Source organism: Euphorbia lathyris, chromosome 8 (assembly GCF_963576675.1).
Source record: "Euphorbia lathyris chromosome 8, ddEupLath1.1, whole genome shotgun sequence".
NCBI lineage: Eukaryota > Viridiplantae > Streptophyta > Magnoliopsida > Malpighiales > Euphorbiaceae > Euphorbia > Euphorbia lathyris.
The window spans coordinates 23,186,990-23,259,078 of NC_088917.1; the positions used below are offsets into that span (position 1 = coordinate 23,186,990).

The 72,089-nt window shown below is 34.9% G+C and overlaps 3 protein-coding genes and 1 long non-coding RNA gene across 6 annotated transcripts in view; 1 reads left to right on the forward strand and 3 right to left on the reverse strand.

The window, feature by feature from the left end:
* The first annotated feature begins 8,787 nt into the window (after positions 1 to 8,787).
* LOC136202492 (NADP-dependent malic enzyme) lies at positions 8,788 to 13,616 on the forward strand. Its single transcript, XM_065993147.1, has 17 exons — positions 8,788 to 9,124; positions 10,270 to 10,617; positions 10,707 to 10,812; positions 10,889 to 10,954; positions 11,138 to 11,233; positions 11,322 to 11,393; positions 11,493 to 11,576; positions 11,667 to 11,765; positions 11,869 to 11,916; positions 12,012 to 12,065; positions 12,160 to 12,258; positions 12,341 to 12,430; positions 12,539 to 12,616; positions 12,713 to 12,787; positions 12,877 to 12,967; positions 13,101 to 13,229; positions 13,319 to 13,616. The coding sequence occupies exons 1-17, from the start codon at positions 8,973 to 8,975 to the stop codon at positions 13,405 to 13,407; spliced, it is 1,776 nt and encodes a 591-aa protein (XP_065849219.1). The 5' UTR covers positions 8,788 to 8,972; the 3' UTR covers positions 13,408 to 13,616.
* Positions 13,617 to 16,460: 2,844 nt separating this feature from the next.
* On the reverse strand, positions 16,461 to 20,331 carry LOC136203215 (2-oxoglutarate-Fe(II) type oxidoreductase hxnY). Of its 3 annotated transcripts, none has more exons than XM_065994317.1 (11): positions 20,086 to 20,329; positions 19,798 to 19,993; positions 19,548 to 19,646; positions 19,376 to 19,427; positions 19,165 to 19,286; positions 18,951 to 19,051; positions 18,802 to 18,860; positions 18,154 to 18,210; positions 17,779 to 17,824; positions 17,258 to 17,337; positions 16,461 to 16,730 (listed from the first exon to the last, which is right to left on the reverse strand). In XM_065994317.1, the coding sequence occupies exons 1-11, from the start codon at positions 20,305 to 20,307 to the stop codon at positions 16,640 to 16,642; spliced, it is 1,125 nt and encodes a 374-aa protein (XP_065850389.1). In that variant the 5' UTR covers positions 20,308 to 20,329; the 3' UTR covers positions 16,461 to 16,639. The 3 variants fall into 3 exon arrangements, with proteins under 3 accessions (XP_065850389.1, XP_065850388.1, XP_065850390.1); XM_065994316.1 differs by having other exon boundaries at positions 19,548 to 19,649; XM_065994318.1 differs by lacking the exons at positions 16,461 to 16,730; positions 17,258 to 17,337; positions 17,779 to 17,824 and adding an exon at positions 17,831 to 18,042 and having other exon boundaries at positions 19,548 to 19,649; positions 20,086 to 20,331.
* A 13,234-nt stretch (positions 20,332 to 33,565) lies between these two features.
* Positions 33,566 to 35,564, reverse strand: LOC136204113 (uncharacterized). The gene is made up of 2 exons (XM_065995309.1): positions 34,212 to 35,564; positions 33,566 to 33,894 (listed from the first exon to the last, which is right to left on the reverse strand). The coding sequence occupies exons 1-2, from the start codon at positions 34,903 to 34,905 to the stop codon at positions 33,860 to 33,862; spliced, it is 729 nt and encodes a 242-aa protein (XP_065851381.1). The 5' UTR covers positions 34,906 to 35,564; the 3' UTR covers positions 33,566 to 33,859.
* Positions 35,565 to 71,381: 35,817 nt separating this feature from the next.
* LOC136203421 (uncharacterized) overlaps positions 71,382 to 72,089 on the reverse strand; it is a 2,943-nt gene continuing 2,235 nt past the window's right edge. The window contains exon 5 of the long non-coding RNA XR_010674825.1: positions 71,382 to 71,601. This is a non-coding gene — a long non-coding RNA (uncharacterized lncRNA). The remainder of the gene's footprint in view (positions 71,602 to 72,089) is intronic.

Sequence of the window (72,089 nt, forward strand, 5' to 3'; positions counted from 1 at the left end):
AAAATGCCCCAAAAATGTAAGGACAGCGGTATGTTTGCTATTTCTTGTCAAATTGGGAGTACTAGTATTAAGAGAGCAATGTGTGATCTAGGAGCATCAATTAATGTCATGCCTAAATCAATTTATTCATCTTTAAATGCTGGTCCTTTAGAGAAAACAGGAGTAGTAATCCATCTCGCTAACCGATCTATAGTTTATCCTGAAGGTTTGTTGGAAGATGTTCTTGTGCAGGTTAATGGTTTAATTTTCCCAGCTGATTTCTATGTCGTAGACATGGAAGATGAAGATCACTCTTCAGATTCATCAGAAATCCTGTTAGGTAGACCATTCCTAACAACTGCTCGGACAAAAATTGATGTTCACAAAGGAACAATGACTATGGAGTTTGATGGTAAAATTGTTCGATTTGATGTTTATAAGGCCATGAAAATTCCTAATGAAGTGTCTTCTGTTTGTGGCATAGATGTTATTAAACCAATAACTCATCAGGTTTTTGAAGTATGTAGAGAAGACAGGATGCAAATAGTTATAAAAGAAAGCTTAGATGTGAGCAGCAAAATAGAGGAGAAAGAAGTGGAGATTGGAGAAGATGTGCAGGAAGTAATGCAACAGTTGGCAGCTCTGAAATCAGAACCTCAGCGTTCGAATGCTAAAACAATTTCACACACCACTCAACATCTTTTAGGCCTTGTTTGGATGGGGGTATTTTAAAGTAAAGTAAAGTAGGGTAAGGTAAGTGAAGTGAATGAAATAATTTGTTGTGTTTGGATAGAAGGTAAGGTAAGTGATGGTTTAATAATGTAATTGTGTTTGGTTTGATGGTAAGGTAAAGTAAGATAAGGTAAGTTATATACAAAATTACTTTTATATCCAAACAATGTCTTATTTTAAAATAAACTATAGAGGGTAATTTTGGAAAAGAAAAATTTGTCACCTCCCTACCCTCCAATTTGGGGTGTAAAGAAAATCACCCAAATTTCACCTCACCTACCCTCACTTACTATTACATTAAATTACACCTCAAAACAAACAAGATTAGCTACTCTCACTTACTTTAAAATACCTCCATCCAAACAAGCTCTTAGCTTTCGTTTTGCAGGAACCAAAATCAGAACACAGAGCCTTATGGGAAATTGAGCAGTGTAACATAAATATTGATGAAGCAGGAAAACTTAGGAAGCTGAAAGTACATGAGCTTAAGGAACTAAGGAATGAAGCTGTGGAAATTCAGCGTTTGGAGAACGGGAAAGAGCAAAAATTAAATGGTCTCACGCCGTTTTATGAGAATATCCCGATTGAAAGTGGTGAAATTATGGAGATACAAGTTCCTGGAGACTAGCCTGAAGCTCGATTCCGTCTAGCCAAAGACGTTAACTAGCGGCGCTAATGGGAGGCAACCCAGTGTTGGTCCTGCCCAGGACTAGCATCTGTCATTTATATTCAGCAGTGTTGGTCCTGCCCAGGACCAGCATCTGTCATTTATATTTAGTCTTTGTTTTTGTTTATTTATTTATTCATTTCATATGGAATAACCAATTTTACCATCATCTTCTCCAAATGACTTAAATTTCTGGGTTTTGATTTGCAGGTGTGTAGGGAAGAAAGAATGGAGAAATAAGCCTAAAGGAGTGAAATAAGAGAGTTAATTAAATTAATAGGGGCCCAATATGCTGAAAAGAAGTTAAAAAGAGGGTTAAAAACAATTTTTTGTTTTAATTCCTCTCTTTTTACCCTTGTTTTTAATTCCTCTCTTTTTACCCTTAATTTTTTTTTACTCTCACCACTGTATTTCCAAAATCAAAACCTTATCTCCATCTCTTTCAATCGTACTCTTCAAACTGCAGCCACACCAAACCCATCTCTTTCAAATCGCACAACCTGCAGCCACAACCATCAAAGATCGGCCACCATCGGCTCCAGTGCAGACAAATCCAGCACCACTGCCAAGGACACGTTAAATGAGATTGAGGAAATATGTGCAAATCAATAGGCTTACTTCGAGTCTATCAACTTCGTACAAACATTCCTAAACAAAGATTGAGGCACGAGGTTCCCTTCTCCAAAAAGGGCAGTAAGCACAATTTCTCTTTCGCTTTATTTTTCTCCTATTTGTTGCCCTTTGCCCCTGATTTTTTTGAATTCCGCTTTGGGGACAATGCGAGGAGAAAAGTGGGGGAGGGATCGTTGCTATAGAAGTGTTTGACTTGTGATTTCATGATTAATTGGCTGATTGTGATGGTTAATTTGTTGAAAGACTTCTAGCTTCAGATTGTTTTGGAAATTTTGTGCTAGTATATTTGGGATTAAATTTATCTACTGTCGAAATTTCATTATCTTACTGCTGCAATTTTAGTTTAATTTTATGGAATATGTGCTAAATTAGTGTGAGGGTCCACCTCAAGTGAAAAAACCAGAAAATATGCTCGAGTCTAGTGTGGGGTGTCCACCCTTTGTTTTGTCCCTAGAAATAACAATGCTAGCTCTCAGTTTTGCACTTGGTTGAAACTAGGTTGCCAACTTAGTATTGAAACCTCTAAGTCTTATTTTGAGTAAAGCTGTCAATTTCAAAAGGTCAGGGTTGCACAATTGTCTTGAGCATGCATATGAACAACTTGATTAATTTCCCATTACATGACAGGCGTTTTGAATGAAACAACACCAATTTACCCCAATTTTTGGGAAGTTTTTGAGCCTAAATGCAAGAACAAAAACATTACACTTTGTTCTATTCTTTTTGAGTGTTATCCAATTCTAGTTTGGAATTCTAGAACTTGCCATGTTATGCATTTCGAGACCACACTGATGTATTCAAGCATTAAAAATGATCAGGGCAGTAGGTTTTTTTTTCTGTCAGCCATTTCAAATAAAAGTCGAACCCATAGTCTTGATCAAGACTAACAAAAATAACAGTATCAGCCCTTAGTTAGCCATATTGCCTTTTCCCATTCTTGACACACCTTTGTTCGAGTCCCTTGGCCAGGAACGTTCTAGCCACCAGAGTTTGTACATTCTCCCACTTATTTTTGTGTTTAGCTGTTGCTTTAAGCAATATCCATATTCGAATTAACCACAAGCTCATCAAAGTATGAGGATTTAGCATAAGCCTTTTGCTTATATGTGGTTGTGATTCAAAAGGTGTCTAAATGGACATTAGCTTGAAAAGTGGTAGCTTTCTTATTCTAGTTTGAAGTATTATCTTTAGAATAAAAAGAAAAAAAAGAAGCCTCAAAGAAAAAAAAGGAAGAAAGAAAAAAATAAGAGGCACACAAAAAAAAGAAGAAAAAAATAGAAGCAAAAAGAAAAAAAGAATGTTTCGTTAACTTATTCATTTCAGTATGTCTATAGTTGTTTAAGTTTGTCTTAAACATTCATTCTGAAGTTTAAGAATTGTGAGTCGTTTTTAAATAATTGTGTCTTGATTTCCATTTTGGCCATTTTCAGAGTAAATGTACATTTTTATTACTCTCGATTTCCCTTTCTTCCTCATTTCCTATCCAAACCTTAACCCTAGCCTACGTTACACCCCGTTTTAAGTCCCTTTGATTTAGTGTCTTGAATTCATACTAAGTGGTGGAGATTTGATATATTGGCAAGCTTATGGTAATTTCATTCTAGGTTGCGACTTGAGTGATTTCTTGAAATTAATTATAGCCCAAACACTTGAGTGCAATGAGTGGCTTCCGTGAGGGTGTTGTTGATTTTAATTCATACCTTATGTACATGGTCAAAAGCTCAATTGTTGAGATTCTTCAAGTAGTTAAATTGTGTGTTTAAACATGAATAATATATTGGCTTTGAGAATTGATGGCTGATAATCTTTACATTATGAGGGGGGTCGAGAAAGGTCGGTAAACACGAAATCATAAGAGTAAAGAGCTGATGACATGATTTGATATGCTTGGGGACAAGCATTGGGTAAGTGTGGGGTATTTGATAAGTCTCCAATTCAACGTTCAAATGTCCACTTTAGTTCTAGGTTATTTAATTAATTTGGTGTTATTTTGGGTATTATTGCTTATTTTGGTTTGATTTGCCTCCACAGGACTTAAATGATTAAAAGGAGCAGAATTGGGCTTAATTGGAGAAACTTTGGAACAGAAAGGAATTTGGTGCTGAATTAAAGGAGCTGAAGCGAAAATGGAGTTAGTCTTGCCCAAGACTAAGGACCTCCGAATCTTCTGATGTTCAAATTGACCATGACCTTTTCCAACTCGAAATAGAAGGCAGAAAATCAGGGATTTGAAATTTGTAAAAGAGGTTGATGATTTAGATAGATATTATTTTGTTACCCAACTTTTAGGAGGGGGTTTTCTCTATAAATAGATGAGAATTTACACTTTGGGAAAAAAGTTCTTTTTTAGGTTTTTTCTCTCTTTTTGGTTTCTTAGTTAGCTTTATTTATTTTTATCGTCTTTAATGGCTATCATAGTCGATTTCATGACTATGTGTAGCTAAACACTTTATTCGGTTAAGGGATTAATCAAAGGCGAGCATTATTTTCTATCGTGAGATTGTTACTCTTTAATTTAGAAATCTGAATTTATATGAGTTGTTTGCATGTTTGTTAATGTATAAAATCAGACCATCATTGGAGGTTCAGGTGAAGGTTTGGCCAGACTTTTGCTTTTTCATTCATTGAACAACGTTAGGAAATAGGATTTGTAATCATCTGAATATCTTAACAACGATTAAGCGCATGAACATGTGATTTGGTTTAAATCGGAATCGCTAAGAATTCGGTTAACTTAGATTGGGTCCTTCTAATTCCTAATGCTTTCGACGGATTAAATTCTAAGCGCTAAGCTAGAACTGTCTGATTGAATAGGAGCTTATCTTTAGGCGCTCTAGGATTTGCTTTACAATTAAGGAAGGATTAGGTCGGGAATGAATAAAGAACGGCTATAACCAATCCAGATCATGTTAATTAAGATAATGTCTCACCGTCAATGATCGATGGAAAATAATTGTTTGGCCTGCGGAATCTCCCTTAACTGAAATTCCAACATATAATTTTACATTCAATTTCAATTTGATTCTGCAATTTTTATTTATTCATTAATCAACAATTTCAATCCCCCTTATTTATTTTTTGTTAATTGCTTGGTTATATTTGTGATTAGATCAGTGTTAGTCCTTTGGGTACGACCTTTACTTGCTCTTTTACAATTTATTTTTGGCTAAGTGAAGTAATAATTAACTTTGGTGGATTCGACACCCATCAATATTGTAGAGCGATGTGAGAATTGTCAAACCTACAAGGGGCATACTACTAACGCATGATTACGGATGCACTTACCGGTTCCGGAAACCATTTGGGAGGATCTCTCAATGGATTTTGTGTTGGGGTTACCAAGGACTCAACGGGGTATGGACTCCATCTTTGTGGTGGTTGATAGGTTCTCGAAGATGGCTCATTTCATACCGTGTCGGAAGACTAATGATGCCACCGCCATTGCTAAACTTTTCTTCCGTGAGGTAGTGAGATTACATGGGGTTCCGAAGAGCATAGTGTCGGATCGGGACACAAAATTTGTTAGCCACTTTTGGCGAACTCTTTGGGCTATTCTCGGGACCACATTGAAGTTTAGTACCACAGCTCACCCTCAAACGGATGGGTAAACTGAAGCGGTCAACCGGACCTTGGGCAACTTATTAAGGAGCAAGTGTCGGGACAAACCCAAGATGTGGGATTATATGCTTGCCCAAGCCGAGTTTGCCTATAACTCCGCCGTGAGTTCAACCACCGGGAAGTCACCCTTCGAAGTTGTGTACACCAAAGCTCCGAACCACTAGCTTGATTTCGGGGAAGTTCCGAAGGGAGAGAAGAAGAGTGTTGCGGCTCAAAACTTGGCCAATGATTACCACCAAATGCAGCAAGAAGTTCGGCATCGCATTGAGGAGAAACATGGTAAGAACAAGGCCAATGTCGACGAACACCGAAGAGATGTGCAGTTTGAGGTGGGGGATGAGGTGATGGTATATTTGGGGAAAGAGCGACTAATGCTTGCTCCTAGTAGTAAATTGAGGCCGAGGAAATATGGCCCTTACCAGATCACCAAAAAGATTAGTGTCAATGCCTACCAACTAACCCTTCCCAATTGGCTTGGGAAGATGTCTTCTTCTTTTAATGTGCAGGACCTTAGCTTGTGGAAACCAGAGGAAACGTTGCCAACCAAGGCGTCGGAGGCGGAGTCCGACTCTTTCAAAGAAGGGGAGAATGATAAGGGCATCCCGTCCCTAAGTTCGAACCCGGAACCAAGAGATGAGAACAGCGAGAGTCAGGCCACACAACGGAGCACGCGAGGCGTGCTCATCAAGGCGCGAGGCGTAGAGGACTCCGTTACCGAACAATTGCCCAGCACCCAAGTCACGCGGGGCGTATCTCCTAACACGCGGGACGTAAGAACAGAGTCAGGAGTGAAGAGTGCCCAGGAGGTCGAGCACGCGGAGTGCAACGGAGGGTACGCCACACGTAAAGTCCACCCGGGAGGAACACCACGACCAGAAGCTACAATACGTGGAGCGTGACTCCAGGAACGCCCCGTGTACGATCCTTTCGAAGATGTCCAAAGGTCCAGTACCCAAATTATGCGGGGCGTACACTAGACCACGCGGGGCGTAACCTGCCTGGGCAATACTTCTCCTCCAAGTTGTTACTAAGAGGGGACCATTTCTGCTGATACTTAATTACTGTTTTGCCACTCAACCATTATTACTAGATTGCCATGAACTTTTCCCTTCCCCACTTTACCCTTATGCACAAGCTTTATCCCAAAACCATATTCATGGGCTTTTGGTCTTTACCCTTGTTTTGTTGGAAGGTATTTAAACCCTTCTCTTTGTAATGTTCTTTAACTTTTGATATATTGAATTAAAGAAGCCTCCATTGGAGCACCAAGGTTCATCCTTGTGGGTTAATCCAACTTTCTAGTTAAGCTAGAGAAGATTGCATTCTTTGTTGGTTTACGATTAAAACCTCCAGTCGATTCGCTACATCATATAAATGATGTAATCATTTATAACGTTGGCAAATTGTACCAATTTTAGATATTATTAACGAACCTCTCCACCAATCATGAATTCTGTTATATATGTTGCACATGTGAATTATGTTATTCACTAATCACTAGTAGATATATATGGAAAAAATATCATTTTGTACATATATAGGGTAAAAAAATTTAAATATTTTATCAAAATTTAAAAATATTTTATTTTAAATCTATTATTAAATTATAAAAAAATCAATATTTTTCTAAACCAATTAACATATAATTATAATTAGTGCATCTAAAAAATTATATTTTTTTGATCTAACATATCAACAAGTAAAAGATACAATTATACATTTTATATTATCCCTTTTTTTTTGGTACAATTCTATGTTATCCCTTTAAATTACACGAAAAAAGACTTTTTCCAAACAAACATGGCACGTATGAACTTGTATATACTCGAAAGAGCCGTAGACAACACTTTTTTCTTCTTTATTACAACAAATTTCGTTTTCCTTAATAGAAGGAAGACTTTGAAAAGTAACAACGTATTAAAATGGTTATAATGTTTTCCTCGGAAGTGCCATCTTTCACATTTGTGAATTAATATCTAAATGGAACTTGTTAAGAGTTGAATACAAAATTGTTCTAGAACAATTTTATAAATTTACTGTTTTTTTTTAATGTAATCGAACTTATATATATATATATATATAGGTTAGACATATATATGTTATTATCTGAGTGGTTTAAAATACTTTTTATACTCGTAAAATCTTCATAAATTAATACTTAATAAATTAATAATCTCTTTAAAATAATATTTTCTTCTAGTTCCGACTTGGACCAGTTCAAAAAATAATCAATTTTAATAAATTAAAAAGATAATAATTTTTTGAAACAACCCTTTATAAATACATTGATTTATTATCTCTATAAATTAATAATTTCTCAAATTCATATGCCAAAAATATGACTATGCAGTACTTTGTTTTTTTTTTTTAAATTTAAATCTAGTTGAATTTCATCATAACTATTCTGAGTGCATTCAAAAGTTCTGGTGTATCCTTATCAAATTGTAATAAAAAATTGTATGGAGTGGTTGATGCGATAATTGTTTCATTTCTTGTGACTGGTTCTAAAGGTACCGAATCATCATTAACTTCATCACTTTATAAATTAATAATTATTAATTTATTGATTAACTAATATCTCTATAAATTAATAAAATTTAATGGTCCTAACATTATTAATTTATAGAGCTTTTATTGTACTACTATAAAACTTTCTAAAATTAAGTTAGATTTGAATTATAATAGTAAAATTGAATCTTTTTTTAAACAAACTTGGGGAAATTTCTCATCTATCCTATATTAATCAAATTGGATTTTATAATTAAATACAAACTAAATGAATTAATTAATCAATCGAACTTTAATTTATCAAAAATAAAAGATCGAAATCATCCATAATAGAAATAGTTCTAAAAGCGGAAGGCCATGGCTCATGAACCATCTATGGTACGGTTGGTTCGGACCGAGGGTCAAACCTTAAAATTAAAATGGTGTTGGGACTAAATTGATACCTTGAAGAAGAACCTTCAAATAAAAGAATATGCAAATAGCCACCGCTGGGTAAGCCAAGTCCACTCTGGTTGACTAATATTATACTCTCTCTTTCTTCCCACTTTCCCTCTATTTTTCCCTTACCAAAACGACATGTTTTTAACTATATTTAACAAATCTGAAAACAACTTGATAATATTAATATATACTACTACTGTTTTCTTTAATTATTGTTTGTCCCTTTCATTTTCCTATAAAAATCCAGACTAGACTTTGATCACAGCCACAGCTACTACTGCTGATTGAAGAAAATTTCTTATACTTCTACTGTTTCTGCTCTTGATTTCTTCCTTTATCAGATCTAACGAGTTCGGAGAAACTGATCGGTCAGACGATTTAATTTGAAGTGAAAATGGAGAGCACAATGAAAGAGATTAGGGGCGGAGCATCGGTGCTCGATATGGATCCTAAGTCCACCGTCGGTGGTGGAGTCGAGGACGTTTACGGCGAGGACTGTGCTACTGAGGATCAGCTTGTCACTCCTTGGACTACCTCTGTCGCTAGGTTACTATCCCTCCCTTACTTTTCATTCTTAATTCATTTTCCAGTTCTTTCTTTGTTTAATTATATTTTGATTCGGTAGCTCTTATCCTATCGTCATCACGGAAAATTATTTTCTTCTGATTTAAGTTTTTTTTGTTAGTTTATGATTGAACTGATGAATTCGGCTTATTCTATAAATATATATATAGTAGTAGTTTTCTTAAACAAAAAGATATTCTGGGAACAATTAGATGCTGCTAATTTTTTTTTTTTGAAAGAATTAGATGCTGCTTGTGACTTCTCGATCCTCAAGTTTATATATTTTGATCTGCTCTACATAACCAAGATGTGCCGGATATTTTTAATTTACTACTCATATTGGCTTTACCTGTTCAGTTTTTACCATATATACATATATATTACTTATCAGAAATGATATCATTTTGTTTTTTCATTAGTATATTATTTATTCTAAGGATATTGATGATATTATAGAATTTATTTCCTTTTATAGAAATCTGCAAAAAGAATTTATCTTGTCTTTATAAAGACAAAAATTAAAGTTATAAGGTACTATAAACGTTTTTTTTTGCTTATACCTAGGATTTTGGACTATAAACGTTTTTTTTTTCTAATATTTTCGTAAATAGAATTATTGAAATATGATATTATTAAAAGGGACTTTTTTGTTTCTGGGAAGACCATGACCCTCTGGCTTTGGTCATTAAAGGATTCTGCTTCTGCCTGCCCCCATATGGATAATTGATATTTAGATTAACTAGTCTACTCTTGACCTCTTGCTCCAAAAGAGGGCCAAATAGGTTGATTAACTGAATGATGATGGGTTCATTCAGAGGTGGAGGGCCAGGGGTTCACGGACGGAAGGTCCGTTGGCCCGTGACTAGTGAGAAAAAAAATTTATCGATAGAATTTCCATTACTAATTTGTATAAAATCTGTCAGTAATTTCACTCTATCCAAAATCAGGATGGAAACTACGGAAAAAAATCCGTCGCGGCTATGCTTAGTCGCAAAAATTCTGTAATTTTAACATATTTTCGTACATTGACTCCCGAATATTTTGTTCTAGCTCAGCCACTGGGTGTTCATTAGTGAAATTGAATTTCTTAATCATTGACATTGGGACACTACTTGTTTGATATGCAGTGGATACTCAATGTTGAGAGACCCTCGCCATAATAAAGGACTCGCATTCACAGAGAAAGAGAGGGATGCTCATTACCTACGGGGTCTACTACCCCCTGTTGTTTCATCCCAACAACTTCAGGAGAAGAAATTGATGCACAGTATTAGACAATATCAACTTCCTCTTCAAAAATATATTGCCATGATGGAACTTGAAGAGAGGAATGAAAGACTCTTTTACAAGCTTCTCATTGATAATGTTGAAGAATTGCTCCCAATTGTTTACACTCCAACAGTTGGTGAGGCATGCCAGAAGTATGGAAGTATCTTCAAGCGTCCTCAGGGCCTATACATAAGTTTAAAAGAGAAGTACGAATTCTTGTGTTCTTTTTAACTTTGTTATCTATTTCTATCTATGAGAAAAATTTGGTTACCATAGAAAGCTGTTTGCTTTTCAGGGGCAAAATTCTTGATGTGCTGAAAAATTGGCCAGAAAGAAGCATTCAAGTTATTGTTGTAACTGATGGTGAGCGGATTTTGGGACTTGGGGATCTTGGTTGTCAGGTATGAATGGACTATGTTATAAGCTGCATTATAAGTTTGGATTAGAATGTATGTGATGAGTTTGAAAATGTTACAGGGTATGGGTATTCCTGTTGGGAAATTGTCTCTTTACACAGCACTTGGAGGAGTTCGTCCTTCTGCGGTAAGCATTTTCGGATTATCAAGATTGTTTCATTTTGTTAGCCATTAGTACCAATCTCCTTGGGAGATCCTTATATCTGGAATGTTGGATTCTTGAATGTGTTGGACAACAGAGTTTAACTACAAAACATAAGCACTTATTCTAATTCTTCTTTCTGACGATTTTTCTCACTTGCACTTTTAGTGTTTACCAATCACTATTGATGTGGGCACAAACAATGAGCAATTGCTGAAGGATGAATTCTACATTGGGCTCAGACAAAGAAGAGCTACTGGCCAGGTTTCACATAGTTTAGTTTGATTAAAAGTAGCCGTATAGGTCTCTTTCTGGAACATTACCTTAATTCCTCTGTCTGCAACTTTTTTAGGAATACTCTGAACTTCTACAAGAATTCATGAGTGCTGTAAAGCAGAACTATGGAGAAAAAGTCCTAATTCAGGTTACTTGTGTTCACATGGTTGATTAAAAGTAGGTTGTTTGAAGTACCACGCATTTTTTTGTTAATGCTGCCTACTTTCTCTTCTGCCTTTACTTGCAGTTTGAAGATTTCGCTAATCACAATGCTTTCGATCTGCTTGCAAAGTATGGTACAACTCATCTTGTCTTCAACGATGACATTCAGGTATCAAATTGTTCAATTGTGATCCATTAGCCATGCCAAGACAACTTTATGTTCATTTCTAATATGTTGCTTACTATTTTCATACCATAGGGGACAGCATCTGTTGTACTTGCTGGAGTAATTTCAGCACTGAAGTTGCTTGGTGGTTCTCTCGGCGATCACACTTTCTTGTTCCTTGGTGCGGGAGAAGTAAGATCCTATTCCTTTTCTTTTTTACCTTGTCTGAATAGGGATACAAAGTTTTTGCCTAGACTAGATTCTAGGTACTATGATTGCTTTCGTTCTTTTGCAGGCTGGAACTGGAATAGCAGAGCTTATAGCTCTAGAAATGTCAAAACGGGTATGTAACTACGTCGTGGAGTTGTATTAAAACATGAGTCTATTGCTCATACTGTGTGTGTGTGTAGTACTTATGTGGTTCATTTTGCTCTCCAGACCGATGCTCCAGTTGAGGAGACTCGCAAGAAGATTTGGTTAGTGGATTCAAAGGTAATCCCTTAGTGGAAACAGTATTTAAAGATAGCTTGCTCATCTTCGGTTTAGCCTTCAATTAAGAAATTGACATATAAAAAAATTTCAACAGGGATTGATCGTTAGCTCTCGCAAGGAATCACTTCAGCACTTTAAGCAGCCATGGGCTCATGAGCATGAGCCTGTGAAGACTCTCTTGGAAGCTGTCAAGGTATGGATAATGTGTTTTGATATGCAATTATATATGCCCATTAGTCGCTTATTAGCTATTAACATCGCTCTTGCTTCATCAGGCAATCAAACCAACAGTTCTGATTGGATCATCCGGAGTGGCAAAACAATTTACAAAGGAAGTAGTTGAAGCTGTGGCTTCAATTAATGAGGTTCTCTCTCTTTCTCTGTGTCTCTGGTTGATTTTGCTTCAATAGTTGCAACTAATGATCCACTACTAAGCCAAGTATAACTGACACCTCTGTGTGGTGAATGTGCAGAAACCTCTGATCATGGCCCTCTCGAACCCAACCTCGCAAGCCGAGTGCACTGCAGAAGAAGCTTACACTTGGACTAATGTAAAACACTTTTCTTCTTCTCATTATACAACTGTCCCACTGCCTCAAGTTTGTTTAAAAACCAAAGCTAATTCTTTTTTTTCTCTCAAATTGAAGGGACGAGCAATTTTCGCTAGTGGAAGTCCATTCGACCCTGTTGAATATGAGGGCAAAGTTTATATTTCCGGGCAGGTTAGATATACGATAGTTTAGTATTTGGTATTTTTGAGTTGAAGGTCTATTACAAAGCATTGAGATTTGTGTTCTTACTATCAATTCAGGCCAACAACGCCTACATATTCCCTGGATTCGGCTTGGGTTTGGTAATCTCTGGCGCAATCCGTGTTCATGATGATATGCTTCTGGCAGCATGTAAGTACAGAGAACATAAAACATAATACTAACTTCATGTTATTTGAAATAACTTGGATATAACATTAGTCTTTCTATGATCAATTACTTTCCATATAAGCTTTGAGACTTACATGTATACATTCTGTAACAGCGGAAGCTCTGGCAGCTCAAGTTTCAGATGAGAACTATAGCAATGGGCTCATCTACCCACCTTTCACTAACATAAGAAAAATTTCAGCTAACATTGCTGCAAAGGTTGCCGCCAAGGCATATGATCTAGGTAAATGTAACCTCTCTTCTGCCATTTTTTCGCATCTGATCTTGAAGCCACAAATTCTAAACTTTGCATTGTTGTTCTGGCTTTTGTAGGGTTGGCTACACGTCTCCCACGTCCGGAGAATCTCGTGAAGTATGCAGAGAGTTGCATGTACAGTCCAGTGTACAGAAATTACCGTTAAATTCAGAACCTACACGTAAAGTATGTGGATGAGCATGAATAAATGATGGATGTAGTAATAGGCTGTGTTAAGTTTGATTTTTTTATGCTTTTCTTTGGTGTGAAGCTACAAATTACCGACGAGATTGGAAGTTGTAGCTGTAGCGGAAATAAATTTTTTGAAGTTAATAATGAATAAATTTTCAAAGTTGAGAGTGTTTTACATTGACATTTTGGGTTTGATATTTGTTGATTGATTTCACCATCTGCTCTTGGAAAAGTTGAGCATAATTTCTTTTTAGAATAAGCAGTTCAATGTTTGAACCTGATTGGAATTCTGATAAGATGCTTTAACACATCAGTTATCAGATATTTACCATAAAAATGATGTTTGGAAGTGCTTATTGATCTTAATATTAGTGTAAGTAATATGAGATTTCAACTTTGAAGGAATTGAACTTCTTACCCACTTAAATAAGAAGAGAAAAAGCATTTTCTTATATTTCAATTTGACACATGATATCACCAGTGGTTACACTGAGATTAGTTTGGAAATTTAAAAATCTCTAGAATTACTTATCAGAATCAACAATATAATTCAATTTATTCTTAAAGAAAAAATTAGTGGTTGAATCCACACATTGTCTAACCAAATCTTTAATATATTTGCTTAGTAATAGTGGGAATTTAAAACCTTAAAAAATTATACCTAATGTAAGTCAATGGTGCATTCAGTCTCAACGCCGGTTCAAAAATATCCTAGATTTGTGCTCAGCCCTAATTGTTACCATGAAAAATTAGTTGTTGAAAATGTATTAATCATAAATTGATCAATATCTGATTATGTGTGGCAGTTGAGAACTTATAAAAAAAAAATCTCATTTCAGACGTAAATATGGCAATTATAAACACAAAAGAAGTAAGAAATGCGTTTTAATCGAACTTGATGTTCACATTTTTGTTAAGTAGAGATTAAAGGAATGTTTATTTTAACTTTTCAAAGCTGTTTTTTAGTTGTTCACTTCAAATAATAGTAAATTTAGTATTTTGTTTGGTTTATAAAATAAGTTTTAGTTTTTTGAAAGGCCTAATACTCCTCCAGCCCCCTTAACTTGTCCAAATTGGTCATTTTACCCAATCAACTTATCGAATGTCCTATTTACCTCCTTAACTTCATAAAAGTTGTATTTTTCACCCCCTCAACTTGTCCATTTATCCCCCCAACTCATAGAATATCTTATTTACCCCCTTAACTTCATAAAAGTGGTATTTCTCACCCCCTCAACTTGTCCATTTACCCCCTCCCCAACTCATAGAATGTCCTATTTACCCCCTTAACTCTATAAAAGTGGTATTTCTCACCCCTTACAATCCGTCATCGAGGCCTAAATTGATACATTTTTTAAACGTTAAACCTATATCGGTACTATTTTGTACGTGGAACCTAAATTGATACTTCCCCAAAATTATAGACCTATTTTGGTACATTTTCCCTACATATAATGTCTTTAACTTGTTTATATTAATGTTCTTGTTGTTACATATATATATATATATATATATATATATATATAAATGTTCATGTTATTTGTATCTTTTATTCAGTCTTTCTCTTTTCAACTTTTTTTGCTAGTTAAATTTTGATTATATAATTATTATAATACAATATTATTATTATAATAAACACATGAAGGATCGATATAATTATCAAATTAAAACAAAATAAAAAGTTGATATTAAAAATATATATTTTCAAACTCATTTGAATAAGTGCTATTAATTTTGCACTATAAAAGGGTAAGAAATACCATTTTTATGGAGTTAAATGGGTAAATATGATCATAAGGGGTGAGAATTACCACTTTTATGGAGTTAAGGTGGTAAATAGGACATTCGATGAGTTGAAAAGGGGTAAAATGACTAATTTGGACAAGTTAAGGGGGTGAGAAATACCATTTCTATGAAGTTAAGGGGGTTAATAGGACATTCGATGAGTTGGAGGGGTAAAATGACCAATTTGAACCAGTTAAGAGGGCTGGACAAGCATTAGGCTTTTTTGAAACAATATTCTTTTGGAGCTTTTCACCGTTTATATTTATTTAATTTTGATAAAATTATCATTTTTATTTCATAAAATACATTTTTTTTAATATTGTTATTGTCTTTTTAATGCCATTGATTAAAGAACTAAGTTTTTCTTTATTCAATAAGTTATTATTTTTAATTATTTTTTAACTAGTTAGGTTAGTTTTATTAATATTTGTATTATATTTTTTCTTTATAATTTATTTATTGCTTAATTTAAAACATACTCATATATAACATTCTACATACTAACAATAACATTTCATTACAATTGCTAAATACTAGTAGTAATTATTAATGTAACTAAAAATAAACTGTTAACCGCAACAACAAACCATAAGTAACGGATCATAACAGCAAACAACAACAACTATCAAAACACATTCACAACCATGGTTTTGGGTTTTGGAAAAGCTCTCAATTGGTTAATAGACCTTCAGTTTCAGTTAGATATAGTGCATTTGAAACGGATTCCAACTTTTAGACTGTAGATTTTTAATAAAATCTTTTAAATATCACCACATCTTGTTTGTTAGAAGGTCAACGAACCGGGTAGCCCACTCTTGCTTGGGCTGCCGGCTCTCGGTCTGGTCCTCATTTTTAGGTCAGCATATTATTTTTCCTAAATAAGAAGTTAAATAAGAAGTTAAGTTGCGGGTGCATAAACCATCCTTACCAGAAGAGTACTAAAATTTATATGACTTTTGTTTCGCATCTGATGTAAATTAGTACAATATTTTACTGAGAATTTATAAGTTATGAATGGTTATGGATTATTATAATAACTAGTCATGAGAAATTAATTAATAAATATGAATTTTATTCGTTTAAATAGCATCTTCCCTATGGAGAAGAGGGGTTACTGATACGAACTCGGACATAGAAACGGCAACCGAAAAATATTATTCCTAAAATATAACCTTCAAAACAAAAATGGAAATGGAGGCAGAAAACTAAAGAAAGTATCTATGCAACATAGATCGTCGGGGCTATAACGAAAAAAAGTAATAATAATAATAATAAAAAGAGAAGAAAACAAAACAACAAGTATTCCCACGTTAAAATTAGTGATTTATTGAAGTTAAAAGTACAGGCTATACACATTCAGCAGATCACCCAATAAATTACATTGAGGAGAATACATTCCAACATTTTATTCTTTGGAATGCTCAAGTTTGAGATTTGTCGTATAAACTCAAATCAGCATGAGTATCTTTGTACCGTTGACTCAGGTAAGTCCCACATTTTATTGGAGGAAATCTGAGTACAAAAAAAACAAAAAAAAAACAAAAAACAAAAAATACATTAAGAATTCCATGCATAACTAAACTAAAATGCATGTGTTTTCTTTAATTCAATCTATCTTCCACCAGATTATTACTGCTAAGACTTGGCGAATCTGCCTATTAATCGCTTAACGAGCCAGAAAATTGAGTTCATGAACATAGTCTAGAAATGTTAATAACTAAACAAATCATAAAAATCATACAAGAAATTCTGCAGTTCAACGCTACTCCTATTTCTTACCCAGTAATTAATAGTCCTTCAAATTGAAATCATCGAATACCGTCATTATATATGAGATATCGAATATAAATTATATATGCAAAAATTCGCAACAGTTTTCTAATTGTCCATTATCTAAGAATACCAAGATTATCTGCATTTCAGATGATGTGTAAATGATACTGGTATTCGATTTGACTATAAATCCAATGCATACAGAGGCAAAGCTGAAGTGACAATATAACAATCATGATGCGAAAAACATTGCAGTTTCAACTTACTTGGCAGGATTTGTTTCTGACTTGCAGGTAGGCAAACATTCAACTAGACAATCATGACTAGGTTCAATGAAATATGCTATCTGTAACACCAAAAGAAAAGTGAGAAAATATACACAATGCCTTCAATATTTTATTAGATTTGTTCGCCATAAAAGGAACATTGATCCTCTAAGGAAATCATGTAAAATTTCCTGAAAACCGAAAATCCAGCAAGCCAAGTATCCAATATAACCAGGAAAATGACCACAACTACTTCCTAAAACAGACACCGTTCTATTCTCACCTAGAGGAATCTCAATCATTATTGATTAGATAATACTGTATATACTTGTATTAGATGAAATTTATAAATAATTACAGTCTAACTGGTTTATGTATATAATATTATTGCTCTCCAAATGCAGAAATATTTGTGAAAAAAACTATTCATATGCCAGAAATAGTTAAATACTCCGTGCGTGGAAACACTATAGAGAGTATGAGAGGTAAGATATGATTATATAACAATGCAGGATTCTTACAGAATATCTCTCTTGTCCACTCCCTATTACTCGATGAAGTGTGGACCTGTACAGGATATACACCAAAAACACAGTCATGTTTACAAGAGAAGATAAAGTTAACTTCCACCTAATGAAGAAATAAGTTTATTGCGAAAGTAAGAATGAATTCAAAATGGAGTCCTGCTGAATCCTGCTCATGATTATCAGGCTTCATGATCAATGAAAATCATTTTCGTTCTTCCCAAGTGCCATATCATGTACTGAAGATGTCCTCTAATGCAGCTTTCACGGTTCAAAGTGCAACATGTTTGATCGCGATCAACTTTATTAGATAGGTAGGTATAGGTAGATATATATATATATAGAGAGAGAGAGAGACAGAGAGATAAGAACCTGAAAATACAGTTGCTCCATCGTTCCAGCATGTCACCAAGATTCACTATGAATGCCCTATAAAATGAGCCAAGAGATGACTTTCACTATAAGAATTACAAAAGTTTTGTAGGTTAAAGTTACAGAGACTACAGCTAATCAATGAACAGTTTAATGATGCACTGACATATATATGAATGATTGTATTCCTTCCCCTTATGCTAAGGGAGTTAACAGATTTGTAGGTTAAAATGTGTTCGGGAATACTTCTGGCAGTACATAAAACTAGAACTTGAAGTTTCCAATTCCTGCTTTTTTTTTGTGTGTTTTCACAAAGGAGGTTGTGATTTCAATCTCGAAATTCTTGAAAACTCAAAGCTTCAATAGTATGTAGCTCCACTTTCTGGAAAAAAGTATATTATCTAATACTAGCTTCATGCATTCCATCAAAGAGCATATCAAGCTCCGTTATGAAAATAACATACAGAACTCACTGAATTTGAAACATGGGCATGTAATTGATTAACCAGCTGTCCCTCCACATATAGATGCATAAGTGAAAGAAGTATGTGCATCAATCATCTTCAAAACAATTAAGCCTACATACTATTGCATCTCTAAGCTATTTTGTACAAAATCTCAAATTCTAATGGTCTCAAGAAGCCTCACCCTTTTAAAGGTTCTATATATTCCCAAACTTGAGGTCGAGCATCCTTATCTTTGCATATCTGTGAGGAAATTACAAGAATTGCACTAGCTAACAATATTGTGGTTGAAGAATACTTCAAATAATCTTAAAAGACTGCCAATCTTCTTACTTGGAGGCCAGAGACATCATCTGTCGCTAAAAGGGTAATTAAACCGTAGTCGGAGTGAGCTCCAGCTCCAAATATTCCACTTGAGGGATCAGAAATCTGAGCTGAACAAAGTTGGAAAAAAAGGAATAAAGGACCAATATGCTATTTTTATTGACTAGACAAAGGAAGAAAGTCCAGTAAAAAAATTCCACAACTTCTAATGAAAAAATTGAACCTCCATAATGTAGCAAGCGCATGATTGCAATTGGCTCCCCAAGCATTTCTGGCCTATCAAAAAAATCAGCCTCTAGATCAAGCGCAAGTGCTATGATCCTGGCAACTTTTCTTGCCACTTCTCTGCATCAAGTAAAACTCTAACTTTAAAAGGTAGTTATGCATTGCCACTTATAGATTTATATGGATATTTATGAACAGAAAAATCTTACAATCCCTCTCGACGAAACCTCTCCATAGTTTCCCTCCAACCAGGCAAAAGATCTAAGACAACATAATAACAGAAAAAAAAATGTTACAAGAAAGGCAAAGACTAATTATTCAAAAATCAACGGCATAAATTTCCTTAAATAAGCTTCTCCACTCGAAATGAAGTTCAATTACCATCAGCTGGCCAAACATTAGGCCCATAAAATGGCTTCTCCGCTGCCGCATCATCTTCAGAAACTTCAACTCCCATGTAATATCCCTCCTTGTAATCTCCTACTACCATATAATGTTAAAAAAACACTAACTATTAGTAATATTTTTGCACTCCAATTTCATGCAAACACTTGATTTCCATCTTTTTTCAATTAACATAAAGAAAAATTAGAAGTAACATTAGAGTGGAATTCAATTAGAAGAAACTAACCATGAACTTGATTATCAGGATCCAAAATTTCGTCGAGCATAGGAGTATAGCCTCGATGTTTCTCATTCCGTAAGACCTTCATTTTTTCTACTAATGGCAACTCGAAAAACTTTTTACTCTCTGCAAAAACCTCCTCCATGAATTCTTGGCTTATACCGTGATTGATAACGTAAAAGAATCCAGAATCCAAACATGCCTGAAACAAATGAGTAATTACATAAATGAAATTCAACTTGATTAAACTTAATAGATTAACGAAGAGAAAGAAAGAAGAATTTCTGGAGAAACCTGCTTGAGTGACGAAACGGACTTGTCGATATCGGAGCTGGAGAGATCAATACAGTTCAGAACTGAAAATTTCTGGAGAGGGCAGGAATCTTGCTGCTTCTCTGACTCCATTGTTTCTGTAATTGGAGAATAGTTGGAATTTCGATGACTTTTACGTTTCGAATTTGAGCAATCGGTTTTTCCTTGGGAATGAAAGAGCAAAGCAGAAGCCGCCACACTCATCAGCTCCTCCACCTCAAATATTATAATATAGTCATCGTGTAAACTTTACATATTTAAACGTGTTTAATAAATCTAAAAATTGATAAAAAAAAAAAAAATTACAAAATTGTATCAAATACAAAGTTTATTTACATATTTATACCAATCACCAAATCCACGTATATATATATATAATCACTTAAAAATTTCTTACTCTTTATTTTTTTTCTTTTTTCTTTCTTAGTTGCGAACTTGACACTCCGTTTTTAATTATCGACTCATATACACGTAACATCTTTCTTCTTCCGAACTTGTCAGTCTGTTTTTTTTATTATTTTGTACGTTTTTCCAAATAATACTTTCAGTATATGATTTTCCTTCGTATTTTTCACAAACTATGAAGCCTGCGAAGGTAGATACTACTTCGCATAGTGAGTTTTTTTCCACAGTTTTCGCAAACGGCAAAGCAAAATCATGTACTAAAGTAGTAATTACCTTCGCAAGCTTTGCGGTTTGTAAATACTGTGAAGTGGTATATAACATTAAAATCATAACTTTATCAAAATCATAACAACAAGATTGCAACATTAATTATAACATTAAAATCATAGTATTATCAAAATTTACAACAAGATTGCAACAATACATGTGTTAGTACATCAGTTTCTGAATCAGCAAGCGAAGCATGATAATACTCGTTCTTGACAGCAAGATGGAAAAACTGACTAATCACATCTCTACCCTCAAACCCATCCTTCCTCAACTGGTCTCTATAATTGTATACATGCTTTATTATTGGGTTATCTTCTGGATGTTTCTTACGAAGTGTCGTCATAATAGCACACGACTTTGCTTGATAGGAACTCATGTCACGCACAATTTGCTTCGCTGCGGGACTAAGCCCGCTTATCTGTCGGTGTCCCTCCGCATAAACCCTCATTTCATGGTTATGCATACCCTTCTCCCCAGCAGTAACAACGATCTCCCAACCCGAAAAATCTTGCAACTGCCTGACTTCTAGCCGAAATTGACAGCCGCACGCTTTAGTTTTTGTTTTCCTACTTAAACCATCTTCTAAAGGATTAGGCAATCCTCTATACCTTTCGCCACGTGAACATCTCAAAAGCTTTGTTTACCTCCATGTTTATGCAAAGAAATAACGAGCTCGAAACCATTTTTTATTGCAATGTCTTTCGCCCATTGAATTGCGTCCATACTTGTTTGAAATAACGTGCTCGTTATGAAACAAGGACTATAATCGATTCCGTCTCCAATCCAAACTCCAACTTCCTTTTGAAAATACATGCAATTTATTTAAATATGTATACAAAATTTAAAAATTGATTTAGAATATGCTCTAAACGGGTCCACGGACCTCCTCCCATAAGCAGGCGGGTCCAGGACCGCCAACATGTGAAGGGAGGCGGGTCTAGGACCCGCCTCCCTTAGGTAAAAGGCGGGTCCAGGGCCCACCCCACTTCATACGTTGGCGGGTCCAGGACCCGCCTTGAACATGATAAGACGGGTCACTGGACCCGTCTTTCGCTAATACAGGGCGGATCCTGGATCCGCCTACGCCTGAAGTTAAAAATTTTAAAAATTAACTACATTGTTACCTCGTCTTTGGAGTTTTCCTGTTCCGACGTCCTCGGATCCATAATTTTTAATTTTATACTTTGTTAGAGAGAGAGAGAGGTGGGTGATTTTCAAATTTTTTTTGGAAAAAATAAAAAGGGCATAATGGGTATGTATAGGGGGAGGGGCAGTAAATAGGGAGCGGTATATAGTAACACCCTTAATAAATGTAATAAAATAATAATTATTAATTGCAACCATGAATCGATTTTTTTATATTTTTGCATGTGACTGTAAACAAATTATACAAAACACGAAATATTAACAGACTTTTAGATGAGATCATGGTTAATCTCCTAATAAAAACGACATAAAATATTTAGATATCAATATTAACATAAAATTACATATAATTCAAAAACACAATATAAAATTACTAACATAATTAAATTGACATAAAGCTTTTTGAATTGGATTAAATTGATTTATTTAATATTAACCCAACAATTTGATCATGATCCTGATCAAAAAAATTTGTTGATCATGATACTTACCCAATAAAAAAAACTCACCCACGTTTTTATTGGGTAAATTACACCCATGGCCACTGAACTTTACCCACTTAATATTATGGCCACTAAACTTTAATTCTTAACAGTATAACTACTGAACGTTACACTTTTTAACATCGGTGACCACTCAACGCCTCAAAACGACCGTTGACGACCTAAAAATAAAAAATTCAAAGTGTAATGATATTCTAAGTAACTTTAATTCTTGAAAATATTCGTTTTGAGGTCATTTAAGTGGTGTTTTGTTTGGAGGGAGAGTGAATTTTTAGAGAGAAAAAACTTCAAAAAATGTGATTTTGGAAAATAAAAAATATGGTTTCATGGTAAATGTCATTCTGAACAATTTTAATTGTTGAATATTTTCATTTTGAGGTCGTTACCGGTCACTTTGAAGAGTTTAAAATTGAGTGGTTACTGGTGTTAAAAAGTATAAAGTTTAATAGTTATACAGTTAAGAATTGAAGTTTAGTGGCTATAATGTTAAAATGGATAAAGTTGAGGAACCATGGGTGTAATTTATCCCGCTTTTATTTTCCCACTTTCCACGAAGGGGATCGAGTTACCAAATTATCAAGGACTATATTGGATGCATGCACAGGATGGATTAACGCATGCGATGTGACATAACTAATTAACGGGTTAATAACTTAATTAACTCTATTTTCCGTATTAATTTGTAGCTCTTCTTCGTTGACTCAATTGGTGTTCTTTGAATTGATTGATTAATAGGTGCATGCATGGATCCGACTCAATGTTTTTGGATGCAGGCTAAAGGTAAAATAATAGATCAAAAAGTACTTGTTAAATAAGCCTAAACCACATTCAACCCTATGAACTTGCTAATTTTAGTTATTTTGCCTTCTTAATTTACGGGACGATTTATTTGTTCCTCCAATTATTTAAAAGTGGTATTAATAACCTCTTATTTTCATTATAACAGAAACAAGATGATGTTCCAATATTAATACAAGTGTTCAGAGAAGTATTGAACCCAGTTTGCGCGCGCGCACATATATATATATATATATATATATATATATATATATATATATATATATATATATATATATATATATATATATATATGGTTTAGAAGGAGTTAAAACTATATGCAATTTTTACAAGAGAACTTGTGTACTGTTTATGTTCACCTCATTTGCAGCTTGTTTTAGTAGTGTACAATCCTTTTTATTATGACATTGGTGCTTGCAATGAGAACATGTCATGATTGTTTCCGTTATAATGAAAAGAAGAGGATGTTGCTAATACCACTTTTAAATAGTTGAAGAGGCAAATAGGTCGTCTAATAAATTCAAGGGACAAAATGACCAAAAGTGACAAGTTCAGGAGATTACGTATGGTTTAGGCCAATTAAATATTAATATTTTTTTTTCAAACACAATTTCCCTTATTAATGTTATTAAAATACTAAACTGAGAGCCAAACATTAATTATATATTATATTTTTCTCCAACATATATTAATTACAAATAATTATATACACTATTTTTTTAAAATAAAATGATGAGTATATGAGAGGTCCACCAAACGCACGTGGTGTCGACCTCCCACCTCGACCCCAAACACTGATCAGACCTGGATCTCTGGAGAAAACCCTTCAGAAAACCCACACATCTAGGGGAATCATGATCATTTACCTCCTAAACATGGAAAACCTATAAATACCCCAGAACAACCTAACAAAGGGGTAACTCTTTCTCTCTCAAACTCTTGTACTTTCTCTCTCTTAGTCATATTGATTATAATGTGATCGTTGAAGTGTCTTTAGGGGACCACTCCTGGTACAGAAGGAGCATCAGACGTCTTATAGGATCGACTCCTCAACATTTGGTGCGGTGAGCGTGGACCAAACATAATAAAACCCTTCAAATTTCTCTCTCTCTCTCTCTCTCTCTATATCTCTCTCTCTCTCTTTCTTTCCATGACTCTAATACTCCCACCCGTAGAACCTACACCAATTAAGGAAATAGTGGGCATAAGCCAACCCACCCTGCAGCAGGAGCTCCACGCAACGAATGCCCACCTTACCTTCGAGGATGGTGCAACCGCCATCTCCGACTCGGAGGACGAGCAGGACCCCATCACTAAACTACTGAAAACCTTGCACAAGTTCCAGATGGTCCAAAGTTAGCAGGCCGAGGAACATCGCCAAATGATGGCCACTCGAAAGGCCATGCAAGAGAACAACAGAAAGATATGAGAATTCCTCGAAATCAAACACCCTTCAACTCTAGAGCAAACCACACCGAGGCAAGAGGAAGCCAATACCCTACCCACCAATGTACAACCATCCCCGCAATCAACGGCTCCCCCAAAAAAGCACACCAAGCAGGATGATGACTTGGAAACCCGCTTCTAGCGCTTTCTGGATAAAAAGGCTCTGAGGGGCCATGGGCGGGAGCATCACGTCAAGTAAAACCCCATTGGTCCAACAGATTATAGAGGCCAGCTTCCCCAAGAACTAGAAAACCTCATGACTACCCTTATATATTGGCATTGAGGACCCTAACGAGCATTGTGTCCCATTCATGAGCATGATCAACCTCTACTTTAAGGAAGACCATGTCATGTGCAAAGTCTTCCCCACCATGTTGAAGGTAAGAACTAGAATCTCCTCTATTGTGGTAGTGGTGTTCTTGTCATCTTCTTGGTTATTGTCCTCCTTTTGTTCTCGTTTCAATTTGCGGCAGTTCCTGATTAAATGTCCGTCTAGTCCACAGTGGTAGTATTTGACTCTACCTTTGGTCTTGGATCTTCCCTTGATCTTGCCGCCTCCTTTAGATTTATTCGAATTGTTAGGACCTCTAGTTCTGCTCCTGCCTCTATGCTCGATGATAAGGGCTTGATTATTGTCAGTGACTCTAGTTTTTCTCATTGTCTCGTTATTGAGCATGGTACTCATAACATTGTTGATTGACAGTTTTCCATCAGGAGCGGAATTGCTCACTAATACCACCAAGGTGTTCCAACTCTTTGGTAAAGTGCTAAGTAACAATAAGGATTGGACCTCATCTTCCTGTACAATCTTCATAGAAGACAATTGGTTAATAGCACTACGAAATTCATTTAAATATTCAGCAATGGGGTACATTTCTTATATTTAAGATTGACAAGCTTCCTTATCAGGAACAATTTATTGCAAGCTGTTTTTTCGATCATACAGCTCCTTCAACTTCTTTCATAGTTCATGGGGCAGACGTTTCCTCAGACACGTCGTGGAACATATTGAAGTCTAACCACTGACGAATAGTTCTGATGGCTTTTCTATTCAACTTGTTCCAGTCTTGATTCTTCATGTCTTTGGGTTTGGCTTGTTTTCATTCTATTGCTTCGTGCATATATTTGCAGTATAAAATATCCTCCATTATTGGCTTCCAAATTGACCAGTTTGAACTGTTCAATTTAATTACTATGATACCACTTGTTTAGAGTCTCGTAAATTAAATTGGTAACAAGGTGATGTGCATACATTAAAATAGAGTAATAATAAAACTATAAGGATAAAAGTAAAGTAATAAGGAGACACACATATTTACGTGGAAAACCCTTTTATAAGGAAAAACCATGGGGCACAAAAAAATAACTCCACTAATAATAATAATCGGAATATAATAACTTGAGAAATACAATAACTCAAGAGACAATTGTAACTCTCAAATTAGAACCTTATACCCCAAACGGAATAATATTTTCCAAATCACTCTCAACTCTCTCTCTCTTTAATTTTCTCTCAATCTCTCTTTTGCATTTAAGAAAAGGAACAAACTCTTTTTTAGATGATTAAAACATAGCGTAGAAGCTGATATTTATAGCCTCTTAAAGATTAAAACTGTCAATAACTACTAACTACTATTTCGGTGTAATAATGCACTGACTGACTGATTGACACCTTTCCATTTTCCTTTTCCATTTTAATTTTTTTTTACTATCAGGACTCCATAACATGTACATCACTAGTCGAAAACCCGTGCGATGCACGGGATATGAAATTTTTATATAATTTAGATAAATAAATAAATTGACATATTTATTTTTAAGTAATTTTATATCATGTTATGAAAAAAATTATATTATGTATATTTGAAATTAATATATATTTTTATTGATAATTCAAATTAAATTAATTTAATTTTGAAAATAATTGATTAATTTTTTTATAGAATTTTAATTAAAGGTGAATGATTTATTTATTTTTACAAAATTCAATGATTTGTACATTTTAGTAATTTTAATGCATTTTCATTTTTTTATAACTGGAATTCTGTGAAATAATAAAAATAAAATAGAATATTAATTAAAAAATATATTAGAATATAATGAAAAACCAAAACATTGAATTACACTACAGTTAAAATTAAATATTATATTTATGATACAAAAGAATTACAATCTATGTTAAACAAAAATTGAATCAAACTATAATTAAAATTAAATATTATATCTACGATATAAAAGAATTACAATATATGTTAAAATGGAAGCAACATCAATATATTATGCTATAAACTATTACAATAAATATTTTCTAATGTTGTACACGAAGAAACTTTATCAATTCAATATGTTACATATAAAAAAAATTCATATGAATTAGTCACAAATTCATCTTGATGATAATCATTTTGTTTGATGGAATTTCTTAATCACCAAGTATTCGAATTCAATTATTCATTCTGCTACAATAACCCAATATATCCAATTGAATCAGCTTAAGGTGATGATTTCTCCTATTTTCATCTCGTAATATCTCATCAAAACATTCAATTAATTTGTTCTTCATTATTTCACTGTATAGAATATCAGTCACGCTCGCAGATATCACTTATTTGACTTCATTAATATTTTCTAATAATTATATATTCTTGAATTTCGTAAGCAAGAAAAACAAACAAAAAATAGAAAATAAAAATGAAGGGACAAAAAAGATAATTAGGAGAGAACTATCTTCCTCTCGGTTTTTTTAAATAAGAGATAATGTCAAAATATAAGTATATAAAGAGGATAGTGGAAATATTTTTTGCTCATTAATCAAAAATTTTATTTTTTTCTTAACGAAGTATTAAGTCCATAAACTAATTTTAGTTAAATAGAATTAAATTGCAATTGTAACTACACAGTAAAAAAACGTTTTATAATTAATATGTGAAATTAATTCTATTAATTAGAATCATTATATTGAACATTTGAGAATTTGAAGAGATTCAAATAATAATATTTTTTAATTAATATTTTCTAACAACTTGTCCTATGATCATGTTTCATTTTAATCTGTTAAAAACTCTTAAAATACTAACGATTTTGTACAAACCACAATATAATAGTTAAAAACTATATAAGCCAATGTTGCAAAAGCAATTATCTCAATATCCCATAATTAATTTACATTTTTAGGATTTTGAGCATCAAAGTTTATTTTTATTTACCTTCATTTTGAATTCGTATCTAGCATAATCCAAATTCTTCAAGAATAAATATCTTATCAAGTGTATTAAACGCTTACAATCTCTTTGTCTAGAGAACATGGAAAAAATAACTTCTTGATAATAACAATAATAATAATATAACATAATTTATAATTGAAATAAATTTCATTGTAAGTATAATATTTCTATACCTTTTTAATATTTTATTCAATATGTCTCCAATTTCAATGAGCAACTATTTTGTGAAACTTTATATCTATTTGTACCAAAATGCATAAAAAAAAAATACAATTCATATCAGTTAAATAAACTCAAACTAAAAAAATGAGTGGATTTCAACAGGTTTGGAATTAGAAAAATTAATCTAACTTTAATTAAAGCTAAAAATTGAGTTCATATAAAACCGAAAAATCTATATTTTAGTTAGAGTTAACAATCGAAACGATAACACCTAACAACATATACTAAAAAAGAATGCAAATATACAAAATCTTTATTTTAGTCATTTAAAAAAAAGATAAATAAATAAAACATGGATAAGGTAGCGAGTGGTATGGAACCTGGATAACGACATAAATGAAATTTCATATCTGAAAGATGAAACTATAACAACTATTGTTTAATAAAAATAAAACAACAATACAAATGGGAAAAAAAAATAACTACAACAAATGAAAAAATCGAATAATTACCTTGAGAAACATAAGAATTTCTTGTAAATTTTAGTTGTCCATGCATCTTCTATTTCTATCGGATTTCTTCAATTGGAGACATCGGTATAAAAAAAAAAGACAAATAAAAAAGAAAACATTGATAAGGTAGCGAGATGATAGAACCTGGATAACAACAGAAATGAACCTGAAAGATGAAACTATAACAACTCTTGTTTAATAAAAAATAAAACAATAACACAATTGAGAATAAAATAACTACAACATATGAAAAAAAAAATCGAATAATTACCTTCAAAAATATAATACTATCTATCATGACAAATGAATATAACGGTGAAATACTATCTATCATGCTTTATATAGAAGTTTATTTGTGACTTTTGGATTTCTTTTGCTTTGTGTTTTTTCATCTTCTTGTAACTCTTTTTATTATTTTAATTAATGGGCTAGTAATTGTTTAATATATTATAAATATAAATTTTTTATTTTTAATTAATTTTGATTTTTTACTACGTTGACAACTCATTAAAAAAGCCTCTAAAACACTTCTCCTTATTTCTCTTTGCTTTCACTATTATATATAGTATAGATATGCATTTGTTATGCTAACAAAAAAAAAGCTTTATATGTAGAGTCCTTCAGAAATTTGACATTCTATTTTCTACATCCAATAAATTTTTTCAACAAATATGAAATTATTTAATACAATTTAATAAAAATAAAATGTTATTTGAAACTTTTAAAAATTTAAGCAAGTGAAGTTTTGAACCAAGTACAGAAGACAAAAAGTACACTAAGTCAAAATAAAATTAAAAATGCTGGTTTCCTCCAAATTCCTTGAAGCTATCGATACATTTACCGATTTCAATTTAAATTGATGAAATGATTTTATTAAAATAAAATAAATTAATGATTTTATTAAAATAAAATAAAATTTAGTGACATTTGTGAAATTTAATCCAAATTTTAGTGGTAATGGATATATAATTTAGCCGAATATTAGTTTGAAGAAAAAAAGAAAAGAATGTTCATGATTTTGTTCTTAGCACGGAGCGCCTGTTGAACAACTGGCTTACCAAAATGAGTCCAAGATTCTCACGTGGATATATATAGTAACGATCGGAAGGATTCTGAGAAGAATTAACATAAGGCATATCATTCTTAGGTTTTGGGAGAGGTGTTGAAATCTTCGAATGTCAGAAGAATTGCGACTTGATCCAGCATTAGAAGTTAGAAGATTGACTCATTGTCGATCAAGAAGATCAGAAAACATAAGCAATGAAATCCACCTAAACAAAAAGTGATGAAATCGATCTTGAAATAGAAACAAAGAAATCTCTATGAAATTTAACGATCCAAACGAAAAACTAAACGGAAAATTAAGAGGGCAAGAGATTAGTGGTGTTCAAGTACTCTTAACGATCCTTTGTATCAGTTCCTATGCATGAATTTCTGAAACGGCCGGCGGCGGAGATGTTGAAGCGGCAGAGAGGGCAAGAGTCGCAGTTAGATAACCAGGAAGATATACAAGAAGCATGAAACACATGGCCGCAAGGTACTCTTTTCCCAATTGAATCGGATCCGAAATTATCCATACAAACAGAGCAAACATCGTCTGAAGAAGAAACAGTCGGCATTTCTGCAATTATCGAGTCCGATTCTGAGATTTGATGGCCGAAATTGATAGGCAAAGTGAGTGCTTCATCCATGTCAAAACTCGCATCCACCAAGCACCTGCTATTCCTATACTCTCTCGCCATTTTTATCTGCCTTTACAAAGATTAAGAAGAAGTAGAATTGTGAGAAAATGAATTAGGCGTGGGTTTGCTTTTATAGACCAAACTATAACCCAATTTGTTATTAGAAATATATATATATCTCGTTACTGTTCTTCACGTGACATATGGTTAGGAAACTGTTAGGAAAATGTAATTTTTTTTAAATTAGCCGAATTGTATTCTTTTTGTTAGGTCCATAAGGTGAAATTTTAAAATCTTAAAAGAAATAAATGATAAAAAGATTGCCGTCCAAGGTTTTTAGAGTAAATAAAAAAGTATTATTTTATTAGAATATTTCAATCATACTTCAAAGTTTATCAAATAGGTAGAAATCAAGAAGATGAAATGAAGAAGATGAGAAAAGTAGATAACTGAGTACTACTCCAGAGTTTTATTAATGAAAGAAGAAGGAATACAAAAGTTAACCTGTGCTTATGTTTAAGCCTTCCTTATATATGGTTTACATTTAACTATAAACTAAAACTATAACTAACTATAATTAATAAGATATCCTAACAAACCCAACAAACAATTAATCCTATTTATCATTTATATCCCCCCGCAAGCTGGAAGGCATACAAATGTCTTGAATACATAATTGCTTTACTATTGAATCAAAACTAGACCTCCCTAATGGTTTTGTTAATATATCAGCAAGTTGTTGAGATGTATGAACTGACAGTAAATGTATGTCACCAGCTTGAACTTTCTCTCGAACAAAATGGCAGTCGAGTTCAATATGCTTGGTCCGTTCATGAAAACTTTGGTTTTGAGCAATGTATATAGCGAACTTGTTATTACAGTAAATTGCAGAAGGCATGTTCTGTTTAAAACCAATATTGTCAAGCAAAAATCTGAACCACTGTAATTCACTAGTAGTCATTGCCAAAACACGATATTCTGCCTCACTGGAACTCCTCGAAACAGTGTGTTATTTCTTGCTCTTCCAAGAAACTAAAGAACTTCCTAAGAACACAACAAATCATGTCACTGACCTTCTAGTATCAGGACAACCAGCCCAATCTGAATCACTATAGGCTTTTAATCGCAATTCTGAATTTGCTGGATAAAACAAACCTTGCGCAGGGCATGATTTCAAGTACTTGACAACACGTAAAGCAGCTTGTAAATGTTCTTCTCTTGGATTTGCCAAAAATTGGCTCAACTGATTGACAGAATAAGTTATTTCTGGCCGAGTTGTTGTTAGATATAACAATTTCCCAATTAACCTTCTGTACCCTTGTTGATCTTGTAATGCATCCCCCGAATCTTTTGTCAATCGAACTGTATTGTCCATCGGAGTTGATGCTGGTTTTGAAGCCAATAACCCAGCCTCAGCAATCAAGTCTAATGTGTATTTTCGTTGACAAATAAACAACCCTTTTGATGATCGAGCTATCTCTAAGCCAAGAAAAAAATTTAAATTGCCAAGATCTTTTATTGTAAACTTCTGATCAACAAAGGCCTTGACAAAATCAATTTCCTGTATATCACTTCCTGTTAAAATAATATCGTCTACATAAACCAACAAACAAGTTAGATGCATATTATTCTTCTTTAAAAACAAAGAATGATCAAATGGAGACTGAACATAACCAAATTGAATAAGCGAAGCTGTTAACTTAGCATTCCATTGCCTACTGGCTTGTTTCAAGCCATATAACGATTTTGTTAACTTGCAAACTTTAGTTTTAGACTCGGTTTCAAAACCAGGAGGCATTTTCATATACACTTCTTCATTTAAATCTCCATGAAGAAACGCATTATTTACGTCTAACTGAAATATTCCCCATTTCCTAATAGAGGCCACTGCTAACAATAACCGAACAGTATTCATTTTAACAACCGGAGAAAAAGTCTCTAGATAATCTATTCCCTCAGTTTGACTATAGCCTTTAGCAATCAGCCTCGCTTTGTATATTTCTAAAGAGCCATCAGATTTAAGTTTCACCTTAAACACCCATTGACAACCTATAGGTTCTTTTCCTAATGGTAAATCAGTAATAACCCATGTGTTATTCAGCTCCAAAGCTTTTATTTCGGCTGCCATGGCTGCCTTCCAACAATCAAACTTTAAAGCCTCTTTATAACTTTTTGGTTTAGGTATAATACTGATTGCAAAAACACATTTTTTATGTTTGTCAGACAAATTCTCATAAGACAAAAAAGAAGAAATAGGATATTTAACCTGTGTATCCACCGAAACCTCAGTAGATTGTTCGCTTGTCATTAAGTGAGCCACCCGTAACTGATTACAATGATAATCATTTAGATATTTAGGTGCAGTTCGAATCCTAGACGGTCTTGATTGAACAACAGGAATAACACCTGTGTGTCCACCTTGTGTATCACTCTGTGAAGATGCAGCAAAATCATTTGATACAAAACAAGAATGATCATTACTAGAATTTATTCTGCTATCTTCATGAACTATAACAGGTTCAGTGATAGTTCTTGAATAGACCAAAACCTGCTCAGTTATACCTCTATCTAAATCATTATTCTGCAAACTTAACAAAAAATCTAATGTAGGGTAAGTCAAAGAATGCTTATCATGTGGTGCATAAACAGGATAAGGAAAACAAGACTCATAAAATATAACATCTCTAGATGTAACATACTTTCGACTAGACAAATCAAACAACTTATACCCTTTAACATTAGGCTGATATCCTAAGAATATAAAAGGTAAAGCTCTAGCATGAAATTTAGTTACCTTATTTATTAATTGTGTAGCAAAAGTAAGACATCCAAATACTCGTAAATGAGTATAATCAGGAGGTTTTTGATACAACATCTCATAAGGGGTTTTATTTTCCAAAACTGGAGTGGGCAACAGATTTATCAAATGTACTGCATGTGCTATACAATCAGTCCAGAAAACCATAGGCAATTTAGCTTGAAAACGTAATGCCCTAGCAACATTTAAAAAATGTTGATGTTTCCGCTCCACAACACTATTTTGTTGTGGAGTATAAGGGCAAGACTTCTGATGTATAATACCCATATCACTGTAAAATTTATCCAAATGAAGCTCATGTGCATTATCAGAACGAATCTTTTTAATTCTGGTCCCAAATTGTGTAAAGACAATTTGATAAAACTGTTGAATAGCAGAACCTGCTTGGTCTTTAGTTTTTAAAAAATATACCCAACTAAACCTACTATAATCATCAACAATAGACAGAAAATAACAATGGCCGTTAATAGATTGCACAGACAACGGACCCCAAATATCCAAATGTATTAAATCAAAAGCAGCACTACTAACAGTACTGCTGATAGGAAACACATGGCGTTTTTGCTTAGCTAAAGGGCATATGGAACAATTAAAATCGGTAGATTTTATTATACCAGGAATATGCTTACACATGTCATGCAGCTTTGAACTAGATAAATGCCCTAGGCGAAAATGCCAAATTGGAAAATCCACAGGTGTTTCCACAGTATGAACAACAGAAGAAACAGAACTAATGTTATTAACAGCAACAACAGAATGAACATACAAGTGATACAATCCATTCACCAAACTAGCTGTACCAATCTTCTTCTGGGTCAAAGTGTCCTGAAAAACACATTGATCATTCTCAAAAATTAGTAAACAAGCAGTAGACTTCAATAACTTACTAACTGAAAGCAAGTTATAAGAAAAATTTGGTATGTAAAGAACATCATGAAGAACCAAACTATTCGATAAAATCACTGTACCTTTTTGATTCACAATTACTTAAGAACCATTAGGCAGACTAACAGATATATCAGTGATGGAATGTAAAGAAGAAAACCAATTTAAAGAGTTTGCTACATGATATGAAGCCCCTGAATCCACTAACCAATAAGAAGAAGTCTGTTTAAAATGACAAACAATGGGCATAGGCTTACCAGTAGCAAACGTAGGTTGTAAGGCAACAGATGCAGTTTGCTGTGCTTGAACCACATTCAAAGAATGATTATTCTCATGATTTTCCTTCATTTCTGCTTGATTAAGCATTGAAATGAGCCTTTGACATTGTTCAGACGTAAAGCCTTGCTGCTGCAAAAAGTTAGTTGATCCTGAAACTTCAATAGATGGTGATATCGATTGAGAATCTAACCCTTCTTGTGTAAACACATTAGCAGCAAAAGACCTTTTCTTAGTAAACTTGAAGTTAGGCGGAAACCCATGTTTTTTATAGCACTGATCAACTGTATGATTTTCTTTACCACAATAAGAACAAATTGGCCATCCATTCTTCTTATAAAATTGCTTCTTTTGGCCTGCATTCTGTGTTTTTGCAAAATTAACAGTAGAATCAATCCTATCAAACGAAGATGAAGCTCCTTGATGTAACTGGCGTTCATGTTGAACTAACAAGTTAAACGTCTTAGTAATCGATGGTATAGGATCCATTAACAGTAGTTGAGATTTAACAGAAGCAAAACTTTCATTGACCCCTCTAAGAAAGCGAATTATATAGTCTTGTTCTTGATACTCTTTAGTCTTCTTAACAGCTTCACAAGAAGTATTACTCTGTTGTAAAAGATTACACTTACACTGAGGTATCAGCCTGAAATTAAGCAACTCTTCCCAAACCATCTGTAATTTGGTGAAATATTCAGTAATGCTTAAATCTCCTTGATGAATAGAAGAAACCTCATCTTGTAATTGTGCAATTCTCAAAGCATCCCCCTAGGAAAACCTGTCATTAAGATTGTCCCAAACTTGACTAGCTGTATCAAACCAAGTGATACTCTAGGCAATCGTAGGAGAAACAGAGTGATTAATCCAAGAAAGAACTAACTCATTACAACGAACCCAAGAATTGTAATTTGCTGCTCCAGCCAAAGGACATAGTATAGTTCCATCTGTAAAACCAATCTTGTTTTTTGCAATTAAAGCTCTTCGCATAGATCGTTTCCAAAAATAAAAGTTGTTACCATTAAAAACAGGAGTTACCAGAACTAAACTGGGATTCTCATTGGGATGAATATAATATGGACTTTGAGTCAAGTCGATAGATGAATTCTGGAGATTAGGGTTCGAATTTGGAATGGGGATTTCCGTCGTCATATTGAATCGAGTAAAGAAAAGAATGAAAGAAATACAGAATCGTAAAAAAGAACAGATCCAAGAAGGATTCTGGTGATAAATTGCTTAATCCAAAACTGAACTAAACAAAGAAATAGAAAACTGACCCAAAAACTGAATCAGGTGAGAATGAAAATTTAAGATGAATCAACCTTTATGAGAAACCTTCGACATCTTCATGGATTGCGGAAATTAAAAGCTCTGATACCATATCAAATATGTAGAAATCAAGAAGATGAAATGAAGAAGATGAGAAAAGTAGATAACAGAGTACTACTGCAGAGTTTTATTAATGAAAGAAGAAGGAATACAAAAGTTAACTTGTGCTTATGTTTAAGCCTTCCTTATATAGGCTTAACCATAAATGGTTTACATTTAACTATAAACTAAAACTATAACTAACTATAGTTAATAAGATATCCTAACAAACCCAACAAACAATTAATCCTATTTATCATTTATAAAGTTTGTCTGTAATATGAGAAGGGCATTTTAGGGAGTATTGAATAATCCGAACACTTAAGTTATGTTTCAACGAATCACATCGTATACATAAATAGTTAAAAGTATTTCATAACTAATTGATTGAGCAACAGTTCATAAATATTCGTCTGTTGTCCATTACGCCTTTCGACCTGATCTTAGATCCTGACTCATCCACCGTGAACAGACTTTATTAGGATTTTAATGCATGTCACAAAATCTAATATAAGGACACATATCGTAATTTCAATGAGTTCTAGGGAAGAATTGATCCTTCCTAAAATTTTCCATATATAAAAGAGTTTAAAACTTTTATTTTTATTTTCTTCACTTTTTTTTAATTTGTTTGTTCCGTGATCTAAACTTTTCACACTCTTTTTTCCGCGTATAATATGTTTATTTTATCAAAAAAAAAAATTACATCTATAACGAAAGAAGGAAATATCTTCATCCACACTGTCATAAATAAATAAATATATCAATTTGCTACAAGAAACAAGTGAATTAGGGACTGTATTTTCCATTAAATTCAGTCACAACTACGGTTTAGCGACTGGCCGAATATGTTCGGTCACAAAGTACTTTGTGGATAATAATATACAACCCGATTTTAGTGATAACTCACAAAAAAAGTGACCACAAATTATGACGCAAAGGTTGATCGCAAAAATTAGCGACGGCTTTTGCGACACTTGTTCATTGCAAAAATTGGACTTGGCCCACCATTTATGCATTCTTTGGCTATCAATTTTGGGGTCGCAAAGTTTTAGGACCTAGTTGTGGTCGCTAGCACTGGAACCAGACCTTTTTCAGTAAATTTCTAGGCAATTTTAATGTCGGACTTACTTCCGGACTGTGATGGTAAATTTCTTCGGTAATCCACAAGATTTTTATTTTTTATAATTATAATTGTAATACAATTACAATTGTATGCAATTATAATTTTATTGTAAACTTCAAAATAAATTAACCACATATATATATATATATATATATAATAACATTAATAAAACTAAAAATATATTTATAAATTAAAGTCGAAATAAATAAATATCATAATTTAATATCTATATTAATTTAATAAGTTAAGTCAAAATATATAAATATGTAATCTAAAATCTAGATTAACCTATAAATTAAATTAAAATATATAAATGGTAATCTACTAATAAACTAAGTCAAATATATAAATATCATAATCTAAGATCTAGATTAACCTCTTAAATTAAATAGTTAACGGATGGATGGTGTCATACTGTATTAATTGACTTGGCAATATTTAACAATCAAATGACAGAAATATCTGATTGTTTAGAAATGAAAATGAATGAAATTTTTTAACAAAATGAAAATGAAAATGATAGCCTCATTTCATAACTAATTAATTAGTGATGATGAAATGAAACCCTTTGCATGAATCTTGCTTTCCAGGGGAAAATGCTCACATTGTAAAGTTTAACACAAGGCATTAGCCATGCTCATGCTTCTTTAATTACATTTTTCTTTTAAGTCACTCCTTTTGATTTATATTTATAATATATAACCAATGTTGTTAGAATGACTGGATATCCAACCAAATTTGTAGTTAAGTCAGGGATCACTTGGTTCAACCAAATGATTCGAATTGATTGGACCATGTCAGAGATTAATATAAGATATATGATTGAGCCTTAATTATAAGCTCGAGCTTTTAGTTCAATTGGTTCCATGATATGGTATCAGAGCCTCTAGGACCAAACGGTCGAGGGTTCGAGTTCTGGCAACCTCATAAATTGGTGGAATTAAAACACATGGCGGGATAGACCTGTGTTGTGCACGCTGCAAACTCAAGGGGCATTTGCGTGTGGAGATGTATCACAGATTAATATAAGATATATGATTGGACCTTAACAATAAGCTTTTAGTTCAATCGAGTTCCATGATGAGGGGCAAGAGAGTAGTTTTTCCATTATTTTTTTGGGTTGTACTTCAACGGTTTCTTCTATATATATATATTTTTTTTTGCAGTAGTTTCTAAAATTGCTTTGTTTAGGTCAGAAGGAAAAAATTATTAAAAAAATTAGAGTTATGTTGTTTCACCCAAGAGTCGTAGTGTACCTTTCCTAAAAGATGTGTTGTCTATTAAGAATCATATTGTTTGCTAATAATCATGTCTTTAATCTATAAATACCTATCAATACAAACAATAGATAAAGAGAATTTTTTTCTAGCAATTATACTCTTCCGTTTTACCTTTAAAACTTTATTTTTTGACCCAACGGTAAATACATTAGTTTTATTAAGGGGTTAATTGTATTTACACTTTCAATGTAATACTATAAACAAGGGCAAATCCTCATTAATTAATTTAAGAGAGTATTATTTTAATTGGTTGGCAGCCGTGTCATACGGGTAGGTTAAAATGAATTCTGACGGTGCTGGCAAAGGCAATCTGGGTTTAGCCTTCGCTAGAGGTCTTATCCGAGATGAGAGAGGTCAGTGGCTAGGTGTTTTTGCAATTAATATCGGTGGTTGTACGATTATTTTAGCAAAACTTTGGATTTTGGTATGGATTTGGTTTGGAATAAAGGGTACATGAGTGTGATTCTTGAGCTCGACCCTCAAAGTTGTTCTTTAGATGGTCAAATATGACACTCATACGCGGAATAATTTTACTGGATTGTTCAGAAGTGTTGTGAGTTTCTTGCTCGTGATTGAAATGTTCGGATTGTTCATACGTTATCGAGAGGGGAACCGCGCAACAGATTAGATGGCTCAGATCATTACAAATGTGATGTGCTTTTATCCGAGATTTAATTTATTCTGATATTAGTGGTTCTAGTCTTCCTCGTATGATTAGAGCGTTGATTGTCTTTTTCATTTTGTGAGATCCGTAGCCCCATCGTGTGTAAAAAAAAGCTTTGTGTTCAAATGGACTTAGGTCCTATTTGGCAAATATCTGTTAGCTGATAGTTGATTACATTAGCTGTTAGTTTATTATCTTTTTGATTAGCTGATTTGACTAGCTAATTGTGTAAACTTGTTTGGTAAAACTTAGCTGATTGCTAATAGCTGTTTGGGTAAATGACAAATAAAAAACATGATAAAGCATATATTTAGGGTTAAAGGGTAATAATTAGAGGTAAAAATGTCATTCAAAAGAGATGTGGGCAATAAGCTAATTGAAAAAGCTCGTAGATTGAGCTTTTTCAAAATTAGCTTTTTGGACTAATAAGCTCTTTTAAATTCTCTTTACCAAAGATCACTATTAAAGGTTTGACTTGTCAAACCCTCTAAAATGGCTCAAACCTCTAATTTTATAGCAAAAAGCTCATTACCAAACAAAGTCTTAGTTTGTAACCATTAATTAACAAGTCTAGTAAAGCGCATTAACATTTGTTTTTTAATTTTATCAATAAATTAATTTTTTTAATTATTTTGTCAAAAACTAATATTTTATACGTGGTTCAAATAATATATTTAAATTAATTTGTTATTAAATATTAAAACTATCAAATAATATGTCCTCTTTTTTTCTGCCATTTCTTTACGGTTCTCTTCGTTTTTTTCTGTCATTTTTTGCTCTATTCCTGAAGTTTGTCACTTTTAGAGAAAATAAAAACATATTTAGGCTTTTCTTACTCTCCTTTGTTCATGTTCGACTCTAGAATATTAAATATCAAAGAGCAAGTCTATAGTAAACTTATTGTTCCAATTATAACTGGCCTTATATCTATAACCGAATTCATAGTTATAACCGAATTCATAGTTAGAATGAAAAGCTTCTAAACAATCTTAATATTCTCAAAAAATTTATACGGCTACAAAAATAATAATTTATTCTCGCGCTATGAACACTTTCATATTCACTTCCTCCTATTTTCCTTGCTTTAAAGAAGACTTAAAAAAAAAAAAACTGAAGAAACGTATGAAAACATGTTATTTTACTCATATTAATGCAAAGTTGAATTTGTAGTTTGAATAAAAAAATAACAATGAAAAAAACAGTAAGAGAAAGAAAGAAAGAGAAAGTTGCAGTTATAGTTATTGAATAAGTGAATATTTAGAAACAAATATTTTTTTTTTCACCAAATGATATTAATGGATATTATTCACTTAAATCTAAGGTTCGTGATTGTTTTGATTGATAAAATACGATATAATTTTATTTGTTTTTGATAATTTTAAATGAAATTAAACATTTGTGACACATTTGTGTATATTTACATTATCGTAGTCATTTGTTTTTAATTTTTGGAACTGTTTTTTGTCTTTTAAATATGGCTTAATACACAAATAACCTTCTGAACTTGTTCAAATATTGAACTGTTCCTCTCAACTTTCAATTGTAACAACTTACTCCTCAAATTTGTCCAATTGTAAAACATAACCCCTCAAACTTGTCCAATTATAAAATATAACCCCAAATTGGGATTTTTTTATCCCGTATTTGAAGCAACCGTAAAAACGTTTCTCCGGATTCGTATCACGTAATCAAATCTTCAATGAAGCTATTTCTCCACATAAACACCATTTCATCCCCATAATATCCCAAAACTTTGAATCAAGAAATCACTAAAAAACGAATAGTAATAACAAAAAGAAGAAGAATTGTGAATTTCTGATTTACCGTTAGGTTGAAGAATTGGAGATTTGGTTACTTAAATACTGATTTTCTTTTTGTCCAAATATCTGATTAACACATTCCACGAGCGTTGGAGCTTTTGTATTTCATGTGTTTTTTCAATTACAGTTTATGTCAGCAATTTAAGGTTCTGTTTTACAATTGGATAAATTGAAGGGGTAAGTTGTTACAATTGAAAGTTAAAGGGAAGAATCGCAACATTTGAATAAATTCAAAAACTATTTGTATATTAGATCTTTAGACAAAATTCATAAAAGTACAAAATAAATTATATTTTTTTAGAAAAATAATAACCGCAAACATCAAATAGCTAGCAGTAGAAAGCAGACTGAGCAGGAAAATTGGTATTTATAGGATAAACTAGAACTAATATAATTTACCTGATTATATAATTTGACTATAAAATTGGTATTTAGTGGATCTAATATTTTCGTACCTGAAATGATGATGATGACAGGTTTTGCTTTACACGTTTTAAAGGAATTAAAAAGTACTTTTTAAAAAACGATAAGTACTACTATAAAACAATATGAATAATACTAATATCTTTGACTTTTATAGAAAAAAAAAAAAAAAAATTCTCTGACCATTAGACCTTGACTGCTCGATAAGTAGTGTCTAATATTATTCTATTTTTCGGATTTGTTTGGTTGAGCTGTTAGTTTAGCAAATTGTTACAATTAACTAGTAGCGGTTTGTTGTTAGCTAATTGAGAATTACTCCATCCATTTCATATTATACTCTTTTCATTCTCAAATAAGTGTCGTTTTAGATAATTGTTTTTGTTCTTTTTTAAGTGTCGTTTTTGTTTTTCAATAAAATTTAGTATAGTTTTCTGGTCTAAGCATTTAAATTTTGTCTTGATTTATTTGTTTTTTAAGCTTTCAAAGTTTCTTCTCCAATCATTATAGGAGAGAGAATTTTTATTTAGTTATTCCATGTAAATTTATTAATTTAAGTGCATATTAATTGTGCTTCTTAATTTGTGTGAAAATTCTAAAATGATACTTATTTGAGAATGGAGGGACTATGTTTTTTTAGAGAGTTATACAGAAATTAAAGATATTAGAAAAAAGACATTGTTGTCATTTATTTATTGATTCCAATATTTATTTATTCTATAATAAGTTCATTATGCTAATTAATTCCCGTAAACCCGCATTTTATAGTAGAAAAAATGATGACTTAACGTGTACTGATCATATAAAATGACATGTAATATGAAATAAAAAAGAATCTCTAGAAAAACATGTAATATAAAATGGAGGTAGTAGTATTTAGTAAATTTACAAAAAGTTGTTTCTGTTAATATATGGAAAGACAAAAATACCTATTATTTAATAATATAAAATAATAATATACATAACATATTGTACGAATATTGATAAAAAATAATCTAAATAATTGATAGTAAAAGTTTAATAATTATATAAATGTCTATATTGTTATTTTTCAAACGCTAACATAAATAAATAAATAAATGTAATGTCTCAAACACTATTTTTAAATCTGATGAAATCATGGTATATTTTATTAAAACAGATTACTGGAAATTTAACGAAATCATGGTATATTTTGTCTTGTCACATGGTATATTTTATCAAAGACAACTGTATAATTCGTTGGGATGAAAAATAATAAAGAAGGATTCTGTATGTCAGGTTATTAGTAATATGTGGCCATTGATATTTTTTTTAAGAATACCCAAAGTAAATAGGAATAAAAATTAGGTTAATTTTGTCAAAAGCTAAACAGTTAAAAACAGCGTTTCGTGGAGCTTTTCGTGAACCACTCCTATTTGCTCCGAAACCGTTAATCGTTGCGGTTTTATAACCATAACCAAAACCTATACTATTAACGGCTTGGTATAAAACAGCTAAATGCTCCTGCGAAACGCTAAAAAAAACACTTCTTCTTTAAAAAAAAATATTACTCCATTCGTTTTATTGTGTACGTCTTTTTAGGATGTTTGATAAATTAAAAAATACAATTAAATTAACAAACACTTAATATAGAGGTTAATTTAACATTTGAAATTAGAGTGTTCATTTTTTAAAAATTAACCTTTTAAAAAAATTTATTAACTTTTTTATCCATGCAAAACTATATATTTTCAAATAAATTTATCATTAACTCTTATTAAATTTATTAACATTCTCAAATCTCCCTTTCAAACAAAGTGTAAAATGTTGACATAGTGAAACTAATCTCAACATATGATTTAAATATTTTCTATATAAGATTAAATCCAGGTAACCTTCACGTACAAGAAAACAAAATGTTGACATTTTTTTAATCTTATTTTGGAATTTAAATATTTACAATCGATCAAGTGCTAATAATTTGACCCAAAAAAAATATAACTCAATTTGTTGAATATTTTTTTTTTTTTAGGAAAATCGATCAAGTGCTAATAATTTGACCCAAAAAAAATATAACTCAATTTGTTGAATATTTTTTTTTTTTTAGGAAAATCGATCAAGTGCTAATAATTTGACCCAAAAAAAATATAACTCAATTTGTTGAATATTTTTTTTTTTTTAGGAAAATCGATCAAGTGCTAATAATTTGACCCAAAAAAAATATAACTCAATTTGTTGAATATTTTTTTTTTTTTAGGAAAAGCAGGGAAGTACGAGTAGAAGAAAGAGCCGAGAATCCCAACTAGTGATACCCACAACAACCAACCTCAACCATGCAGCTCCAATTTATTAAGGAGAAAAAAATGTATCATAAAGGCAAAAGCAATCAATCCATAAATCAAAAGATAAATTTTCTTGGATTTCAAGCAATCAAATACATAAATCACTCCAAATCCCTGAATTAAAAACTCATCACAAAATCTTTTTTTAGAAACATCACAAAATCTTTTTAATCCCTCAAATTCAACCTCTAAACTTGAAAGTCCAAATTTGGTAACTTTGGAGAAGTGAAAGAAAAAATCATCTCTAATATCTTTCAAGGGACCGATACTATAAAAGTCTTCCGCCAAATGGAGATTTTATATTCAAACACAGGATGTTGAAACTGTTCAAATTACGTCACATAACGCAAATTTTAGATTCCGCCATGACTCTATTTGACCAGAAGGTGTTAGCCAACATCCGATGCTGGCAATAATATTTCTCCATCAAATTAAAAATCAAGATCATGTTGTTTATTCAGAATTCATGAAAAGGGCAACATGAAGGTTTCGCTTTGAAATTTGTTAGTAACCTTTTTTCATGCATCGTCATAGTATGTGTTATTATTTAAGTAAGTTCAGTAAACTAATAGTCGGCTTTCAAGTTAAGAGGTCAATTATTCTATTTAGACAAAGTTAAGGGGTGGATGTGTTTTAAACCCATGCCAATCATTTTCAACTTGTCTCTCTTAATTGACAGTTAAAACTTAAATAGATATATTATTAACTAAATCAGGTTAATTTAATGACAACTCCATCTTGAGTCAACCTTCAAAGATAAGAGTGCAAATCTGCACTAATTATTGAAAGTAATGTGAATTCATTTAATTAATAATATTTTTCAAACTATATATTAAACTCAAATTCCATTTAGTCTTGATAGAACTAATATAATACAATATATATTAGCATCAATGATGCAATAAATTACAAAATAGAACGCAAACTTCCTCCAAATGTCAACCTGAAACTAAGCAACACCGGAAATAATAATTTAAATAAATAAATAAATAAATAAATGTTCATGAATTTCTTGGACGGCCGGCGGCGGAGATGTTGAAGCGGCAGAGAGGACAAGAATCGCAGTTGGATAACCAGGAAGATATACAAGAAGCATGAAACACGTGGCCGCATGGAACTTTTTTCCCGATAGAATCGGATCTGAAAAAGTCCATACAAACAGAGCAAACATCATCTTCTGAAGAAGAAACAGTCGGCATTTCTGCGATTATGGAGTTCGATTCTGAGATTTGATGGCCGAAATTAGTCGGCAAAGTGAGAGCTTCGTCCATGTCAAAACTCGCATCGATCAAGCACCTGCTGTACTCTCTCGCCATTAGAGAGATTTAGTTTAAGAAAATCAAAAGATGTTTAGAGGAAGAAGGAGAGAATATGAGAAAATGATCTGTATATGGACTTGCTTATATAGAGGAAATTTACAACCCTATTTTTTAATTTTAATTAACAAGTACGTGTTAGGAAACTGTTAGGAAATTGATTTTACAATTATCTATTCTTATTGAGTTACAGTATTTTGAAAATTTATAATTGGGATCCCACGAGTACAGATCTCATCTCAATAACACGACAACTCAATTGTTTGAAAAACTTAAAAGGGTATTATGATAAGAACATAGTGTTGGATAGATGTTTGGTCAAGATGTTCGCAACAACATGATCACAGGGAGGGATAAATCGAACTGATAATAAATCATTAGCAATTTGTTTACAGACAAAATGATAATATATCTAAATATGATTTGTGAGCACCTAAAAAAAAAATCTGGCTTGACCGTGAGAGATATGGTACTAAAATTGTCACAACAAAGTTGAATGAGATGACGAATATGAAATCGTAGTTCCAGGAAAAAGGATTGAATCCAAAAAAGATCGGCAGTGGTATGGTCAACTGTTTTATATTCACTCTCGGTGGAGGACCGAGCAATTGTAGGTTGCTAATGAGTCTGCCAGGAGACTAGACAGTTGTCAAAATAAATACAAAAAGCACATGTGGAACGATGATCATCTGGACACCCCCTCAATCACTGTCGGAATAGCAATGTATAACACATATTGGTTGAAAGGAAAAAATAATTCCATGATCCTATCATTACGGTTCTTAATCCGAGTCTTTTATAATTCTTCAATATATCTATACTTCATCGCAATCTTGTCACAATCTTCCATATATCTATTGTATTGTTTGACTCCTTTCTAGTGTTCATCTGTGGGACAGTGCAGAAATTGATATAGTTTATTAGAAACGGCAATATCTGGACGAGTTAATATAAGATACTGAAGGACACCAACAGTTCTGTGATATAGGTTCCCAGATGAAAGAGGCGTGACATGTTCCTTGGACAGATTTGGGGTGGTGGCCATAAGGGTGGAGCAATCCCTCTTTGCTAATGAGATTAAAAATATTCTTTTTTTTCCATCGAGATTTTTGAGTTGGCTTGCCTTTTGAGGGGCTTTTTTTTACAGGGAGAACAAATATTTTGGGGACATCTAGTCTCCACTGATGCTTCGTGAGGGTATGTATTCTTCTAGGGGAGTGAACTTCCTACAATGACTGATTCTAACTTGTTTCGTTGGAGAGTACTGTAGGTGATTTAGAGTGTGTCATCACTGGTTTTTATGAGTGTTACGCTCTTACTCTCTAGACCGTTTCATATGATCTGAATGTTTTGATTTATGTAAGGCCTCCTACCTCATTGGACATCCATGGACGATATAGTGTCCAATATAACATGCTACATATCCTAATTGATTCATTCAATTGATTGAGACCCTGACTTTTCGGAGTTGGGCCTGAATGTGATCCATCTTAGTAGCATATTCTTGTCTTATATAATTATTGCTTCCTGAACAATTTCCATGTTATGATGAGTTATTTTGTGAAATCATTTACGAACCTCATCCTTTTTGGATCTAGCGATCCCAAATATTTGTTAGGACACAGATCTACCTCAACATCGATCGCCTTGAAGAAGATGGGATTCCCATTGTTGTCTAATGGTGTCTTGGATTATTAAGGAGATTTGGGATTTGAAGGAGGAAGGTTCTTATCCTAAAGAGTCAGTGTGAAGGTTGAGCTAGTTAGGATTGTGGTTGGTGTGAGAGTGATGGACGTGATGTAAGACCCACGTTCACCGTGTCAATTTGATGTGAGAAATTTTAGGAAAGATCTATTAGGATGTGATTCAACGTTGAAATATCTTGCAATAAGACATATAATGAGTTAAATGAGAGGTCAAGATCTGGCGAACTCACTTCAATACCCAAGTTAATAAAGTTTTGAGGATGAAGATATGATAACAGTGAAATTCTAAGGTTAGAGATATGAAAATTTGACTACACAACTTTTTTTTTATTTATTTATATGGTTCTGTGTGCATTTTTAAAAAACACTAGGTTCTTTGTCCTAGTTCACGCTTGATACACGTGAAGAGGGGTATTGGGAGCACATCACCTAATGGGACCACTTCAATTTAGCATGTGGTAACTGCTTGCCGTTCAAATTGGGATGATAATTTTTTAGTATGACTATACTTATTTTATTAGTACAGATAGTTACTTTTATATCATTGTTCTTACATGGAAGCATATTGATAATTTATATTATTTATCGGTATTTCTTATTTAGTAATCTTTTGTATGAAGGATAAAAGTATGTTTTTATTATTTTTAAACAAATTTCATGGGTTAATAATTGACTTTAATTAGTTTCAAAAATAATAATTGACTTCAATTAGTTTATTTGAACAAGTTAAAAAGGAGAATGATGGACTAGGCTCTATCTATCATCTTCAACTTTTATCCCTTAATTGACAGTTAAAACTTAAAATAGATATTTTAACTAAATCAGAATTAATTAATGACATTGACAACTTGATCTTGAGTCAACATTCAAAGAAAATAGTTGAATATCTTTCTAATTAAAATTTACTCCATATAAATAAATTATTAAAAATAAAAAAATCGGTGCCAATCTGAAAGGCTGAAGCTAATCAAGAGGAATATAAATTTGAATAAAAAAAACAAAGAAATATATGTTCACGATGAATTTCTGAAACGGCCGGCGGCCGAGATGTTGAACCGGCAGAGAGGGCAAGAATCGCAGTTCGATAACCAGGAAGAAATACAAGAAGCGTGAAAGACATGGCCGCAAGGAACTCTTTTCCCGATTGAATCTGATCCGAAATTATCCATACAAACAGAGCAAACATCGTCTGAAGAAGAAACAGTCGGCATTTCTGCAATTATCGAGTCCGATTCTGAGATTTGATGGCCGAAATTAGTCGGCAAAGTGAGAGCTTCATCCATGTCAAAACTCACATCCACCAAGCAGCTCGTGAAAGCGTTGCTATACTCTCTCGCCATTTTTTTTTATCTCTCTAAGCTTTAATCAAAGAAATTGAGATGGAGAAAATTGAGAAGGAAGATAAGAGAATGATGAGAAAATGAAATGGATATGGACTTGCTTTTATAGGGGAAGTTGAAACCCACTTTTTTAATTTTGTCTTAATACATCATTTGCCCCCGAACTTGTCCAAAAAACTTGATTGGCCCCCTGAACTTTCAAAGAGTTCCGATAGCCCCCTGAACTTGCATAAAATGTTCAGTTAGCCCATTGAACTTGCGTAAAATGTAATCAATTGATCACTCAATCGTAAAAAAGTAAGTTAAATGCGGAAGATGTATTTCACACACCTTTGAATGTTATTACAAAATTAAAATATAGATTATAAAGAAAGTCATTGCTTGCCCAACTACACAATTTGTTTTCTCTAATATTAGAATTGTATACTCCCATTTTCGTCGTTTTACTTTTTTTAAGACTCATGGAATACATCTTCCGCATTTAACTTTCTTTTTTACGGCCGAGTGATCAATTGATTACATTTTACGGAAGTTCAGGGGACTAATTGAACATTTTATGCAAGTTCAATGAGATATCGGAACACTTTGAAAGTTCAGGGGGCCAATCAAGTTTTTTGGACAAGTTCAAGGGACAAATGGTGTATTAAGCCTTTAATTTTAATTAAGTAGTTAATATTCCGCACGTGTTAGGAAATTGTTAGGAAAGTGAATTTGCAATTATTTATTGTAATTGGGTTGTTATTTTTATTCAATTTGTTGAGTTATTGTTAGGTAGATACATCATACATAAAGGAATTAAGCTCTTTTATTTGCTTCACCTTTTTGTTTTGTAGCCGCATACCCAAGAAGACTAAACTTTCCCCCCTCTTAATTTCAATAAAAGTGAACTCAAAAGAATTGATTGGTTAGATTTAGGTATGCTAAGCTCAACTAGAGCCCCCACATCTCTAATACCATAAATGAGATGGAAATCTGTTTACGCACTTTTACGCTCTAACATATTTAGTTGTGTTGGGTTTTTCAGAGATTGGTCAGTTTAATTCATAAGTGTGAGCGCGAAGTTTCATTCTTTGATATAGTTGATGTGTGAGTAGAGGATGAATAATTGGGCAAAAAAGAATCAGTGGCCGGTGCCTACACTCTGATGCCAAAATCAGTTGAAGAATCCTAAAGGAATTGAGTAAGGACATATGTAAAGAGATACTTTAGATAGAGTGAGAGTGTGAGAGTGTGTACTTTGATTCTATAGGGGTTGGAGTCATCATTAGCGAGTTTCTTTGTCATGGCTGCTATACTTGGGTGTATGGGGATGTGACATTGATAACTGACATGTCAATCTCTTTGCCATGGGTTTTGTATGCGCTAACACTATGCAGAGCCAAATGGAAAATGAGATTGAGCGGACACACCCTTTATTGATCCACATGTACTCTCCTTTTATTTACCTATTATAATTAACATGTCTCCGTCAATTTATAGCGAAGTTCTTTAAGGTTTCAGTTGGTTGTCAATGATGTGGCAAAACGAAGGTGTTTAGTTTTGGATAACATCAAGAACTGAAGGCATGTGATATGCTCGTTGTTGTTGCAAAAATATTTCGGTTTTTGACATGAGGTTTAACTTTAAATTTGAGGAGTTTGGACATGTGTTTGTCTATAGGATAGATGGTGGGAGCTGGTTTGAATTTTAACAAGGTGCAGATCAACGAGATGTGTCTTTAAGTCAAGGGTATCCGCGGACATTTTGATATCTGATAGAGCATTATACAGATTCTTGGTGGGACGACTATTGGAGTGTGGCTTGAGTAATCCGGAGGTGAGCCTAAACACGCTCCATTTTAGTCGCATGCTCACTTCTGATCTCATTTACTATTTCCATATTATAAATGAACTTCCTAATGATTTTATCGTGGAATCATTGTCTCTTTAGATCCAAAGAACCCAAACATTTATCTAAGCATTGGTCTAATTATGGGATTATGACTTCGAAAGGTATTAGTCATCCTTTGGTGTCTAGTGAGGTGATTGGCTCAGTTGGGGTCTGAGATCTTTGGCAATATGTGTTTTCGTGGAGGAGTAAGTGTTAGGGTGATATATGAAATGAGGGTTAGTAGGGTTTTATTATTATCTTGAGCCATGAGTGTGTAGTTCATTCCAAGCTCACTACACCAATTTGATGTATGGAAAATTTTTGAGAAGACGATCCTCTATTTATTTATGCAGCTGAGACATGTAAATGGAATGAATAACTAGCTAAGAAGGGCCGTAACCAGTGTGTACACTCTAATGTGAAAGTCAATTAAATAATTCCAAATGAATGTATTAAGAAAATATGTAAAAGAAAGTCTTTCAATACAGTGAGAGAGTGTGTACCTTAATTATGTGGGAGTGTCTCGTATTTATAGGGGGGTTAAAGCCATCATGAATGCGTCCTCTTGTCCTAGTTGCTTTTTTTGGCATGTATGGAAACAAATGGTTAATGGCCAACATGTCAATCTATGCGGTATGGGTTTTGTATGTGTCAGCACTACGCACCAAATAGAAGATGAGATTGAATGGAAAAGTCCTTGATTGGACCACATGAACTCTCCTTTTATTTCTCTATTATCCATAGCGTTTAGAGACCTAATAGCACTAACACTAGTATTTGAGTCCATATAGTTATAAAATCTTGACCCTATTAAAGAGGTTGTTGTTATACCAACCCTCACCCGATATATATATATATATAGAAAAGAGATTGTTGAGTTTTTTCAAATAAACTATAGAAGGAGTAAGTGTTTGATTGCTACTTATGTAAGAGTAAAATCTTATGCTCTGAACTACCTTTTAGAGTGAAAAGGCTTCCACAATAAATTGTCCAATTACGTGTTTATGTTATATGTATATTACATGAATTTAGAATTAATGATAGCTAAAACAATATAATGATTATAAACAAATCTTAAAACTAAAGTATAAATAGGACGAGCAACATATATGGTAAGAGTTAGGCTATGCTTACTTTGTTTTTGACAAAGTAAAGGCTTACTATATGATGTAGATTAAATCGATCTGAAGGTTTTAATCGTAAACCAACAAAGATTACAAACTTCTCAAGCTTAACTTGAAGGTTGAATAAACCCCAAAGGAATGAATCCTTGCTCCAATGGAGGCTTCAAAATATAATATTCATCAAAAAGTTCATAAACATTACAAAGAGGGGAACTTAAATACCCTCCCAAATAAGAAGGGAAAAGACCAAAAGCCCATGAATAGGGTTTTGGCCAAAATATGTGCACAAGGGTATAATAGGAAAATAGGAGAGTCCATGGCAGTTTAGTAATAAGAGGGTAATGGAAAAATAGTAAATAAAGAGTAACAGAAATTGGTCCCCTCAAGGTGAGAACTTGGAGGAGAAGTATTCTCCTGGACAAGTACGCCCCGCACCCTAGTGCTACGCCCCGCGTAGATGCGCTCCTGAACTTGGAGGTGCTTGCTCGTACTCATTACGTGTGGCGTCCTGCGGAATACGTCCCACGTCATTAGGCTCCTGAGTTTGATGGCTTTGCAGACGGGAATCTACCCGTGGCGCCCAAGGCGTACGCCCCGCGTGTTTGACCATCTGGGAAGCTTCCTGCTCGAGATTGCTATCCATGCCCCGCGTGTTAATGGTGGCGCCCCGCGTCCCCGCAGTACTTGATCCTAATGACAACACTCCCTACGCCTGGCGTCCTGCTGGACACGCCCTGCGTGCCCTCTGTTTTGGCTGTGTCTTCGCTCTCCTTAGGTGGGTTCTCTCGAGTAGCTCCTCGTTGCTCCGGGCTCGGGTCTAGGGATAAGATGCCCTCATCATTCTCCCATTCTTTGAAAGAGTCGGGCTCCGTCTCAGGTACCCTAGTTGGCAATGATCCCTTCGGCTTCCACAAGCTCAAATCCTGCACGTTAAAAGAAGAAGACATTTTCCCAAGCCAATTGGGAAGGGTTAGTTGGTAAGCGTTAGCACTGATTTTCTTTGTGATCCGGCAGGGGCCATACTTCCTCGGCCTCAATTTGCTACTCAGGGCATGACTAAGTCATTCCTTCCCCAAGTACACCATCACCTCATCCCCAACCTCAAACTGCACATCTCTTCGGTGTTTGTCGACTTTGGCCTTGTTCTTACTATTTTTCTCCTCAATGCTATGCCGAACTTCTTGGTGCATTTTGTGGTAGTCCTTGGCCAAGTTCTAAGCCGCAACACTCTTCTTCTCTCCCTTCGGAACTTCCCCCAAATCAAGCGAATGGTTCGGAGCTTTGGTGTACACAACTTCGAAGGGTGACTTCCCGATGGTTGAACTCACGACGGAGTTGTAGGCGAACTCGGCTTGGGCAAGCACATAATCCCACATATTGGGTTTGTCCCGACACTTGCTCCTTAATAAGTTACCCAAGGTCCGGTTGACCGCTTCAGTTTGCCCATCCGTTTGAGGGTGAGCTATGGTACTAAACTTCAATGTGGTCCCGAGAATAGCCCAAAGTGTTCGCCAAAAGTGGCTAATAAACTTGGTGTCCCGATCCAACACTATACTCTTTGGAACCCCATGCAACCTCACCACTTCACGAAAGAACAACTTGGCGATGGCGGTGGCGTCATTAGTCTTCCTACACGGAATAAAGTGTGCCATCTTCGAGAATCTATCCACCACCACAAATATGGAGTCCATACCCCCATTGAGTTCTTAGCAGCCCCAATACAAAATCCATAGAGAGGTCTTCCCAAATAGTCTCCGGAACCGGTAGGTGCATACGTAGTCCGTGTTGAAACACCTTTCCACAAGATTTTGATTTGATAAAATCATCCATGATTCAGAGACAATTAAATTTAAGTGCTTTATTTTAATTGTACTAATCCGTTTGTTCAATGTTGAGTATAAATATAAAGATAAATATAAAAAGTAAGACAGGAAGAGGTCAGCATAGAAGCCTAAAGTATCAAGCTGAGTAGAATCAAACTTAGCATCAAAAGACAAAGACATAAACGCCCACAACAGCTGTCTCACGAAGCTGAGCTGACTAACAGTATACTCAGTTTGGAAATTGGCAATGACAATGATTTACGCAGTAGAAGCTGAGTGATTCTTCAGGACAACATGAAAAAGTCGTTTGCTAAAAGACAATGATTACCGCTCCTCTGAACCAATAATTGAATCCTTGGAAATACGCAGAAGACACATTCCGAGATGTATGGTTCAATGGATTATTGGTAAAGGACGACTGGCACAAAAAGACAAGCCAGACGCAAGAAGACAAGCCTGACGTCTGAAGGAATGCAAAGGAAGGGAATGGCCGGAACAGTCTGAAGATGACCAGAATCTGTCCCCTAAAAGAGCTGTTTTAACAGCAACGGCTAAATCATTTCAAAATGATCCATCACAGATTTTCCCTATATAAGGACAATCAAACCTCTTGGATCATTTGCCGAACTACAAAAAGAAAAATACAAGAGAGAAAAAGATACAAAAGCACTTAGATACAAAAAGAGATCTTGCACCCATTTTCTATTCCTTGTGTAAATGCTAGAGTGATTACTTGTAATCTTCTAAAGTGTTCTTTATTTGAAAAGGAACAAGTGTTTATCAATTGTAAAATTGAGAGTGTTGTGCTGAGTGTTTGGTTGTAAACATTCAGTGGTAGAAAAATCTAGGTGCTGGGCTGTAGCACTTAGTAGGAGTTGAGTAGACGAATAGAGGAAGGTACTCTTGCATATTCAACTGCCTTGTAATTGGTTTGTGCTCTACCTTTAAAGAGCTCAGTATTGGATTCTAAAAGTCCGGAGGACTCTGGGGACTGGACGTAGGCAGAGAGGCCGAACCAGGATAAATGATACTGAGTAATCTCTAAACTCTCTCTCAATATATATATGTGCATGTGTTGTGTGTGAAGTTTACTCAGCATATAAAATTGTTTAAAGTTGACTATGAGTAATTTCAAGTGCTGAGTTAGAAGCTGACCTCCAAGAGTGTCAATATCTAACTTACAAATAAAACAGCCTTAGTCAATATCCGGCCAAAGCTGTCTTATAGCATATCTGGCAAAGCTGACCAAAAGCTGAGTTGACAAACTTGCAAAATAATTAAGTCAGCATATCAATTAAACGAAAAAAGTTATATTAGTTCCTAACCCCCCCTTGGAACTAATCACACGGGACCAACAGTCCGACATTAGTAGTGTGCCCCTTGGATGTTTGGCACGCCTCACATCGCTCCACGATGTAGGCCACGTCCCTCCTTACTCTAGGCCAATAGTAGAGGGAGCTAACCGCTTCAAAGGTTTTGTCTCTTCCAAAGTGTCCCCCCAACACCCCTCCGTGTAGCTTTCGGATCACTCTTTCCCGTATGGATGTGTTCGGAAGGCACAATTGGCTACCCCTCATGAGGAACCCATCCACAAGCTGATATCCTCCCTCGTCGGTGCCTCTTCTACATTTCTCCCATTCAAACCCAAAGTCTGGATCCTCCTCGTATTCTCCCTTAATTTGCTCAAAATCCACTAACTCCAAGGCCACTGTTTTCAAAAGGGCTATCCTTCGGCTTAAGGCATCCGCCACTTTATTCTGCTGACCCGCTTTGTGGAGAAGTCGATAAGGAAACTTATCCACAAAAGCGGACCACCTAGCATGCATGGAGCTCCGGAGTTGCTTTTGACTTCCCAAGTATTTGAGGGCTTGGTGGTCGGTGTACAACATAAACTCCTTCCCAATGAGGTAGTGCTCCCACGTCTTGAGAGCCCGCACTACCGCATAGAACTCCTTATCATAAGTGGCCCACTTCTGTCTTGAATCACACAACTTCTCACTGAAGTACGCTATGGGCCTCTTCTCTTGCATTAATACTCCCCCAACTCCGACTCCACTCGCATCACACTCAACCTCGAAGAGCTTCTCAAAATCCGGAAACGCTAAAACCGGAGCGATACTTAGCTTTTCCTTAATCAAGGTGAAACTGCTCTCTTGCTCATCTCCCCACTTGAAGCCTCTACCCTTCTTCAAACACTCGGTCATAGGAGCCACAATAGAGCTGAAATTTTGGATGAACCGCCTATAGAATGTAGCCAACCCATGGACACTCCTAATATCCCCAACTGTCTTCGGAGTCGGCCACTCCCGGATAGCTCTCACTTTCTCTTCATCCACTCGGATACCACTCCCACTGACCACGTACCCAAGAAACACCAAGCTCTCCATCACAAAGTCACACTTCTTAGTGTTGGTAAAGAGTTGGTTTTCCCGGAGCAAAACTAATACGGCCCTCAAGTGCTCCACATGCTCTTCTAACGTCTTACTATAGATGAGAATATCATCAAAGTAGACCACCACAAACTTCCCAATCACCGGATGTAATACTTGGTTCATCAACCTCATGAAAGTGCTCGGTGCATTGGTCATCCCGAATGGCATCACTAACCACTCATATAGTCTGTCACGCGTCTTAAACGCAGTCTTCCACTCATCTCCCGCCTTGATCCGGATTTGGTGGTACCCACTCCTCAAATCAATCTTCGAAAAGACCTTGGAACCACCCAATTGATCAAGCATATCATCAAGTAAGGGAATCGGGAATTTGTACCGAATGGTAATCTTGTTGATGGCTCGACTATCCACACACATCCTCCACGACCCATCCTTCTTGGGTGTCAATAAAGCTGGAACCGCACATGGACTCATGCTCTCCCTAACATAGCCCATTCTTATCAATTCGTCCACCTTCTCTTTCATCACTTCACTCTCCTTGGGACTCATCCGGTAGTGAGGAAGACTAGGTAAGCTAGCTCCCGGCACTAGGTCAATGTGGTGTTGGATGTCCCGTAGAGGTGGCAACCCATATGGTAACTCTTCCGGAAAGACGTCACGGAACTCATTGAGCAATCTTCCCACATCTTCCAGAACTTCTTCAGCTTCGCTTCCTACCCCATCCGTCGATGTGCTCGACTTCACCATCACTACATAGACCGTTTGGCTTTCCTCACACTCGTTAATAAACGCCTTGTGAGTTGGGCAAACGATCAAGGTAGACTTCCCTTTGTCTTTGGTCTCTCCCAATAGAGGTGTTAGCACATACCGAATGCCGTCCTTCATAAACTGATAAGTGTTCTTTCTTCCGGCATGGGTAGCATCCCTATCAAATTGCCACGGGCGTCCCAATAGTAGGTGGCAAGCATCCATCTCCACAATGTCACAATAAACTTCATCCCGGTACTCCCCTATCTCAAGAGGAACCCTACACCTTTGAGTGACTTTTAGCTCTCCGACTTTCTTGATCCACCCCACATTATACGGACTAGGGTGAGCTTCAATCTCTAACCCAAACCTCTTGGCTGCGGTATCGCTGATAATATTCTCTTGGCTCCCACTATCAATGATCACATTGCACTTCACCCCTTGCACTAGACATCGGGTTCGGAACAATTGATGTCGTTGATCTGATTCCACTTTACTTGAAACCAATAGTCTCCTCACAACATATATGGCTTGCCCACCATCATACTCTCCCTCGTACTCATCATCAACGAGGTCACAACAAACATCCCCTTCATCATCATACTCATAATCATCGTCGTACCTCTCAACCATATTGGCACTTCTCCTCTTGGGACACTCATTGGAATGGTGACCCGGCTCATTGCATCGGAAACATTTGAATGGAGCCGGTCTAGCATAGGGGTTGTTGCCCCTAGGGGGTTGTGTCGCCTTAAAAGGCCTCACATCTCCACTAGGTGTCTTTCCGCACTTGGCGCCTTGGGATCGCTTGAACTTGCGATTCCCTTACCCTTATCAACTCCCTTGGGGGCTCCTATCCCTCCATAAGTATTCTCAACCCCGGCTCTCCTATAGCCTTCACATCCCCTCAAGCTCAACTGTGCCTCGGCCTTCAATGCTAAATTACGGGCATCTTGCACCCGAATAAACATTTGCGTTCCAATCCGGTCTTGGATGTTGTATCTCAGCCCTTCAAGATGCCTTGAAGTCTTTTGGCTTTCGGTTTCTGACAAGTTATCCCTTGTCGAAAGCCGCAAGAACTCCGAGGTGTACTCGTGCACACTCCTAGCACCTTGGGAACAATTCCGATAGGAACTGTAAATGTACTATTCATAGTCGGGTGGTAGAAACCTCTCCCGCAACATCGATTTCATCCTTAGCCAAGATCTAATCGGTTCCTCCTCTTCTTCTCCCTTCCTTCATGTTATCCCACCAAACTGAAGCTCCTCATTTCAACCGGTAAGCTACTAGCCGAACTTTCCGATCTTCCGGTATTCCCGCATAATCAAAGAACCGCTCTACCTCAAGCAACTGATGGCGTAAAATCTAGTGGTAGAGTTTTCTAATGACGATTTAAATATGTATTGCAATGAATGTGCTATGTCTATGGATGTGGTCTTTATAAATTGCTCTTAACTCTACTAGACGCTACAACTACTTAGGGGCAAGTGTACCCCGTCGTATCAAGTAATAATCCGGTTAAGACCGGGTATCGAATCCACGGGATTTATAATTACAAGTATTAGACGACTCGGTTTCGTATGTTATTTAAGCGGTAATTACTTTGGGGTTAAGTAAGACACAACTACACACTATTCCTCACTATTGGCGACACAGATTTATTTAGCTAAAACTCTATGAAGTGGGGTGAATATGATAAGTTATAACAATGATAAATAATGACCCTAAATGTATACGGATAATAGTTTACTCTTGCAAAGACGACCAAGTGTAGTAGAACCGACCCGTGAAGCACTTAGACTACGTGATTCCTAGTCAAGGCATGTCTAATGTGGGGGAATTAGAAACTAGGGCCCGTAAGTTCCGTGGCTTGTCAATTCCTACGGTTTTCGGTTTGTCACTTCCGGTAAGGCAACACCTATGTAACTCCCTAAAGATAGCCCGAATGGCGGCGGTAATCGCGTTCTCCTACACAATAATCAAATATCAATATCAAAACAAGCAATAAACATTAACACGTAAAGGGAAATAGAGATTATAAATCATGAATTATAAATATTTAAAGTGATTAGATGAAATACAACCAAGTCTAGTACATAGGAAGAGTACAAGCTAATTAGCAAGTAAAAAGGGAGAATCCGCCTTTGGAACTAGCTAACCGGACTCAAAGCCGTCTCCTAGGTCGTGGAGGTGGAACTCTCGAGCTTGGTGACGAATGGTGGAACGGAACGTAAATGGAACGCCGGAACAACGAACAAGCTCTCGAGGGGGAGAGTTTAACTTACAAAATTGTATCTAAATTACAAGGAAAGAAAGGAGTATAGTCTAGCTCTCTAGCATGTAATTGGTATCAAATGAAGTTCAAGAGCTTCTTATTTATAGACATCAAGCAAGGGCAGGTTTGTAATTTCACTAGGCACAAGTATGGAACAACATTATTTGGTGCAGAAATCCCATGATACGCCCCGCGTGTTTTGGTCTACGCCCCGCGTAAATGCCTATTCCGTCAGAAATCTTCTGCATGTGGACCAATTCGTTGTCTTGTTGACTCAAGTATGCCCTGCGTAGAGGATTATACCCCCCGCGTGTTTGAGTCTCTGGAGTTTTATCGCTTGAATTGGTGACTTTACGCCATGCGTAGCTGAAGTACGCCCCGCGTAAAAGAGTCTCTGATCTTTTTATGTTGAAGAACTGCCTCTTACGCCCCGCGTATATAGTGGTACGCCCCGCGTAGGCATAGTTGACTCTGGGAGACAATGCAGACTGACTTTCAGGATTAGGCCAATGATTGCCGACATGTGTCATACGCCCCGCGTAGTGTTTCATACGCCCCGCGTATGCTGAGTCAGTTCCACATGGTGCCTGCGGATAAGGCAATTATTTCTGGCACTATGTTTTACGCCCCGCGTACAGGATAATACGCCCCGCGTATTGAGTGGATTTTTGCTCCTTTCTCGTACCTGAAATACAAATCTTGCGAGCCGAGTTAGCTTGACGTTTTTATTTCCTAAACTAATCAAAAGCACGGAAATTTAACTGAAAGTACGAGATTTATTTTTATTTCTTTATTTTATCAAAACACTCTATTTTTGTAATTAAACTTATTTATTTTATCCAAAATCAACCCGTAAATTACGCTAAAAGATAGGGGTAAAATACCCCTATCAACCTCCTCGGACTTTAAAGTTTTACTTGTCCTCAAGTAAAAGAAATCGAAAGACAAGGGATTGAGAAAATTAAGAAACAAACCGAAGGTTGGTTTTGCCAAGTGCGTGATTTCAAAGTTATGGTTTTGTGCAAAGGTTTCGGTAAGTACCTACGCAAACAATTGAGTACGAAACTCGTTTGAAACCTCCATGATCAAGATTTAATAGGCAATATTAATGGGGGTTGATTATCTTTTGAGAACCCGATAGTACCTCACCAAGAGATTTCGCTCTTACGCTCAATTTTAGGTGGGTCGGTGTTTTAGCACTCTTCTTTGCACTTACTCGAGATCATGTTGAATTTGCAATTTCATCCGGGTTTTTCCTCCTAAAATATGGTTAGGCAACATTAAAAATGAACCCGGAGGAGGGTTGTAATATGGGTGGCTTCTTTAGTGGTTAGTTTAAAGAAACTCGAGCTCAAAAATACCGTTTGGTGATTGCACCGTATTTTTGTTTATTTCGGCCTTGGCGAATTTTACAAAATATACTTCAAAATTGCTCGGGTGAAGCTTGAGAATGCCTTTTTATTTTTATCGTATCCTTTGTTTTGATAGAGGCACAAAAACAATATTTTGAAAACTTATGGTGCTCATTTGCTAAGGCCGTGACGTATTTCGGGTAATTCGGGGTGCAACTTGATTATGTCGGTATTTGAACAAGAGGAAAAGGGGTTAAATGTTTAAAAGGGTGTTAACAAAGGGGTTGGTTAATAAGCTCGAAGGGGTTTCCTAATGTTCAATGAAAACGAGAAAAATAAATTAAGAAAAATTAGCCTAAGTGGGTTCGGTTTATCATCTATTGCCTTTTTACCAAAAATAAGTGTACTTAACTCGGTATTGGATGCAAATTCTATGAGTCGAGTGAAGTCAAAGCTCTCGAAAAATTGTGAAAGAATTAGAGTTCTCGTACGAACTCTTTTAGGCTCAAAAATACCTCACAAAGATTCGGGTTTAAATTGTGTACTATCAAGTCTTCGCTAAATTCTCAACTATCCCGTTTTTATTGCCTTTTTAAAGTTTATTATGGAGATAACATTTGGGTTAAGCCTCAATGCCTTAGTTTAGTACTAACCTAAGTTTTGTACAAATTCCCTAACTTTAAGATCAAGACTAAAATCTCTTAATTGAATCATTCCTTTATGTTCCGATGCTTTTATTTTTGACGACAAATAACGGAACTTTAATTAATTTCTGAAGGAGGGATAGCGTGTCGGGAAAATTTTAAAGAGTAATAAGTGAGTTTAATTATTTTGTTGTTATTAAGTTTAATTATTTTGTTGTGATTAAATTTTTGTTTTTGTTTTTGGTAGTGCAAACCAAACTAAAAGTGCGGGGTTGCACGGCCCTCCGCGTTATTGAAAATGACGCCTATTCCAAGGGCGTCGCAAAAAGAAAACAAAACAAAAACAAAAATAAAGAAGGACAAAATAGGACTCTTAGAGTTAGGTCCTACGCGAGGCGTGCCCAGGGGGGCGCCCCGCGTAGGAAGTGCATGTTGAGCCATTTTTGGCCAGAGACTCAAATACGCGAGGCGCACGAAGAGGGGCGCCTCGCGTGTTTCTATCTCTGAGACATTTAGACAAGAAAAACGGTGGACACGCGGGGCGTAAAAATGGAGTACGCCCCGCGCGGCTTATTTTCTTTTGGAAAAAGTGGGATTTGTTTTTCTTTTTATTTAAACGAAAAGAAATGAGTCGGCAGGAAAATGAAATGCGAAAAATGAAAGTTGGGAAAGAGAACTCCCTTATTCGAGCTTGGGTTGCCTCCCAAGAAGCGCTACGTTATAGTCGGTGAGCTCGACTTAGCATTTCCTCCTAGGTGTATGCTTCCACTCGCGTTAGAAATGCAAATTCCTGAATGAACAATCCGTACCTACAAAACAGATTGTTAGATTCAAAGAAATTTAATGAAAACCAAAAACTATATTTAAAGAAATTATTGAAGAGTTTAGTTTGCTCCCTCTTTGACTTCTTGGGTAGCTCAAAAAGAGTGAAATAACCCGAGGTAGAAGGAACCTCAAACTCTTCTACTTTTGGATTCTCTTCCATGGGTTCACACTCAACCGGCTTTTCGATTAGAATTTCCGGCTCCTCGCAGTTGAGACATCCTACATGACTTGGGGACTCCTCTTGAGAGGGCTCAATTAACTCGACCCCTACAACTTGACCACCCGGATTGGCATCTCGAATTGATTCGTCCACGGTTGAATCAACACGAGATGTCAATCTAGTGATTTGATTTCCCAAATCCCTGCAATATGCCTCATTGTTAGATAATCTTACTTGAATATCTTTAAGGATAGAGATTACCACATCAAATTGCGAGGGAGATTGTTGGTGCGAACATTCGTCATCCATGAGATCGTCCCACAGATGACAACTATGATACCATGGAGAAGATTGTTAGTATGAAACAAAAAAAATTATTCACAAAAAGAAAGTAATATGTACAAATGCTTAGACTAACAATAAAACGCTTTTGTCTAATATTGCAAGAAATTATAAATCCCCGGCAACGGCGCCAAAAACTTGATGGCGTAAAATCTAGTGGTAGAGTTTTCTAATGACGATTTAAATATGTATTGCGATGAATGTGCTATGTCTATGGATGTGGTCTTTATAAATTGCTCTTAACTCTACTAGACGCTACGACTACTTAGGGGCAAGCGTACCCCGTCGTATCAAGTAATAATCCGGTTAAGACCGGGTATCGAATCCACGGGATTTATAATTACAAGTATTAGACGACTCGGTTTCGTATGTTATTTAAGCGGTAATTACTTTGGGGTTAAGTAAGACACAACTACACACTATTCCTCACTATTGGCGACACAGATTTATATAGCTAAAACTCTATGAAGTGGGGTGAATATGATAAGTTATAACAATGATAAATAATGACCCTAAATGTATACGGATAATAGTTTACTCTTGCAAAGACGACCAAGTGTAGTAGAACCGACCCGTGAAGCACTTAGACTACGTGATTCCTAGTCAAGACGTGTCTAATGCGGGGGAATTAGAAACTAGGGCCCGTAAGTTCTGTGGCTTGTCAATTCCTACGGTTTCCGGTTTGTCACTTCCGGTAAGGCAACACCTATGTAACTCCCTAAAGATAGCCCGAATGGCGGCGGTAATCGCGTTCTCCTACACAATAATCAATTATCAATATCAAAACAAGCAATAAACATTAACACGTAAAGGGAAATAGAGATTATAAATCATGAATTATAAATATGGAAAGTGATTAGATGAAATATAACCAAGCCTAGTACATAGGAAGAGTACAAGCTAATTAGCAAGTAAAAAGGGAGAATCCGCCCTTGGAACTAGCTAACCGGACTCGAAGCCGTCTTCTAGGTCGTGGAGGTGGAACTCTCGAGCTTGGTGACGAATGGTGGAACGGAACGTAAATGGAACGCCGGAACAACGAACAAGCTCTCGAGGGGGAGAGTTTAACTTACAAAATTGTATCTAAATTACAAGGAAAGAAAGGAGTATAGTCTAGCTCTCTAGCATGTAATTGGTATCAAATGAAGTTCAAGAGCTTCTTATTTATAGACATCAAGCAAGGGCAGGTTTGTAATTTCACTAGGCACAAGTATGGAACAACATTATTTGGTGCAGAAATCCCATGATACGCCCCGCATGTTTTGGTCTACGCCCCGCGTAAATGCCCATTCCATCAGACATCTTCTGCATGTGGACCAATTCGTCTTCTTGTTGACTCAAGTACGCACTGCGTAGAGGATTATACGCCCCGCGTGTTTGAGTCTCTGGAGTTTTATCGCTTGAATTGGTGACTTTACGCCGTGCGTAGCTGAAGTACGCCCCGCGTAAAAGAGTCTCTGATCTTTTTATGTTGAAGAACTGCCTCTTACGCCCCGCGTATATAGTGGTACGCCCCGCGTAGGCATAGTTGACTCTGGGAGACAATGCAGTCTGACTTTCAGGATTAGGCCAATGATTGCCGACATGTGTCATACGCCTCGCGTAGTGTGTCATACGCCCCGCGTATGCTGAGCCAGTTCCACATGGTGCCTGCGGATAAGGCAATTATTTCTGGCACTATGTTTTATGCCCCGCGTATTGAGTGGATTTTTGCTCCTTTCTCGTACCTGAAATACAAATGTTGCGAGCCGAGTTAGCTTGACGTTTTTATTTCCTAAACTAATCAAAAGCACGGAAAATTAACTGAAAGTACGAGATTTATTTTTATTTCTTTATTTTATCAAAACACTTTATTTTTGTAATTAAACTTATTTATTTTATCTAAAATCAACCCGTAAATCACGCTAAAAGATAGGGGTAAAATACCCCTATCAGCAACCAATCGAGGAAACCCTCTATATCGAGTTCTCCCCCGAATGACGGTAAGTCCACTTTCAATTTGAAGGCATCATCTCTATCAAAATTTCCTCCATACCCCATTCTCTCATTCGGTTCGCCTCTATATCCGCCCCTCTTATTACCTCGGCCCCCATACGGGTCATTCAAACCAACATTTCCCCTTTCATAACCACCTACAACATCATTATGCACAATATCCATATTCCCGGCACGCACATGCGCGGGACCAACAACATCATTTACATGCACCTCATGCCTAGCTCTATCATTCATGGCATTATCATCCATCATAATCCCTATATTCCTAGCAATCCTAGGCATATCGTAATCATCAAATAACTCCCCATCACTATCACTATCCACATTTCTAATGATTACGGGATTAGTCCGCCTTACCTCTTAAACCCGAGGGTCCATTGCTTGGGGTGCATAAGCTATCCTTAGTGGTGGTGTCGGTTGCTGTTCAAGTAGATAGCGGGTTTGTTCCTCTTATCTCCGGTGAGGTTCTCCGGCTAGAAGATTGTTATTATGGCGGGTTGCTATTGTGAGTTCTTCAATGAGGCGGCGCAAATCTCGGGTACTCGTCTCGTGTTTCTCCTCCATCGTTCTTAGAGACTCCGTGATATGCTTCATGTTGCCTTCTAGTGACTCAACTCGTTGCTCCATGGATCCGGTGGCTTCGTTTGTGATACGAGGTTGAACCATTCCCGAGAAGAAGTCTCCGGTCAAGGAAAACGACTCGGCTCTGATACCAACTGATGTAGATTAAATCGATCTGAAGGTTTTAATCGTAAACCAACAAAGATTACAAACTTCTCAAGCTTAACTTGAAGGTTGAATAAACCCCAAAGGAATGAATCCTTGCTCCAATGGAGGCTTCAAAATATAATATTCATCAAAAAGTTCCTAAACATTACAAAGAGGGGAACTTAAATACCCTCCCAAATAAGAAGGGAAAAGACCAAAAGCCCACGAATAGGGTTTTGGCCAAAACATATGCACAAGGGTATAATAGGAAAATAGGAGAGTCCATGGCAGTTTAGTAATAAGAGGGTAATGGCAAAACAGTAAATAAAGAGTAACCGAAATTGGTCCCCTCAAGGTGAGAACTTGGAGGAGAAGTATTCTGCTGGACAAGTACGCCCCGCGCCCTAGTGCTACGCCCCGCGTAGATGCGCTCCTGAACTTGGAGGTGCTTGCTCATACTCATTACGCGTGGCGTCGCGGAATACGCCCCGCATCATTAGGCTCTTGAGTTTGATGGCTCTGTGGACGGGAATATAGGCATGGCGCCCAAGGCGTACGCCCCGCGTGTTTGACCTTCTGGGAAGCTTCCTGCTCGAGATTTCTATCCACGCCCCGCGTGTTAATGGTGGCGCCCCGCGTCCCCGCAGTACTTGATCCTCCTCCCATGACAACACTCCCCACGCCTCGCGTCCTGCTGGACACGCCCCGCATGCCCTCTGTTTTGGCTGGGTCTTCGCTCTCCTTAGGTGGGTTCTCTCGAGTAGCTCCTCGTTGCTCCGGGCTCGGGTCTAGGGATAAGATGCCCTCATCACTATATTCACGGTTAGCTGTTGTTTTGACTAGCTAAGTTTACTAGTTGTTTATGTAAAAGTGTTTGATAAAAATTAAATGATTTCTAATAACTTTTTTTTACTATATAAAATGATAAATAAAAACATTGGTTTTTTTTTTTTTATGACCATGACTTCTTTAATAATTTATGTTTAAATAGTAATTTGATAATTCACAAATATAGCTTTATGTAAATGGATAAATGTTGTCTAATAAACAGTAAACATAAAATTATATTATTTTATACATAAACCACTCTCATGCAATAACCATAGAATTAAATTTATACTTTATTATATATAAAAATTTCGCATTATTGTAAAGGAATTCAATTATTCATGTAAATATTACTAACATTTGGTTGACGCCTACCGTATGTAATAATGCAGCCACTCAACACAACCACCTACAAACATTTCTTAATTTCAGATTCTTAATACTGTTGCTTGGCAACTACTATGACTTTCTTTTCTACTTCCAACCAAATAAAGTTGGCACTTAATTATTTATATTAAAGAAAAAAAATTGAAATTAAAAAAATAGAAAAAAACAAAAATGTTATGGTTTACCCCATTTATAAAGAGACACTCATAAATAAATAAAAGTATTTGATATATTTTATTTATAAAACAAAATATTACATATTACACGGTTAAGTTTTGATTATAATTAAAAAAATTATTCTTTCATAATATCATTAGAACATAGCTCCAAAAAACAGCTCTTTAAATTGAAACAACAAATCATATGGTGAACATTTTAGCATTTTCTATTAATTTGACAATTTAAAAACTAAATTGATATTTAATTCATTTTATACAGCTGCAATTCAATTTGAGGTTTGTGTTGTAATTTAAATATAAAAATAAAAATGTTTTTAATTGTCATCATAACTTAACAATGTAATTTCAATTACTTTATTTTATAAAAAGATCATATCGTGTATTTCTATTTACAAACTTTTAAACTACAAATCTCTATTTGCAAACAGGACAAACCAACTTTACCCTAAAAAATATAAAGTTAATAAGTGAAATCAATTTAGCCTAAATCGAATTTAATCATTAAATCAGCTTTAAATTTAATTAAAATTTGAAAAATTAATTGAAGTATTGCTAACCTTCTAATCCTAATAAAGTGAACTCACATATACATTTGATATTAAGAATTAGTTTTTGTTCATCTAAACTTGAATTCTGGAAGAAAATCTAAGTAGATATATGTTTTGTTTCCAATACCATAGGATATTAATAATTTAAGATTTAGTGGATAATAAGTGATGATTTCATTGGGGAATATAGGATTGGTCCGTTAGGGGAATTTTACACGGACTTGCACACAAATATTGCTAAATTGAATTCGCCTCAACTTTTTTTTTGTTTTTTTTGGGTATATATATGTGCTATCATCTGAGTGCTCACAAAATCAATTTTTACGTACCAATATAAAACTTCTCAAAATTAAACTAGATTTGAACTATAAAAATAAGATTGAGTCGTTTTGAACAAACTTAGGAAAATTCATCATCTCTCATATATTACTCAAGTTGAATTTTGTGATCAAATACAAAATTAATAAGTTAATCAACCATCCCGAAATTTAATTTCTCGGAAACAGGGAACCAAACCCATCCATAGTAGGGGTAGTTCCAATGACCAAGGAGGCCAAAAACCATCCACAGTAGGACTAGTTTCAACAAACGAGAGGGCCGAAAAGCATCCATAATAGTGGGTTGTTTCGACGGCCGGAGGGGTCTAGCCCCTTCAAATCCCCCTCTGTATACACCCCTGATTGATTTCTTATATCAAATATAAATGTCCACTCTCTTATAATGCTGACGCTTAGGGTTTTGTTTTTCATAATTAAAAGTCTGACCAACAGCGAGAAGAGAGAATCGTAGTTGAACTAATTTGTTAAATGTTGCCAAATTTAGGGTGAAATGATCGAGTTGATACCTAAAATTTATTTTGGATTAATTTGAATCGACATATCATACATCATTATATGATCCATTTAATAAACCTCAATTTATCTCCTTTAATGGTTAAACTTTGGAATCACTCAATCTGATGTGACTTGCCAATTAATTAAACTCTATTAATGAAAAGCAATGGCTACCTATTAAGATATCGCATAACGGCCCTGTCCTATCACATATATGTTTTTGCTGTTGATATTGTTCTCTTGGAGGAGGCTAATGTAAACCATGCTTTGATGATTTAAAGCATTCTACGTATGTTTAGATTCCGGGTAGAAGATCAGTTTGGAGAAATCTCGGGTTCATTTCTCAGCAAACGTCTCTAAAATTGTGAGCCCGGGGATCACATATATTTTGGGTTTCGCACGTTCTGAAGGTTTAGGGAAGTACCTTGGTATGTCTATGATTCATCAGTGGGTATCTAAGGACACCTATAGTTTATCTATCGTGTCAATGAGAGACTCTCTGGTTGGAAGACGAGATGCCTTTCTATGACCTGCAGGATCACTCTTATAAATTCTGTTACTTCTGTTGTTTCTATATATACTATGCAGATTGCAGCAATTCCAGTGAACATCTATAATAGACATGACACTTTGAACCGTAGCTTCCTATGGGAGCGAGTAATGGCACTAGAAAACTGAGTCTGGGGTCTACAAACTGCAGGCATAATGAGGCTTAGGTATACGTTGCACTCATGAAATGAATTTTGCTCTTTTTAGTAAGCTCAGCTGGAAGATATTAGTGGATGTGGATAATCTCTGGGTAAGGGTTTTGAGAGATAAATATTGCAGGAATAAAACTTGATTGGAAATTTTCAGTCAGGTAAGTGGAGAGTTGGTTGTTTCATCTTCATCTCTTTCCAGAAAATGGCTTCGCCAAACGAGTTTGCTTCATATTTTACGAAGCCTACGAAGCAAAATCATCCTTTGAATTAGTATTTTCTCCAAAAAATAACTTCGCAGAATGATTTTGCTTCACAAAATCATCGGTTTAGCTTGTTTTTCTCTTCACATACTTCGCATATTCGCTTTCTACGAAGCAAAATCATCCTTTTTTAGGTGTATTTCACTTCACAGATTCGCTTTCTGCGAAGTGTTTCTTTCATTATTTCCCTAAAATGACTTAATTTTTTGTGAAGGTTGAATGCAAAAGCATCAATCATAGTGATCCATTTATCTTAAATACAAAGGCAACAATCACATTGAAGGGTCATTGAGATGTGATGAAAATGGTGAAGACCAAATGTTCTAGTTCCTTTTGCTTCTGAACTTATTAGCAAATGTTCTGGAAGCACACTCTCTCCCAAATATCCTGGAAGCACACTTCCTCCATTGCTGGAGTTTAGGGTTTACGGTTTAAATTATTATTACATCTTGTTGTAAATTTTGATAATGTTATGATTTTAATGTTATAATTATTGTTGCAATCTTGTTGTTATGATTTTGATAATGTTATATACCACTTCACATTTTTCGCAAACTGTGAAGTCTGCGAAGGTAAATACTACTTCAGTACATGATTTTGCTTCGCAGTTCGCAATTTGCAAAAACTGCGAAGAAAAACTCATTCTGCGAAGTAGTATTTACCTTCGCAGGCTTCACAGTTTGCGAAACTACAAAGTAAAATCATGTACTGAAAGTATTATCCTCGGAAAAACGTACAAAATAATAAAAAACGGAGTGCCAAGTTCGCAAGAAGAAATATTTTACGTATATATTAGTCGATAGTTAAAAACGGAGTGCCAAGTTCGCAAACTAAGAAAGAATCGAAGAAAGAAATGAAGAGAGAAAGAAGAAAGAGTAAGAAATTTCTAAGTTATATATATGAATGATATTTTGGAAAAGTCACAAATAAATAGTCTAGATAGGTAATGGTTTGAGTAATTTGTCTAAATATGTAAATGAGCCTCCATTTGATCCAATTTTGTAATTTTCTCATTCACTTATTGGTTGGTTCTAAAAAGCTAACTTTGAAAAACTCGTTATATGAGCTTTTTTCAATTAGCTTATTGCTCCATCTCTTTTGAATGATATTTTTACTCCTAATTACTACCTCTTAACCCCAAATATATGTTTTATCATGTCTTTATTTATCATTTTACACAAACAACTATTACCAATCAGTTAAGTTTTATTATACAAATTTACGCAATCAACTAGTCAAATCAGCTAACCAAAAAGTAATAAGCTAATAGCTAACAACTATTTGCCAAACAGACCTACACCTCAGTCTACTGAAATGACTTTCAAAACAGGGGTTTCACTTCTACGAGTCCGTATACCATGGAACTCCGTCATATGCTTTTTGACATGTGTATGTGTCCTATAAAATATTTTAAATTTTGTGGGCTCATACAAGGATGGCAACGGGTAGGGTTCTCGTGGGTAGTGCTAATTCCAAATCATTACCCGTTTATTTTTTTAATTACCCGTACCCGTTCCATTACCCTAATGGGTATACTTTTTGTATCTCATACCCGCGAGTACCCTTACCCTTTAAGAATCAATAAAAAATAAAAAATATTACAAATTTAGGGTAAATTACATATGTGGTGTACAACTTTTACTTGTTATCACACTTTGATGTACAACCTTTAATTTTGCACACTAAAATGTACAACTTTCTGTTGACTTCCCACTAAAGTGTACAGCAGATAAAAATGACCGGTCAACCCTGTGAACCACTTAGTCAACGTGACACCTCATCAATTTTCACTACTTAAAAATTAAATATGGTCCCTACATATTATTAAATTACTTTTATACCCTTAATAAAAATAATTCTCAATTCTATCTTTTCTATTTTTTCACATTTTCTCTCTCTAAATTTTATTTTTTTAATTCATTCTCTCCCACTTATATCTCTCTCTAAAACCTCTCTCTCCAGCTGCCATGGAAGTTGAATCCAACTTAGCTTCAAAATCAACTCCTCTATCTCTCTAAAACCTATCTCTCTCCTTCATCTTCCTTCCAGAATCGCTCATGTCGTTCTCTTCGTGACTCGATCACCGTGGTTCTCTTCAGGCGAGCGCCATCACGCGGTTGGTTTTATTCCGGTAACCACCAAAAAAAACTTAGGCAACTAATAAAGAAATTAATAGTTATTTATTTTTTTCATTTTTCAAACTCTTCTATTCTTCTCTTTCCGTAACCCATTTCTCTTTCCGTAACCCATCACCAGCGATACTCTTCCGACAGACCTCCTGATAAGTAACAGAGAATAAAAATTAATTGAAATTTTGCCTTCTCCTGGAAAGTGGATATGAACTTCCTCTATTTGTTCTTGGTTAATTTTGATATCTGACAGTATCCTTGGATTGGATTAAAAATTAATTTCAATTGTTCCATTCAATATCTTTATTTTTTTGTTTCTCTTGGGTTGGATTAAAATTGATGGAGGAAGGAATGTTAATTCTAAAATGGGTCATGGCATAGATTTTAGATTTTTTTAAGTTTCAGATCCAAAAACCTTGCGGCCATTTTTGTTGGAACCTGTAAATTTAGAACGAAGAAGTTTTTTTGGTGGCTGCATCAAAAATTAGGAAATCTAATTAATTGTGAATTTAGAACGAAGAAGTTTTTTTGGTGGCTGCATCAAAAATTAGGAAATCTGATTAATTGAATCAGAAGATAATGAACGGAGGTGACGGTGGTTGCTGAAATAAAACCAAACGGCGTTCTGGTGCTCCGGTGATGGAGTCACGAAGAGGACACCGATTTGGAAGATGAAGGAATAAATAATGCTTATTAATTTCTTTATTAATTGTCTAAGTTTTTTTTAACAGTTGGCTTAATTCTATTGGGTATGGCACAGTAAAAATTCTCAAAACGGATGAAGTGTCATGTTGACCAAGTGGTTAACAGGGTTGACCGGTCATTTTTACCTGCTGTATACTTTAGTGAGAAGTCAACAAAAGATTGTACACTTTAGTGTGCAAAATTAAAGTTTGTACACCAAAGTGTGATAACAGGTAAAGGTTGTACACCACGTACGTAATTTACCCTACAAATTTAACACAATATAAATTTAATAAATGATCCATCTAAAAATTGAACAAATTGAACTTTAATCAATAAAAATAAAGTAGCTTAGTTGTATTACTAAATGGTTGAAGAACAAAAGGTTGGAGTTCAAATTTCACATCTAAAAAATAATAATATTTTGGAATATATACAAACGTTCTGATAGGTAACGGGTACAGAGTACCTGGGGGTATTTTCATACCCGTCCCATTACCCTAACGGATAATGGTTTAGATCACATATCCGTCTCATATCCTTTTATACAGGGTACGGATAGTCACATTAAAATCAGATAGTGTCGAGTATCTAGGAGTACAATCACTACAAGAAAATCAGTAGTTAGGGACCGAAAATTCAGTCGCAATTCGGTCCCTAAATGTATTTACTAACTGAATTTCATGAGTTAACGACGAATTACATTCAGTCAGTAACTAGCTGGTAGGTAAGGGATTACCGACAATCTTCTGGATTCAGTCAGGAACTTTGCGACCAACATACATAGTCGTAAAATAATGGTCGTTATGTTACCGACTAAAATTCGGTCGCAAATCCATAAAATGTAGTCAGTAACTCAGCTTCGGAAATATTATCTTCCTAGCCTTAGACGAAACTAGCGTTATTTTGGGACGGAAATTCCGTCGTAAACTGTATATATATTTTTTATTTGAAAGTAATTAATTTGCACAAAAATAGAAAATTAATTTTGGATTGAAGAGAGTTCCTTCCAATTGAAAAAGTAACTAAAACATGTCTAATGCATAATGACTAAAATATTAAAACATATATAGTTGACTATAGGCACAAAAGATATATAAATTGCATACAGATAATGAAATAATGAATGGTCATAGAATTCTCATACTGAGACTCCTTGATCTGGAACAGATTCTATGATCCTTCCCTCAGGATCCTCAACTTTATGGATAACCCGTTGAAACTACACAATGTAAGATATTGTAAGAAAAAAAGAAATGAAGCTCACACTAGCCTCAATTAGCTGTACAGACATTCTTTCATATTCCTACCTATGATGTGTACATAGATTGTTCTGCTATTCTCCTCTTGTAAACAATTCAAACCACCATAAATTCAAATTTATACAGGAATAAGAATATTTCAAGTTAAGCTTGGATAAAACTTTCACTAACGAACAACACTAGCAAAAAAAGTTCATGACTTTAGTCATATCAAAGTTAACCGCAACTTTCTAAACGATTCGATTTTTTTTAAAAACCAGCAACACTAAATAAAACTAGAGGATGAAAATTTTACACTTCAAAAATAAAGACCAACTTCATTCGTGATTAGGTTCAACACAGCCCTTATGATTTCTGTTCACATTGTTCAATTAATGAGGCAAGAGTTCATCGATTAGAATCAAAAGCCTCTTACATATCAAAATAATCTAACTAGTTTGAGTTCTAT

Coding starts and splice junctions, on each gene's coding strand:
- LOC136202492 (XM_065993147.1), top strand. CDS start 8,973: ATGGAGAGCACAATGAAAGAGATTAGGGGCGGAGCATCGGTGCTCGAT. Junction 11,766..11,868: donor TGTTCCTTGGTGCGGGAGAA/GTAAGATCCTAT, acceptor GTTCTTTTGCAG/GCTGGAACTGGAATAGCAGA. Junction 13,230..13,318: donor CGCCAAGGCATATGATCTAG/GTAAATGTAACC, acceptor TGGCTTTTGTAG/GGTTGGCTACACGTCTCCCA.
- LOC136203215 (XM_065994316.1), bottom strand. CDS start 20,307: ATGAGTGTGGCGGCTTCTGCTTTGCTCTTTCATTCCCAAGGAAAAACC. Junction 19,994..20,085: donor CCGTTTCGTCACTCAAGCAG/GTTTCTCCAGAA, acceptor CATTTGTTTCAG/GCATGTTTGGATTCTGGATT. Junction 19,052..19,164: donor GCGCTTGCTACATTATGGAG/GTTCAATTTTTT, acceptor AACTTTGTTCAG/CTCAGATTTCTGATCCCTCA.
- LOC136204113 (XM_065995309.1), bottom strand. CDS start 34,905: ATGGTTTGGGAAGAGTTGCTTAATTTCAGGCTGATACCTCAGTGTAAG. Junction 33,895..34,211: donor ACAACCTACGTTTGCTACTG/GTAAGCCTATGC, acceptor TGTGTTTTTCAG/GACACTTTGACCCAGAAGAA.